Source organism: Larus michahellis, chromosome 9, assembly GCF_964199755.1.
Source record: "Larus michahellis chromosome 9, bLarMic1.1, whole genome shotgun sequence".
Classification (NCBI taxonomy): Eukaryota; Metazoa; Chordata; class Aves; order Charadriiformes; family Laridae; genus Larus; species Larus michahellis.
In genome coordinates this window covers 42,626,457-42,697,939 of record NC_133904.1, presented here as the reverse complement: position 1 = coordinate 42,697,939, position 71,483 = coordinate 42,626,457, and the positions used below count along the sequence as shown (strand labels likewise).

At 40.6% G+C, this 71,483-nt stretch overlaps 3 protein-coding genes and 1 pseudogene across 4 annotated transcripts; 2 read left to right on the top strand and 2 right to left on the bottom strand.

Annotated features, from left to right (window-relative positions):
* Nucleotides 1-19,464: 19,464 nt before the first annotated feature.
* On the bottom strand, nt 19,465-28,770 carry IDS (iduronate 2-sulfatase). Its single transcript, XM_074601538.1, has 9 exons — nt 28,640-28,770; nt 27,751-27,887; nt 26,519-26,696; nt 25,529-25,617; nt 24,073-24,273; nt 23,279-23,449; nt 22,485-22,611; nt 20,786-20,959; nt 19,465-20,089 (listed from the first exon to the last, which is right to left on the bottom strand). The coding sequence occupies exons 1-9, from the start codon at nt 28,755-28,757 to the stop codon at nt 19,587-19,589; spliced, it is 1,698 nt and encodes a 565-aa protein (XP_074457639.1). The 5' UTR covers nt 28,758-28,770; the 3' UTR covers nt 19,465-19,586.
* A 17,058-nt stretch (nt 28,771-45,828) lies between these two features.
* TMEM185A (transmembrane protein 185A) lies at nt 45,829-57,275 on the top strand. 2 transcript variants are annotated; one of them, XM_074602050.1, is made up of 7 exons: nt 45,829-45,995; nt 48,548-48,724; nt 50,151-50,358; nt 52,743-52,826; nt 53,603-53,779; nt 54,088-54,211; nt 56,171-57,275. In XM_074602050.1, the coding sequence occupies exons 1-7, from the start codon at nt 45,958-45,960 to the stop codon at nt 56,413-56,415; spliced, it is 1,053 nt and encodes a 350-aa protein (XP_074458151.1). In that variant the 5' UTR covers nt 45,829-45,957; the 3' UTR covers nt 56,416-57,275. The 2 variants fall into 2 exon arrangements, with proteins under 2 accessions (XP_074458151.1, XP_074458152.1); XM_074602051.1 differs by having other exon boundaries at nt 45,864-46,242.
* A 492-nt stretch (nt 57,276-57,767) lies between these two features.
* LOC141749042 (heat shock transcription factor, Y-linked-like) lies at nt 57,768-59,875 on the top strand (annotated as a pseudogene).
* Nucleotides 59,876-61,807: 1,932 nt separating this feature from the next.
* Nucleotides 61,808-64,759, bottom strand: EOLA2 (endothelium and lymphocyte associated ASCH domain 2). Its single transcript, XM_074602052.1, has 3 exons — nt 64,339-64,759; nt 63,627-63,910; nt 61,808-62,192 (listed from the first exon to the last, which is right to left on the bottom strand). Exons 2-3 carry the CDS (start codon nt 63,877-63,879, stop codon nt 61,975-61,977), a joined length of 471 nt encoding a protein of 156 aa, XP_074458153.1. The 5' UTR covers nt 63,880-63,910; nt 64,339-64,759; the 3' UTR covers nt 61,808-61,974.
* Nucleotides 64,760-71,483: the final 6,724 nt, after the last annotated feature.

The following is a 71,483-nucleotide window of genomic DNA, read 5'->3' as shown; positions in this document are numbered from 1 at the left end:
CGTTGCAAATACCTTTTTCTTAGCTCATATGTTGCTGTTTTTCCCCCTCCCTCCTTGGGCTCCCCCTTCTCTGTTATTTATGGGTTGCTTGCCTTGATTTTTGAGGCTGTTCATGATTTACTGACACATCCCATTTCCTCTCATCTGCTCCCAAGATGTCAGTTCTTGCCTCCAATCAGTCCTTGGCACCAAACTTCTCCATTTGCTACTTCTTAAAATTAGGACTTTCTTGCTTTCTTTTCTTCTTCACATGTTGTCCCATCACACAGGGAACAACCTAAAGATTAATTCGTTATGTTTTTCAAAAATTCTCCATTCCATTAATGTCTACAAAGAAACTGACAGCAATAGGTCATTTTTTGCTCAGATCTCCTCACATAAAATACTGTTTCCTCACACTATTTATGTTGCTACCTACCAGGAATGGTCAAAATCCCTAAGTGCATCTTCTGGTTGCTATAGAAATATAAATACTAAATACCAAAAAGAACTTGGAACCAGAGCAGGCAAAGTACACACAATTTATACCATTTGCTCCTTGCAGAGAAAACTCCAGAGAGCACCTGCAAAGAAACCAGCAGCCCCACATCCCCAGCAGGCTTACATGCCAATATTGATGATGGAGGATACTCAAGCTCCATATACTAGTTTACCAGCCTCCTCCAGGTGTCATTTTCATTCTTATTTCAAAAGAAGTGCAGGGGAGAAAAGGAGGGAGAGCATGAGAAGACATCCCCCCCAATACACAGCCTCTCTGAAGATGAAACTTGGGGAGCCTTGTATTAAGTATGCTAAAAACACCGCGAGCTAACAGATGCACAAGAGTACAACAACTTGACTTCTGTGGGACTCCTGCAAGCACAGTCTGCTTAGTAAAGGCCTTAATTAACAACTTTGCAAAGGACAATGAGATTATAACAATTATTCACTGCAGGCAGCCTGTTTTTACCTCCTCCAGTCTCCAGCATTTGCTTTAGCCTGCATTCCAGATAAATATTTTATTCTGTACAGGCAGCAGGTTCATTATGTAAGTGACAAAGAGAAAGCATCAATTGCCATGTACACAGATCCTAATGCACCTGGTTAACGTATTTATAATATGTCACTGCAAAACATCTTGTCAGCATTTTGTAATTAAAAAAGAAAAGCTACTGCAATAATAAAGGCAATGCATTTACCAGAGACAAATATCACATGCAAGATGATCTTTCAAAGCAAAAGTAGACATTACCAAACTAAAGCCTTGATAACCTTGCCCTACATACTTCAGTACCCTTGAATGCTCTTTGGCCCAATAAAGTACCCTTTTCCTCTCTACAATAGCACTATTCAGATAAGTAGCACTGACCAATCTACAGGGCTGCAACATTTTTCAAAGGACAAAAAGCATTTCTTTCCCATTGAGTCAGCAGGATATTTATTTCCTTGTAACAAAGAGTTTTCTGAACTGCTGAGAGATTTGTCAAAACGGAATCACAAGTGATACATTAAACAACCAGAGGGGAGAACTTATTATTAGGCATTAAAAGAGAAAGCTGCAAGTTTATAAATAAGAATAGGACTGTGTACTTGACTTTGTAAATTCTCAGTTAATGAGAAATCAAACATGAAAGGCAAACATTTAATCTAGAGTAAATTTAGTCATTTAAATCACAGCCACTCACAATCCTGCTGTCTTACACTTCATAGTACACAGTAAAGGGCAACTAGCAGGGCATAAACATGTGCCTGCTCATTGCTCCGGAATAGGCTGCCGTTATTTATACACGAGTTATCAAACCACCAGAAGGAACTTTATATTCACAAAATGCCAGCTCTCTCCACTGCAGTCTTGCCCATAATAAAAGGCAGGCCACTGAACTGGCCTCAGTGGTCCCTGGAGCAAGACAGCACCTTTCCTTTCCCAAGGACATGCCCTGGTCACAGGGCCAGAGACTTAAGAAAGAAGGAAAGGTTGGTTTTAAATTCCCACATGGCAGCTATTATATCAAATCTGCATGCCCTATACCCCAGATTTCAGCCATGAAAAGGGAGAGGAGAGAGTAACTTCTGCTTCCTCCATCAGCCTACCAACTACTGTATTTTAAGAAGGGAGAACCTGACGCAGCAGACTTCCTAGCTGTATACGCTGGTCTGACACCGATGCCTTCTTGTTGCCACAGCTCCAGAGAAACGGGATTAAGATCGGCTCGTTTCTTGAGCTTTTCCCACTAGCTAAACTAAGTGCCTCCCTGCTCAGCCAGCCCTCTAACCGGAGTCCAGTGGGAGGCATATAAATTTCCCTGCGCGTCCTAAAGCCCCCGGGTATCTGGTCATGGCAGTGGCCTGCACCCAGGAGCATCTCAGCATTCAGCGCGTGCTCTCCATCCATGATCCTGACAGCATAGGACTGGAAGAGACCTCCTGAGTCACAAAGCTTACAAAACGATAGTACTGGAAGACACCCCAGAAGGCCATTTAGTTCATCCTTCTATCCATGGTGAAATCAACTGTAGATATGGCATTGGCTCTTAAAGATCTCCAGTGATGCAGACATTACAACTTCCCTGACAGTTTCTCTCCAGCTTTTGCTGTCCTTTCCATCAGTAAGGGTGTTGGGTTTTATTCTTAGTATCTAGCTTGAACTTACTTTTTGCTTCAATTTAAGGCCATTACTTTTTGCCCTGTCTCCATGGGAAAAAAATAAAAAAAAAAATCAATCACAGCAGTGCACTTACATGGAGGAAACAGTCTGCACAAGCAAAAATCATAAACCTACATTCTTTCAAGTTCGACCTATTAGTCTATAACATTAACAGAGGGATCTTTTAGACTTAAAACCCTTCCTTGCTTTCAAAACAAGGAGTTTGTGGCATGAGAACATGATAAGGATCCGAGTGTTTTGTGAGAGAGATCTTCGTGAAGATTTTTACAGAGAGGAGAAATACAAAGGTGATTCAAACTCTGTCCTCATACTTGCTATTCCCCTAATGATGTTAAAGAAATCCAAATGCCTCAAGATGGTAAAGGGGTATTCATAGCTTAGAGATGGAGAAGATTAGCAATAACAGGACTGCTTGTCCTTGTTTTTGCTCTTGATTTGTTCTTGATTCGAAGTTCTTGATTCGAACAGGTTTTTTTAAATCAACATTAAAAAGGGACTCACCCCACCATTTCAGAATTGCAGTCTCTGTGGCTGAACCATGTCCTGGATTACCATGCACCAACACAATTATCCTGCAGGCAGTCAAATATAAACTTTCCTCCCCACCTCTCATGTACATCCATGAGCACACATGGTGTTCCTCTCTAATTTGGTATCCTCCAGCACAAACAGCTCTTCATCCACTACGGCAATCAAGGCTGATGCTGGAGGACAAAAAGAAAGAAAAAACAGTACCGGAACTCAAGGAGAATTGGTCTATGCTGTGAACACATATTGACTAACAGGAGGAATATATTGGTAGTTATTGCAACCTGCCCATGGCTAGAACAGCTGAATGGTCCCTGTTATATGTATATTTTCAGCATTTTACGATTTTAGGAAGAGCATTGATAAGAATACACAGACTATTTCAACCCATCAAAAATTCATCTAATAAAATATTAGGATGCGGCAGTTGGAAACATTTCCCTGCTAGGTACTCCCTCTGTCCTAGGTGTTTTACTTCTTCCACTAACATTTCCTATAAGGAAATGCTTGTTTTCTTCAGTCTTTTTTTTTTTTTTTAATCTAACATGTCTCCATAGCAGCAGAAAGTTAATCTTTAATTGATGAATGCAAAAGCTTAGACAAACCACAAACGCACTATTCAGCATGTCAGGCTTACAAAGGAAGTTCTGGTTCTATCAGGTTTCCACAGCACATACAGCTGCAACATTGGCTTATATTACTAATCACTCGCAGTATTTGTGTCTTGGGTTGTAACAGATGGTGTTTGTGAGGCATGCAAAAGCTTCAGATAGCCAAATGGTACAGCAGTTGAGATAAGGAAAAAAAATCCTCAAAACAAAGTACCCATCCCTACTGCGGAGGCTGGAATGTGAGCAGTGTTTAAATTATTCCTAGTCTCTGCAAGCACAGTGGATTTACAGACTCTTAACCCTAAATAGGGCTAGATTCAATCTTTCATATTTCATTACCCCAGTAAATCCGCACAATGCCATCTAATAGACACGAAGTACAGCAACACAAGACAGACCACAACATAGGAAAGTTATGTTCCCGATACTTTGAGAGGCCTGGGCTCCAGATTACACCAGTACAACTCAGGTATAGCTCACAGATGTTTTGGTAACATCTCAGTTTTGATGGCAAAAAGTAGTACCCCATACGCTGGGGCACGTGAAAATTCAACACAATGCACCGTGAATTCAATCTGGTCATCTGTAGAAAGTGTAGTAACCTGCTCTATAGTGGCCCAGTAAGCTGTAATTCTCAGTGCTGAGCTGTCGGCAGGTAACTTTTAGGGGACCTCTATGAGCCTCCACCTCTTGGGAATCATTTTCAGCGACGACTGTTTTTGCCTACTTGCTGACCTGGCTTAATAGACATGGAAAGGATGGAGGACGTGATGCACGTCTTCACACCAGCACTTAACTTACTGACATCTCAGGAGATCTCTCAGCAGTTCCACATGTTTAACAAAGAAAGAAAGACGCTAGAGGCCAGGGCAGCTGCCAGTCAAGACCACCCAGGCTTGTTTTGAGATGAAAGAATAGAGACAACAGAGCTACCTTCTGTCAACTCCTTGCTGGATTCAAGTCAACAGTAGGCCTTTCTAATAGCATTCTCAAATAATGCAGTAATAAAATTATGACTGTTTGCCTCTTGCCTTTGGTTAAGCAACAACCATTCAGCAACATAGCATGGGTATTAGATGGGGAAAAAAAGCATACTTCATAACTAGAAAAATGTAGCTGATGTTGTACTTTTTTTGGACAACAAAATAGCCCCTCCCCAGTTTCTGTTGTTCATCCTCTATCTTCCATTCACATTAAAAACATAGGAACAAGACAAAGATTAGTTTTCCTTCTTTCAACAAAAGAGAATGCCTCCAAAAATAATTTGGAAGAAAGTCCTTTTTTATAAATAAAACTTTTAGAAGATACGCTGACCACTGCTAGATACCATTATGCAGAGCTGACTCACATCGTATTGAACACAGCTCGGCTCACTCATTTCTGTATTTCTAGGGGTTGTTAGCACTGGAAAACCAACCTGCATTGCTTTTAAAACTCTTCTAGCATATAGGCTTCAAATTCTCTCACACCACTGGCTAGTGGGCTTAATTTTATGGTGATATTCGTGCTGCCTTTGCTTTTAAAGCTGCCTAATTTTGTTTAAATGATGATAATATTTAAGCACAATGCCAGTCTGAACAGCCCTTACTACAGCTTTACATGACCTTGACATGCAGCAGCACTGACATTTATTACCAGCGATACCTGGATGATATTTTTGATGTCTCACTATCAAATTTGGAACCACTGAAGAGAAAAAGATTTTCCTGTTACTCTCCATTGAAGCAGGACTGGTTCAGTAGAGGGATGCCCAAGAACATCACCAAGGAATCTTGTTACTGCAGAACACAAAGCACAGAGAATTAATACAGCATTAAAATACAGGAAAATGTGCTTGACTGGGCCATTTCAGATAACGAAGAGGTACAAGTGGAAGATGACATTCACCAACAATTTATATAGGCACCCAACACAACACACCTGATCACATCTTTCTGTAGTAGCAAAACTACAGTCACCTGCCCAGATAATCAGCACTTGCCTTTCTTCCTCAGCATGTCAGGCTTACAAAGAAATCAGTAACCTGATGCGTCTCTGAATGCTTTCGAAGGGCCTGACACCAAAAGAAGCACGTGTTTTCTCAGGTCTTCTCTCAGAGGCCAGAAGAGAGTTGAGATGAACCTCAGCACTGCACACAACAGGCACATTTGCTGGTTTTGCTTCTGTACCATAAAATCATGAGGAAGTGAATGCAAATGGTAAAAAACGTCTCAGCATATATAGGCTACAGAAAGGTCCTCAAGAAACCCAGTTACCTACTCCTAGTTGTACCAGAGACCTCATGGATAACCTTACAAAGGTCACCTCTTCTCTGCCTTAGGTCTTCAGTTTATCTTTCTATAAAATGATAGTATCAATCAGCAGCACAGTTTTTATTTTCTTAAACCGTGACCAGTATCACAGCACCTCACAAGCATTTACTTGCTGCCTCTCAATGCACGATACAGCCATGGGCGGAAAACACAGAAGCATACTCTGTCAGGCACACAGAGAGGCCAGTGTTAATGCTAATTACTACTGCAGCAAGCTTCATTGCATGCATTTAATTAGCGATTCTCATATCTAGCTCCTTCCCAGTTTTTGTTTCTTCCACAACAACCAGAATACTTCAGTGGTTGATCAGGCACCACTGCTATCAGTTGTGTCCTCTACTGCTACCATTAATGACCGAGTGAACATATGAAATTTGGGCTGAAAATTTCGCTACTTGTGGAGCTGAATGTGGAACCAACCTTCTGCCATAGGCATACACCAGATATTGACCTTGAGGTTGCTGTCACTAAAAGCAGAAGGTCTGAACTGGAGGCCTCCTACATGGCAGCCATCTTGTAGTAGACATATCAGCACCTTTGGTATACCAGCCACTAGAGATGTAAAAATCACACACTACAGTAACACAAGCTGCATTTTTAATATTATTAGGCAAAATCCTGGGTCACTTGATTTCTATTAATGGTTAAAGAAGGAAACTGTTTCTCAAAGAGACAATCAGTCTTGCTAAAGTACATGAGCATAAACTGAATCAGAGCTTCAGAAACTCACTTTACATTTTATGTAAAAATAGAAAAAGTAATATATGCAATAAAGCCATTAAAATGCATGTGCATTTGTGTGCAAGTTCTCTTTCTTCTCTTCCTTTCCTTCCCAGCTTGATAACTATATTGTTGATAGGAATAAAATATCAGCCTTTCCTTGTACACATACCCGAGATCTTGTAAGTCATTACAACGTGTTTTTGAGATTTGCCACTTCACTGCTCTATAAAAAGCTTCCTGAAAAAGTATTAACAGATGGCCTCTTACTCTCTGAGACTGTTCGCAATACACCAGATGGCAACCTGAAAGAGAAAATCCAACTTACATTTTCAAAACTGAAAGAAATGTGACAATATCCTCACAATAAATATACAGCATGAAGGTAGCAATAAATGATCCGTTTGAAGCAAACGGGCTTGCTTTATTTAAGCAGTGAATCCAGCCCTCATTTGATAACATATTGCAGAATGCTTCATATCCAATGCTGGAAGTAATTTCTGATGCAAGCAGAAAGTTTGCTTTAAATGAGCAACAGATTTATGAGAGGCAAGGTTATTTGAAAGAGTGAAAAAATGGGCCAATAGCCTTGGGGGTTAAGACTTTGTATACTGGATCCCTGGTATCTGGTTTGTGTCTGAGAACTAATCAGGGGGTTGCAATGTTTTTGCTGTTAATGTTAGAAGTACTAAATCCAACTTGCCAGTCAGGCTCTTGTTAGGGGAAGGTAATAACTGTTCCAGATACTTACTGCTTTCAAGCTTTCCGATTCACCTGCTAGAGAGCAGCTTAGCTCAGCTCACATGAACTGGAGCTCTGCTAAATGCAATCACCCATTCTCAGTGTTGCGAGCTGTTCTTTGGGGCTGGGACTATCACTTAGATGAATCAGGATATCCTTCAGGTAGAGTAATGCCTACCCCAAAATAAGTCCCACTAAAACACAAGGACCGCTGATGCCTTCCAGCAGACATCAGGAAACCTAAAAAGAGGTCTTTGTACTTGTACACTATCAGCATGATGGTGCTTCTTTTTTGGATAAAGCTTTGAGGTATCGCTGCAATTTCAATAACATTCATCTAAGTTGTGATCCTGTTCCCAATGGCAAAGCCACAAGGGATTCTGAAGAGATTACAACGATTCTTAAGGGGAGGTCAGGTAACTTTCCAAATATCTCGCACCACAGATCAGTGTAATTGTTCATAGCAAGTTCACCTTTCTCATGCAAGATGCACCTGGAAAGCCCACTGATTTCTTCCTCCGAAGCCTCTCCAAAGAGGTACCTAGGGACTGGCAGTGGAAACACAAATGCCTACACCTGCCTTCACAGAAATACAGAGTTATCTGTTGCGCCATCAGGTTTTAAGCAGAATTCCCTATTGAAGTCAATATGCCATAAGCACAAAATTGCCTGTAGGACAATTATAAAATTACAAACTACACAACTGTCCCACCATCACCCATAAAGGAAACCATTTCTATAAAACTGCTATTTATTATTAATAATATAAAATATTTATAATGATACCAGATGTATGAAAATTGTCACAGAGAGACTTTCCCTATTGGCTTATTGCCAATGAGAAAGCACATTTTCACAAGCTATAAACAATAACAAAAATAACTCTATGGAGATAAGACAATAGCAGGACTAAAGCTGGGCTTTCTGTGCAAGTGTACCTCCAAGTAGCTAAAAGACCTTTTTTGTTAGTCCAGGACAGTAGACTGTAGCAATAGATTGGAGAATTTCAGGGAAGAGGAGAAGAAATCTGCTAAATTCCAACCCTTTGAAGTCAACTGCAATATGCCTACAGATTTCACCTGGAGCTGGAACAACCCATTCACTTTAAAACAAACATTGTTTTAGTTGTTTAGTTGCCTGTTAATATCATACAACTTTTTATCATTTTCTGATATAGATCTATAGATTCATAATGGTAAAAAGTACACCGTATAAAAATTAATCTCCAGAAGAACACAGGATAAAGCAACATCCCAATGCGAATATTATTAATGGTTTTTTCGGTCATTATTCAAGTCACCAGTATGATGCTTAAGTAGCAGTGATAAAATGGTCTTTGGTATCTGACAAAAAAGTCGGTGCTTTAGGATCTTGAGCTTGCCCAACGTGTAAAGTGATAGTATCAGATCCTCCTAGTTCTATTACTCATTAAACTGATGTTCATGATATGAGTTCACCTTATCCAGTTCCCACCCAAGGCTCATCACCTTCTGGAATCACCGTCACCCCTTGCAAAAACATACAAACACACATCCCCTAATTGCACTACTGCTTCCATATGACTGCCACACTCCTTGCAAAGCCACTTGAAAACTTCAGATACATTCTTAAGAAAGGGAATAGTAATTGCATCACTTTCGTCCGTCTTCTTCACGTAGCTGCTAAGTTCTGTAAGGTAGGAGCTGTGTCTTAGGTCACACGTTCCTTCCTGCTCTGGCACTCCTCTAACTTCTTCGTGAGCCAAATCAACAAAAGTGGGAGAGGGAGGAGAAAAAAAAAAACCACAACGGAGTTTTATGTTGGGTTATCAAGCTGAACCAGCTCCCAAGGAATCAGACATGCACCAACAGAAGGGTGAGGGCAGAGCCAGCTGTGAACAGCAGCAGGGAGGTGGGACCATCCCCATTATTGGCAGTCAGCTCAGCCACAGCACAAAAGCTCCCCCCTGCCGTGGTTTGCAGGGTGTCTGGCACCACTGGGCCCCTATCCAGTTTGAGTCTCTAGACCCAACTGAGAATGGGAGATTTGAAACACTGAACATTTTCTAGTAAAGAAACCCACCACAACACACGGCACCACTTAAACTAGAAATCTACCTTTGCCATTTGAGTGAAACAATGCAAATCTGCTAATCCCAGGGGCTTTCATGCAGTCACACCAGCAGAGAACTTGATTTACTTTATGAAAAAGGTTAAAAAAACCAGAGATCCCATTACATTTCATTTCCCCTATTCATTCAACGACCAAATGCATGAAAGACCTCATTTCTACCCACAAGCTTGGGTTTCCATCTTAGAACTGATTGAATGACAGGGGATAACAGATGATGACAGCCTGTCACCAATCACTTCTGGAGCTGGCAGACTGGAGTGAAGGGTTTGCCAATGTACAAGCTCAAGAGACAGAGATGCCAGACCCTAAGAGATGACTGCACTGGGCTTTTAAAAGCAGTTACACTGTTCATCCTCCAACCAGTGACTGCTGTCTATGAAGATCTTTTTGCCTTGCTGGTGCTAAAGAGGGAGGTGCTGGTATCACACCAAATGGGCCCAGGTTCCTAATCATGAGATAATGATCATGAAAGTGCACGTTGGCCACAAGCTGCTGTGGAGCCTGAAGACTGCCTGGAGAAGAGAACTACTGTTAATAACATCCTTACAAAACTAAATACCAACCCTCAAACTCATCTACATCGTCCCACCCATAACACTGCCAAGGCATAATCATTTCTTAAAACCTCTTTTAGACTAATGCATTTTGCTGCTCCAACACAAGAGGTCTCCTGTGTCTGCGGCTCACAACAGGAGCCCCACTGACCTGGTTTTACATCGTTAAGTTCTCAGTTCAAATTACACTGAGAGTTTCTTAATGCAAACATGACTTTATATTCCCCCTATACAACAGCTTCCCTACGAACTTGTCTGTACAGACAGTAACCAAGCTGCACGGAGAAAACATGTCTCGGAGACTTTGTTCACTGTTTTCTTATGCTTCTCCTGAATTTAAAGAAGGGGGGTGGGGAGGAGAGAAAAAAAAAAAAACCAAAAGAGCTAAAGTGCAGAATCCAGCTGAAATTAAGTCTTTGTCTCAGTTTTGAACCAAACTCACAAGAAACCTGTGTTAAATAGCTTAAGCACCGTTACTCTTACTTCAGTGAGAAATTTCTGGAGTGCAGTGAGCTTGGTCAAGTCTTGAGGGTCTAGAGTAACGGCAGGCCTGTCACTCTTGGTTGCCATTACATTGGGGAAGGCTTGCATCTCTCTTATCTTGATGTTATTCATTAGAATTACACCATCCATTATAATTACAGAATCACAGAATGTTGTTGTCAATGTTTTACATTTTAGAAATACTAGATCTCGTTCCACTCTTACTAACTGTGGCATAAATCAGAGTGTAGCTTGCAAGGGTAACACTGGTGCGAGGGAAGGAAACAGGACTTGTGCAAGACGACTATCGAAATGCCTTGACCTAGGTTTCTTTATGCGGGAGGGGGGGGAGCGGTGTGGGTGGTGGGGAATAAATCAACTTAGCTGAGACAAGAATGCTGGGAAACAGCGATTTCTCTTCCATAAAGACTCAGAGCACAGCTCTTAGGAGTGCAGCATTCAAATAAGAATCAGCATATTGGCTGGAGACAAATGCACTAATCACAGTCATGAACACAGCTGAGCTAAACGTCTCAGCAAAACCACTCAGTAATGGCATTAGTCATGATAAAGGAAATGAGTATTTTCAGGATAGGACACACTCAAAGAATACAAACAGAATCCTTTGTGCCTGCTTCTGTGGAGGAATGATTCAGAGTATGTATTTGAACAACTTGCTACTAAAATAGCAGCACAGTTCAAGACATCCTTTAAAGAAATGCGTCTGGAAGAGAAAGAGCTGCTCCATAAATTGTTTTTTAATTGTCCAGAAGACCAATTCCTCTATCACCAAGCAGCAACAGTTTAGCAGGAAAAAAAAAAAAAAAAAAAAGGAATGAAATGATCACAGGAACAATAAGGATTATTTTAAAAGTAAATTGAAACAAACAAAAATCTCTATTTTACCTTTAAACATTCCTAAACTTACCCTTTATTAAAAAGTGACTGATCTATTCTACACTCTATGAAGTTGTAAGGACATGACAAATAGGACTTTGAGCCTATTTGGTAAAGTAATCTACTTTTAACCACCTCTGCTTCACACACTGATCTTTTCTTCTGAGCACAGTAGCCAGCACTGTGTGAAGAAAATGCCAGTGCAACTGAAGAGATTATATACAGATTTAGCAGCAGAAATTCCTAGAAATTTTCTAAACTACATATGACATGGAAATGTGCAACTTACTATGTAAGAACAAATTATATTAAAAGGGTGATAATTTTTCTTACTGTTTAGAATTTGGAAGCACTACTTCCAACATGCTTCTAATATTAAAAAATAGTCAATAGAAGCATTCCACTACTCTGGTCACATATCTCCGTGACTTACAGCTGATGATGATTAACCATATCACAAGTCTGCATTTCAAATGCAAAATGAAATGTCTAGCGGTAGCTAATACCCCACAGTTTATGACTGTCTGTCTCATCTTCTTTGATGTGTTACTGACCTCTAGTCGAGGAGCTCTGGAATTACAGGGCAGAGCCGCTCCCACGTATGCAGATGACATCTGAAGAACTATTGCAAAATCCTAACAAAGAAGTGAAAAGCTGGACGACTTTTGCCTCCTTTCAGCTGCGGTCATGAAGAAGAGGCAACGCAACGTGGAGACAAACACTATCTGTAAAGCAGATGGAAGGTTTATCTGAGGTTTTTGTGTGAGATTTGATGTAGGAACATCATGTGTTTGTACTTCCTAGTCGCCTTTACTCATTTAAACCTCTCAAGGGAAGTGAAATGTCATTGATCTTTAATTAAGGATATGAGAAACTTTGAGAAATCCAGACCTGGCTACTACTTCAAACTAGTAAGTGAGAGAGAAAGAAGGGAGAGACGCAAGAGAGATGTGGGAGCCTTATGAAGTCTAACGAGTATATAAACGTCATCCGGTGCAACGAAAACCTTGCCACGTAAACCAGATACATTCCTGAAAAGTGAACAACTAACCTTAAAACACAGGGCGCCGAGATATTTTTTTCTAGCAGAAAAGAAGTCTTACTAATACCCAGTTACCCACTCGGGCTGGTCCCTCTTCAGCCCACTGGCTTCCTTTGGTAGCAGTAACACTGGGATGCAAGTGCTACAGTCTTCTGGCACTGGCTCAGCAAAGCATTTTATACACATACTTAGTTAACACACTTAAGTGTTTTACTGAACAGGAATGCACTCAAGTGCATGGCTTAGTGCTTTACTAGGTCAGGGCCTATCTGTATTTAAGAAAGGTAAATGAAGGTTAGCACTTATTTCTTTCACAAAGTGAATATTAAAAGACTCCTTAGACAAACCATCACTTACTAAGGCAATGACAAATTCTGGTCTCCTTCGCATGGGTTTACATCAGAAAGAACATCATGGCTTTAACAGAGCAAATGGAACAAACACAGAAGATACCCGAGGTGTTTCCACCAAGTATTATCTTGGAAAAGAGTAATCACAGGCAAAAGTAACAGTTACAGAAACAAATAACCCTCAAAAGAAATGAGGGTTTGCAAATTCTTAAAATATGAAGACCCATTTAAAGCAAACCCATCACAGCTTCCCTGTCCAGAATGCTGTACCTCCAAAATAAATAGCTTTAATCTCTGCTAATCTTATTCCAGCAAAGAAAAGCTAAGGCTAGTGACAAGAAAATTATTATACTATCAAGTTCAATAAGCCAATCTATTTGTTTTTAACATCCTTGACCTTGATTTTGTTTAGTAAAACAAGGTATCCAAGTTTTCCAGCAGAGCAGATAAAGGAAAAAGATGAGTATCCCACAGCTGCATGTAATGAGGGCTCCCTAAGTAATGGATCACATCCTTCTTGCTGTGAAATATTCAAGAGGGCTCAAGTAAAGAGAATCATTTCCTTCAGCACAAGATCAAACCCACTTTGAAAACAGGAAAACGTGGGAAGTATTAGGCTAGGCTGTAGGTTCAATCAAGGATAGATATTACACACTTCATACCTGCCAAGATTTGTCTTCTAGGAATTATATCCTAATTCTATTACCAGGAAAATATTTCAGAAAAAAGCTCTGTTCTCTAAAGCTGGAATTGCAGTCACAGAGATCAAAACAAACTTTTTCCAGACGTGTGATTAATACTTGCCCTTTTATTAAGCAATTTGTTGGGAGAGAAAGCCCTGCTTAAAATTCACTGCAGCCCTCCGGCCAGGGGAAGCATGTCTTTGGCTCTGCGGGGGCTGTGTAGCCCCGCTTTCCAGGAAGGAGGAGAGGGCGAGTGTCCTTCCAACAGCAGGATGGGGTGAGCCTGTGAGGCTGTATAACGGAGCTTGATGGGGAGGGGGAAGAGGGGAAACAGAAGAAAAAGATAAGAAATTCTTCAGAGAAGAACAACCACTAAGCCTTTCCTGGTTGGCCACCTGTTCTTTATGGGAGCATCTCCCCAGCTCAGGCTATTTTGTGTCATCTGTAGATCACATTCGGAAAGCTTTGGAAGAGCAGAAACAGCATTGGGTTAAAAGCACCAGGTAGGGAATGAATGTCCTTTTAGATCCATGTCTGCTCACAATCCTTGTCTGACCTCAAGTAAAAATGTGAGCTCTCTAGGCTGGAGTCCCCTAGCTGTAAAAGAGCAGTAATCTCTCTCCTTTAGTGTGAGCGTTGGGGCACAGACACCACCCCCTTCCCAGAGCACTGCGAACAGAAACGGCCTAAACCCAGCCTTCAACACTCTGCCAATGCGAATAATTATTTGTGGAGCCAGATTAGAACTGGCATTTTTAATATCACGAGAAGCTGCAGGAATTGGGATTTTTCCATCGCTTTCTTGTTGCCAATATTTTGAAGTTGTCCCACAAGACAAAAATTACAAAAAAGCCTGGTTTAAAAACCTGAATTGACACTTGTGAAGCGAGCCATTTCATTTTGACAAAGGTGAACATTTTCCTTCCGAGGTCAACATTTTTTGTTTTGACTTTATTATTTTCACAAAGTAATTGCATTCTCATTTGTTATAATACCCTTTGATATTACGTCAAAATTATGCAATATAATAAAAATTGAAATAAAATTGAAGCGAAGGTCCCCGATCTTATCAAAGCAAAACTTTTCAATAAAACTGTCACCAAAGCAGTATCTCTACATAAGACAGTTTGATTCAATCACATAAACATCTTCCTGACAAAAAAAAGGCTGCAGTCGGATGATACTCAGCCAGCTCTTATAATCTCTACCAAAGATGCATGAGCGAGACTTCGTCCATAAGACTTGCAGCCACACTTGCAGCCCAACACAGCCCTGAAGACTCTGAGTCTGTCAGAGTCAGAACCACAGTCTGACTTCACTTCACCAAGCAGCTCCGGCGGGCTGCTGAGAGGAATCCAGCCCAGGGATCTGCTGAACAATTAGCGCGGGCTGGCCATGCAGCATGTTCAAACAATTAGGAATATGCAACCTACAGGTAACTGCTCTTCAGCTACGCAGTAAGGAGTAAACCGGGAATCTTCAGCACAAGGATATAACATACTAGAAATTAAAGACTTTGATTCTACTACGGCATCAGGGCCAAAAGAAGAGAGCAAGGGGTTTGAATACATGGATAATGACAAATTGAGTATACCTGGGACAAAACCACAACACACTGTGCAGAGGTAGATTTTCAGAAGTGCTTCAAAGATAAATTCAAAGAACTTGTCCAGTCAATCACAGTATGTAAAAAGCTTACAGATTTTATACCTAAAACACAGAAATACATTAGAGCAGAAACAGGAAGATCCGAGTATCCCTATATGTCTGCAGTGCCTAAAATCAGAGATAGATACAAAATATTTCCCTTTCCCGTCTTGCTCTCTTTAGATTTCTGTTCTTTCTATCTTCTTGCTGGATCCTAAGCCTTCAGATCATGACTTTATATCTGATTTCACCGTTCATTACATCTTACTGTTCCCTTCCCCTCTGCTGCTTCAGTCTATTATCCCTACTCCAACACTCCATGTCCAACTGCACCCAGAGAAATATCGCAAACTTTGCCATTCCTTCTTGCTTACTCAAAGCTCCATTATAGCTGGGGCCTTCACACACTGATGGATAAAAATGTTATTCTACTACTCAGCATTGAGCCAACTGTTAAAGACAGAGGGCAAAAGGCTCTTTTTGCTGCTTCATATGGTGGATCTTGACATTGGTAGTCTATCTTCTTTCACAAGCAGAACTCCCACAGACTTTAAGAGGAGATCTGTGCATGTAGGCAGAGAACACAGGAGTCAAAATCCACCCATGCAGATCTGAAGACAATTTTCATTAGCCAGGAAGTCGAACACAGAGGCATAAAAAGTTTTGACACAGAGTCATCTTAACTTGGTTGGGAGTTTCTGATGGGAAGAACAAGAACATCTATAGCCTAGAAAACTGTAAAATGCTGGAAAATCTAGTTACCGAGAGGGTAATTTCATTCTTTATGTAGCGTTTCACATTTGAATGCTAAGTAACCACTAGAGGAAGAAAAAAAAAAAAAAGAAAAAAAAAAAGAATTCCACATTCAACGAAGGATCTCAACTGCAACTACCAGACACTTCCCAAATATAGTCTGAGACTCTCTCTATCCCAAAGGTCTGAAACATAAGCTGAGCACAGCACCCTGCAAAAGCTGTGTGTTGACCATGCCATTATGGCCATTTTGCCAATGGTGATATTGCTGGCTATCAAGAAAATACACATTAGCATCGGGAATTAAGAAATATCCCTGACAGAAGCATCATGTCTATATCCTATCCTTCATGCTGTGGAACACTCATTCCAGCAGGGGACTCCACTTGACCAACACAACACAGCAGCAAGTCACTAATACATAATTAACATGCAACAGTGATTAATTAGGTAACATCTGACCAATAGCCGGGACACTCAGCTGCCTTTGCCCGTCTTGCCACACAAAAACATTAGCAACTCACACAGACAGCTATTAATTCAAAACGCACCCCATTTCCCCCAGCAAGCACAGAGCACAGGCCAAAGGGAGGATTCCAATCTGTTGCACCGCACAGTGTGTAGCTACAGCATTTCCATACACTCCAGTGTGCACAGCATGCCTGAAATTAGACTTAAACCTTCCCTTTGCAAACAGCATGATGTAAACATTCAAGTAGTGTTACAAAGTACACCCAAATACACAGCCATCTCTTTTTTTTTAAAAAAAAGATTCCTATTGCTTCTGCTTTGTGCATAGCCTATTTTTTACTTTTCTTTAAAAATTTTTATTTTAGATACACTAGAAACAATGTCATGAGTTATGATTGACTGATATACAGCTGTTTAGGGAACAAAATTTTAATTCCATTGCTTAATCACTCCTGTGCATTAGCTTATTAACAGAGGTCTGTTTGTTGACTCTGCTTTGTGCCAAGTGCTTACGACGGCTACTCTGGGGTCCCCAGTGGAATCTCTCCATACATGTACCACAGGTAACAATTCCTGCTGATGCAGCATCATGCTGTTCTTCCAGCTGTTCTGGTGCCATCCTGAGAAATAGGGTCAGCACTGGCATCTCATTTATTTCCTGATGCTTGGCTTGCATCCTCTTCCCTCTAGAGAGAGCTCTGTTCGCAAGAGCACTTTACTTTTATTGCTCCTGTTTAGCTCTTTTGTTCTTCAGTGGAGGCTGCTCAGCCTAGCAAGGCCCCACAGCTCAGGTTCTCCAGAAGTAACATTTTGGTTTGTTTGAAAAAAGGTACCTTCTCCCTTTGTCTCTGCTGGTTTTGCATTTCGCTCAACCAATTCCATAACAAAACTAACTCACATAGCAGTAAAAAAAAGCTTGGTCTTGCAAGTGCTAAGCCTCACTCCTCCTTCAGAACGTTATGCCTCAACTGAGCAGTGGGCAGAAGGAAACTCCTGGCTAAGGTGGATGGCCGTCCTGCTCACTGACTTGGGCAATTATTCCAGAACGTCGTTGCCCTGAGCACGTGGATACCAGTCTTGATTCACTGGCTGTCAGAGACAATTCTGTTTGTCTCCCCGAAAGATTACTGGATTTTGATTAAGAAAGGTTAAGGGCAGCTTTTCCCTTCCAATATAAAGCAAATGACTTGAGGAAAAAAAAAAAAAATACTCATCACCTAGCACTGGGACTCTTATCTCCACTTGAAAAAATTAAATTGCCTAAAGTGATGGGAGGCTTAGGGCAGGGTGTATGTTCAGGAATGTTTTAACGCAAATAAATTCCTAAATAATGTATCTACACGCTATAATCGTTAAGTCCTCCAAAAAAGATTGTTTTGGTTTTTTGGGTTTTTTTTTTTACAGGTATTTTAGCAGGAGAACAAAATGCAAAGCTCAAGTAGCCAAGTCTAAGATAATACCCATTTGCCAGATCAATTTTAAATGTACATTGTATTACTGACCTAGAATACCAGGGATTCAGATTAATCCTTAACGCTTCACTACATCCCCCCAAAATAACCTTCCCAATATTTGATTTTCCTTTGAAGGAAAGTGTGTCAGAGATATAATTAGCTCTAGCTACAGACTCCAAATCGCTGCCTGGCACCATTCTCAAGTAAAACACATCTTCAGCCAGTGTGAAATTAGAATAGCTACATTGAATCTGTTACATGCAACTGCAGTATTTCACACCAGCTGAGGATCTAAGTATACATTCATAAGTGAGGGAAAAATATGTTTTCATCAGGAATAATAATGCTGCAGAACACACAGCATCTTGGGCTGAGTAAAACAAATGACAAGTTCATAAGAAATATATTCTTCTAATTGAGTTTAAGGCACTAAATAACCACTGTCTCCTAAGAGAGAATCAAATTCATGGTGGGTATCTCTACATTAATTAGGAATAAGACTGTCACATGGATTTTAATGAAATAAAGTTATGTCTGTGGTTTCTCTAGGATATTAAAGACAATTTATCTGAGGAAGACAAGTAATGGCTGGCTTTTTCTTTTTGTAGGAATTGGAGCAGTTCATCGTGTAAGGTAGCAGGAGTTAGCACTGCCTGAACAACTCTTACTTGTTAAGGTACAAATTCCAAGAGCCTCAACTCCCAAGATGGAACTGCAGAAATCCAGCAGGCTGATAGAACACAACACAAATTACTGCCATCACATTAGAGCAGAGTGTCTCTCGTGGCTGTGAGCATAAGGTACAGATACCACTTAAATAAAATACTCAGCAAAAACATTTTTCTTAGATACAAATCCCCAAACATACGTCCCTTGATGCATTTGGCTATACGGAAATTTACTTACCAGCATAGCTTGGGACAACTAAATGTTGCTAAATGCCACGCTAGCTAAACTTAAAACTAAGTGGGAGGCTTTTAGCTATCCTAGTCCAAAACCAAGACTGCCAAGCCCCACTTAGCACCTAAGAACGCAAACATCCAAGTTTCTGTCACTGGACGCAACAACCCTCAAGTGCACTGAGCAGTTCAGCAACTACAGCAGCTAAAGGTTTCCACCTCTTTTCACCTGTGGGGCCTCATTGGACCAATCCTCACGAAAGACCACATACTGGTGTTACCCTAACCCCTGTTTACCGATGCACATTCTGCGCACAGCCTTTCAAACACAGAGGTTTCTCTTTTTCCACCTTTCACTCCACCAGTTTCAGCACAAATAATGAATATTAATTCTTCAGTCACTACAGAACAGAAGGCCACAGGGATGCTTCACAGTATGGGGCTACATACCCTCTGCGGCCTTTTCAGAACGGTTGTGAGCTTGTGTTTGAAAACACAACTGCAGAGGTTCACTCTCACTACTTCAGTGTAATAAGGGCTGTAACAAAACAAAAGCAATAGCTAGTGTTTTGATACAAACAGGATTTTAATTCAATCCAAGTGTTTTCTGTACAACAGAAAGGTTTTATACAAAAAAGGAAGTGTTACTTCAGTTGCCAGAACACGCACAAAAAGTTTCTGAACCCTAGCGCTTCAGAAAGCCAAGAATTTTTTTGAAAAAAACACCATGTGAGATATTGTTATAAATGTTATAATCTTGGTTTGGATCAGTCTCCACCATGTACAACTCTCCTGCATGGACATCCTCAAAGTTAGCGCTGAAGTTGTTAGGATAAAACCGAACCCATAGAGTATATCTGTAGTCAACTGTACGCATGGAATAGCCCATGATTCTGATGTCTTTCAGCTTCGGCTTGTCAGAGTTCCACTGAGGAGTGTCTGCGGGCCGGGGATATTGGCTGAAAGCAACAGATTCTTCATTAAAACATCTGTAAGTGTCATCACACCCAACCTTCTCTTCCTCTGCCTTCTCTTCAGAGGCATTAAAATACCGGACAATGCTCGCCCCCTCACTGCACAGCGCAACATGAAACGAAGTCTCCGGGCACGCAGGAGGAACTTGCAGGCCAGCAAGTTCAGCAAGTGTTGAAAACAGAGACACAAGCTCAACCACTTTTTTGCTTTGCCCTAGAAGAAACATCAAAATACAAGTTACGGAACATGACAGTTTGACAGACACTGGTAGAACATTTTAGAAACTTATTCTGATAATTAGGTTGGTGCTTTATTGGAAGTGTTTTGCACTGGATTTGTGGGTAACAAAATCAAGGCAGTTAAGGTGTGGCAATTAACTCCAAAAATGCCACTCCGTGCATTTATGATACATTTTTAAAAAGAAAATTTTTGCAGTTATGCTTCTCAAGTGTGCAGCCTTCAAGACAATAATATTAATTACTTTGAAAAAGAACTCTTCAGAAAGACAAAGCAAATTCCAATGTCAGTAGTTGAACACAAGAGTGACTCCAACAAAACAGTTTGCAATGCCACCATTTTAAGTATAGATGCTACACAGAGAATGTTCCCTCATCACTGCTGGAAAGACAGCAACCGCCACTATAAAAGGTAGGTCAAGTATCCCTTTAGTTATCTATACCTCACAAAAATAAATCGCCTGCTGTGTTAACGCAGACATCTAGCTGTTTCCACTAAAGCAGATCTAATCAAAGCAGAAGTTTGTGTCCATGGATTCCCTTCACCATCTTTTTCCTCCACAGTACAAGAAGCCCAGTCAATGACACTGACTCAAGCTGCCTGTAGGCAAAGTATCATTACATCACCACTTCTCCTTTACATATATCCACTGCAAACAAAAAATAAATTTACCTTGAGGTACCAAGCCCAAAACATGACTAAAAGGGTCAAGGTAGGGGAAGATTCTCTCTCCTTGACCAAGAGAGGAAGTTGTCATTCCTGGTACATAAAACATCAGCGGCACACGGGTCGCAACATCAAAATTGCTGTATTTTGCCCATTCACCATGTTCTCCCAGGGACCATCCTAGATGACAAAGAATACAATTCAGAGCAGATACTGGGTTGTAATTTAGTAATCATTTCTTTTTCACTGTAAATTGACTCCAGCTGTTGAGGCCACTAATCTTATCAAGGTTATATTAAAAGGCAAATAACAATCTATATTTAAATACAACAAGATTTATCTCTTACGTGAAAAGCTATTTCAACAGCCACCTAAGTCTTGCAACTTGATACTCTTTTATTAAGGAAATAATTACACCTTTCCTTATTTCCTCTACTCTAGATTAGAATTAGGAAATCAGCATTAAAACAGCAGAAAAGAGGAACTGGGGTGTGTCACAGCGCCTGCAAGCGTCTCCAGATCAATTCTACAAAGCACTCATTTAAGTTTTGGGCAGCCGCCAGCTCCCCGATACTCCTGTTAACGCTGTAACTGAACATCCCTTGGAGCCAAGGCTGCTATCTATGCCAGACTGCCATATCAGAATGTTAACCCTGAGGAAGCAATAGAGATCAAAACTCTTTAGCTCTCCTCTTCCTCTTGGAAGAGATGCCAACATGACTTCCTTGCAGGCACATTTATTGCCAACTTCACTCTAGGGGAAGACAAAGAAGTTCTATGACAGCTATGTTAACACATGATTTTTTTGGATCCCTTTGCTAGCCGTGGAACTGGAAACACCAACTGTTTACAGTTAATCACAGCAAGGAAAAGAAGAATTCACTTTATAACGGGAAGTCCAAGTCAAAGTGGCAAGTCAGAAGGAACATCTAGAGTCACTTTAGTACCAAGTATTAATCCCATTGCTCTACAACTCAAAGACTTGTTTATACACGCATTCACAGAAGTCAATCCAAATTAACTAAATATGTGACTTAAATCTATTTAGTTATGCCATATCCTAATTGTTTTAAGTCAGCTAAGCCACCCCTCAATTAAAGGGATCATGGAGGGTGTGGGGGTGTGATGGTATTTTAATGTCTATTAGAGTATTGAAACAAGCATTAAATGCTTGAGGTATCTGCCCCACAATTCAAATTCACTTTTTTACCACGAGGATCCAGAGTCTGCAAGACCTCAATTATGAGGGGGAGCCATATTGCTATCAGTTTAGATGCTCGGCAAACAGCAATGACAAGTGCAAGAAAACACACTTCAGCAGTTAATGAGGAAGCCTGTCACCCACTGTACCAGATGGCTCTCTACAAATTGCAAGGGGGGAGGAGTGGTCGCTATCCTTTCACAGCACCGTTCCCAGCAAGAGTCGCTCCTTGGGTAGGAGGTGGGAATGCAGCAAGTGTCCTGGCAGACAGTCTCATCACTCACTAGCAAACCCTCAACCTGATTAAAGAGAGGTGCGGGCAGGGGGACAGAACTGTGCAGCCACAGAAGCCTGTGACAGTCCATTTAGAGACAGACTAGCCACACATACAAGGTATGGTAGCTCTGCTGTACATTATATAAACACACACTTGATTAATATGCCAGCACTGAGTTGCACAATTAAGTTATTAACAGCGAGCTGGAGAAAGATTTAAATGCTTACCATGATCAGCTGTAAAAACAACTATTGTGCTATTTGAGAGTCCTGCATCATCCAAAGCATTCAAGAGCAGGCCAACTTGCATATCCAGGTAAGAAACTGCTGCATAATAGCTCTGACGAATCTGCCGCTGCAAGTTAAGAAAAGAGGGGAGAGGAAAAAAAAGTCAGCTTTTCGACAGATACACACACAGGAGAACCAGCGGGTGGCTGTGTAAGTAAAGGAACTAAAGGATTTTACTTGTAAAGCTTTATTTTTTAAGTGTCTGTAGCATGATTAATGTCCCAGAAAAGGCAAACAGGGAGGGGGCAGTTAGAAAATTCTATCTGTCTTAGAAGTTATTTCAAGCAAGATTTTGCAAGCCACTCCATTCTGCTTCTCTCAGGGTCCAGCCAGTGCACCTTATTTTGGCGTAAGCACTCGGAAGTCAATGAAAACCTTGCAAAAGAAGATACACTGAGTGGTGCCTTGAAAGAGATAAACAGATTCAGATAATGAAAACAAACACAACACTGGTAGCAGCTACACACGTTCCCTTACATACAAACCAGGAGTACGTACTGCCATCACTAGTTGATGGCCAATCTCTTCCTCCCCGTCCCCGCTAGCCTGACTGCAGTTACAGTAAAGGTTTGCCTACAAAGCTAGAGGTGACAGTATGCAAGGCAGGGAATTCACAGTATTTGCAAACTGTCAGTTGCTGAATACCTGGGAACATCCAAGAGCAGCCGACTGCTCCCTTGCATTTGAACAAGTTAAGGCAGTTTTGACTCCAGTGTACTGGACTGACAGCTTACCTGGAAGTTATCTGGAAGTGGTCCATAAGGGAAACTAACATTTAATGCTTTCACATCATCCCTCTGTCTGATATCTGTCCAGGGGTTGTACGCCACAGAAGGCAGTTTCTCAGGCACCCAGGGATCTGGGGCTAACGTGATGTTTTCCAAGGGGTACAACTTGAGAAATTCCTTCACAATAAAAACAGACATAAAGATTGCTCTCACCTCTAAAGTCTATTGTAAACTGTGTGTTGTAAAGCAGCAATCATCTCCCCTTGCAGGACCCTTTACTACTCTTACAGTTTACAAGGCTTCACTCTCCCTCCCCCAGAGCGTAAAAGGTAGCAATACCATGCTAGTCAGCCCCAACCGATCCCTGAAAAACACTGAGTTAGTACCTAAGTACCTAAAAACAGCCTCCTGTATCTCAAAGCAACACTGAAATAAAAGGTCCAACATCACTTCCTCTGAAATGAGCAGGAGTTTTGCCACCAACTCAAACAGGGGGTGGAGTACAAGACCTTGTAAGGCCTCATTATGTCATACTGCATCAAGCTGAACACCATCTCCATGCAATGGCAGGCACTACTATGGTGGCAGAAGCCTGACTTTTGGCTGAGCAGTGCTAATTCATTCTCATTAAACATTTTGAAATGCAACACAGGCAACTGCTAAAAGTTACATCAAACCAAGGCTGCCGTTCAGCTTGCTTTCCAGCAACAATAGCAATACAGCATTTGTGGAAAACAGCTTTGAAAAGCAAAAGCAATGCTTGTCTAAGTTCTTTTCTGTGCAGGCCCCAGTTTCCTCACCTGCGGGTACCTCAGTGGGATATGTGGTTTGTGGTAACCGACAGCCAGGAAGAACTTTTGCTTGTTGGTTTTCATAACATTCAGTAAGCGTATGGCCTCTTCAGTGCTCTGAATATCAGGCAGAGTACCACTGGGCATTTCTGTCACATCCACTGGGCACACCAAGTTAGCATAAAGTTTTCCATCTCTTCCCCTACAAGTCTTAAAAAAAAAAAAAAACCACTTAGTTAAGTAACTTAACTTCTGTAAAAAAGAAGAAATCCTCTGTTCCATAACTTTCAATCAATTTGTTTCTCAATCCTTCTACCAAGAAAAGACTGCAGATTGGATACAAAAAGGAATTTCACGATTTCTGTGAACCCTAAAGGTGCCGAGTACTTTGATGACTGAGCGAGCAGACAGCTTCAGGACTTGAAGAATGCAACTTCCATGTCTATGGAAAAGCAGAATCCTCTCTACAGCTGGGCAGGAAATTAAACATAGTCATATGGGAAAACACACAGCCTCTATGAATGGAATCTCTGACTTACTGGCAAGAAGGCAGAATTTGGTTACACTATATACATGCATTTTTACTCCTGATCCCAAGAGCCCATGGAAAGCTGCCTGGAAGCTACTTAGTTTCTGAGCAAATGCCAGCAGTGGCTGATGTATAATCAGCGAAGAAAGATAAATTACACTGAACAGCTCCCAGGAAAAGGTGGCCTCAGCAGGGTGTTTGGGAGAGCTGCTAAATGAACATAAAGAAAAGTATGTCATAGATGACCTATAAAGGTCCCTTCCAACCCAACACATTCTATGATTCTATGATGCAAATACTGTTGTTGCTAAATCCAATCTTTTTCAGCAGTAAATGCAAGAAGAAAGCATAGCCAAGGCTGCCTGTGGCCTCCTGGCTGGAGCTCCCAGCTTTGCAGTGTATAGACTCCAGCACATGATGCTATCACAACCAGATTCTTTTGGACCACACTTAAGAGTAACAAACATTCTAGAAAACTGAATCAGATGATATTAAAGATTATTTTAATCATGACCTCCACCCCCTCAGCCCTGAGCTCTTTATTGAATTAAGTTCACCAATGCTATTGACAACATTTTGCCACCTACTAAACAGAGCAAGATTACTGTGGAAGTTGAGAACTGCACTTTTCAGATAAAGCCATTCATGACCTAAACACAAATTAAGGTCACTCTTTCTTGCAAGTACTTTTATACCTCAGTAACTTCAGTTTCCAAATAATAATTTAGAAATACTTAAAATATCTGCAGATGGGCACGTGAATTAACGTGACACACACGCCTTCTTCTGGAAGACCAAAAGTATCAAACTGGCTAGTTGTTTCCCTGCACAAGGTTGCAGTCTCAAAAACCGCAGAGTATAGTCTGTGCTTGACATAAAGCACTTGGCTATATCCTGAAAACGCTTCTTTGTTAGGGCCCCACGAATCACCCTTACCTTATCATTTTCATACTTTTCAGTTGAAGGATGAAAGGGTGGAATGGACCAACTGTATGGATAGTCATCGCTGTAATTGGATGAAACCCCTGAAAAAGGTAAAGACATTAGAAATGCTCTAAATCCACTGAACCAGGAAGAGCTCAAACACAAGTTTAACTTGTTTTCAGTTTGTTGTTTTGTTGGGTTTTAGTTTGTTTTTTTTCATATGCTAAAAGAGAAACATTTCAAACAATCTTTGCCAGTTGAGAAAAAGAAAACTAAGAAGTAAAAGTCAAAAAGTTTAAGACAGACATTTTTCCCTGAAATACACCTTTTACTGGTGAGGGAGTCTCAAGCCTCTCGCAGAGCCTTACTTCAGTGAACAGCAACAAAATACCCACCAAAGAAACAGGATTAATAACAGTCTTCATGTTCATCCTTAATTAGCTGTACCATCAACTGAAAGTTCATATATCCACACAAGTTTAGTTCTGGGGTAAAGAACTACCGAAAAGAGCATCAGTATTACAGTATTTTCAAGTCAGTAGTGTTATTGCTTTTTAACTAGTGAACCAAGTCCCTGTTTAATTGGTAGTATTAGTCATACATTCTGTATTTCCTGATCCAGATAGACAGCCTACCATGAAACATGGAATGTGTATATGCAGATCTAAGACAATGAGGCTGTTCAGTAATTTCATCTTCAGCAGATACCTAACTTCTAGACATATTTTTAGAACATGAGACATTTATTCCCACAATCCCTAGACAAGGTGTGAAAACAGTCATTAGATAAGAGTCATCTAATCTATTCATTTCTCATGCCTTCAGATTTAAAATTGAGATTTAAAGACAACATACAATTGTTGTATAATCTGGCTCATGATTATGATTTAGGTAGTCAACATATACAAGAATCACACAATTGATACTTATATGTAAAGTCTGTTTGTGCGAATATACACATTAAGCATGTGCATGTTAAGCAGATGACGATTCAAACCATACCAGGATGAAAAACTTTCCCCACGGATAGGGTCACATAGCCATTCTCCTTGAAATACTGGGGCATCGTGGAATAGTTTCCTGCATGCACTCTCCAGTAGGAGTAGAAATCATACAGACGGGTAGTATCAGGTCTGCGTCCAGTAAGAAACGAGACTCTACTGGGAGCGCACACGGCTTGCTGAGGAGAGAGACAGGCAAAAAGAGAATCGGTTCGGAATAAAAAGCAGAACACAAGTGCCAACTGACTTAAGTGTAGCCAGGCAAAACATCTGAAGGCTCAGGAACTACAGTGAAAGTGCTTCATACACTTCAAGCTGGAACAAACAGCATCCTTATTAAGAATATCAATTCTCAATTGCAGGCTTTTAGCAAGATATACATTTACCTATCTATAACTTTTCCTCAAATAACCAATTCCTAACCACTAAAAACTTTGGTTCTGCAGCTAGTAGCGCAAAAAAAAAAGTCAGGGTGCATTAAAGACAGTGCTTTTGAAACCTCATAGCTCACACTCACACAGAATTAAGCAGAAGTGGCAGATGGACTGTGCTGATAAAAGTCCAAAGCCTAGTTGATCTGGACTGCCTTAAGAATAATGAAAAGGATAAACATATGGAAGGTCCAGGTTACGGTACAAAGGCCTCACCAGTTCTGTTTCAGATTGGCAAGAGCCAAGAGTTACAGCTTTAAAACCCTAATCCCTAGTCAGAAGTAGACTCAGACTTCTCATTTCTCAGCAGAGAGAAATTTGGGAATGTAGGCATCCTATGCAAAGCATTCAAGTAAAGAGCACTTAGTGAGATATTGCGTCCTGTATTTAAGAGTGATGCCTACCATGCAAGCTGCTCCTTCATAAAAGTCTATAGAATAGCCTACCTCAAAAGTTAAAAAGTAAAATATAATATTTTATAAACAGGAGAAAAAAAGAGTTCTAATTTAATAAAACAGTATTTTTAAGCAGCATTTTGCTGCTAACAGTGAAAACGTTTGAGTGACACAACGCTCCTCCAAGAGCTACAAAAACATCACCATTCAAGTGCCCCATTTTAGTTTTTCTCATCTTAGTAAAGATAGGTTCATACAGTACAGTTCAGCCTAACCACTTATTTTCTACTGGAAATACTTCAGGTTAATAAATACTTGCTTTTTCCAATGGTCTGCCTAACACCTACTGTGATAAAGCCAGTGATTATTTTGCATAAAGAAAACATTTTTTAAGTTATTTGTCTCACCTGTGCATACGCATTGCTGAACACAATACTCTGAGAAGCAAGCTGATCAATGTTTGGAGATTTCACAAGCTTATCTCCATAACAGCCCAAAACAGGACGTAGATCATCCACAACTATAAACAGGACATTCATGCCATCTACGAAGAAACAGCATTAGGAATATATTAACTTAAGCTCCAGTAAGTAGAGGCTACTTTACGCAGATTTCTTTATCAATTTTTAACCCTGAAGTGTACTTAAGAAAAAAAAAAATAACTCAGCAACACCCAATATCTTTGTAAGGAAATGCAAATACTGGGATTAATTCCTTCAACATGTAGGAATTCTTATTTGGCCTGGGTAGAACTACAGTGGTTTTCACTTCCCTTCCTATTTCATTGCTTCCTCCCATGGTATTTTCTTCATCTGCCTGCAGATGGCTACAGAAAGGTGGTGTGAAATAAAGAAGTATAGTTCTACCTACTGCTGAATTCTACAGCCTACAAGCTTTGAAAGGGGTGTTAAACTCAATGTTATGCCATATAATCCTGCTCCAAAAGTGTAAGAAGAAAACATTTTTTAGAAATGTTATATATATATATATATATTTACTTTTTTAAAAAAAAAAACGCATTCTTAAGGTGTCAAGCTGTATTATGGCTCAAATAGCGTACAAACCGCTGACGGGGTTTGAAGTCCCCAACCTCCCAAGCGGCAGCCGGAGCCTCCTGCGCGCCCTGCTCGGCTTCACCACCAGACGGGCCCGGCGGGCGCCTCCCCGCGAGCCCGGGGCCGCCGTGGGGACGGGACGGGGCGGCCCCGCCGGCTCCCCCCGCGCCCCGCCGCCGGCCCGGCCCGGCTCTCCCCTCCCCGCTCGGCAGAACCATCCCCACCCGCGGCCCCGCCGCACCTCCGGGACCCGCCGCCGCCTCGCGGGTGCGGAGCCGCGGGGTCGCCGCCGGCTCGGGGGCGAAGGCGCGGCAGAGAAGCCCCAGCAAGCAGAGGCAGAGCCAAGCGGCCGCCGCCATCTCCCAGGACGGCGGCGGGGGCGGACAGGGGGCGGACCCAGCCGCCAGGGCGGCCCCACAGCCGGGCTTTAACCCTCCCCGGTCCGACGCCGGGAGGGCGCCGTTCCCCCCCGCGCCCGCGGGGCGGCGCCGCGGCCCCGCGCAGGAGCCCGGCGGGGCGGGCGGCCGTGGGAGGGAGGGCGGGTTCGGGAGACGAGCCCCTCGGAAGGCGTGGGGGGTTCTTCGGCACGTCAGTCCCATCAGGGGTTTGGGGGCCCTTGCGGCAATAGGTCCCCGGGAAAGGGCGAAGTTAACGGCATTCCGACAGTTATTGCCTTCTCACGCAAATAACGTTGGGGAATGAGGAAATCCAGGTTTAGTATTTACAGAAGCTGTCTCAGAGTCGTACTTTAATTCTATTTGTTAATCGGTTCTACAACCAGTTAACGCTTACTTTCGTCCTTTAAGCAAACGCAGCACTTTCAGTTAGCTCAAGACCTAACAAGGTGTCCTGGTTTGAGCGGCGTAGGATTAATTTCTCTAGTATCGGTGTTTTGCCCATAGAATCATAGAGTCACAGAATCGTCTAGGTTGGAACCATGACTTACCATTTGTGAGATCCGAGAGTCAGCTGGGGGCTCAGATATTTACCCACGCCAAGCCTCTCTCCTCAGTGGCTATATGGCAGGCAGGGCCCTGCTTTCATAAGTGACACCTCTTTTCTTCATCACGACTGTTTGTAGTAGTTCTAGAGGGCCAGAAGAGGACAGAGAGATTCTGATCACTTTTTTCACCAATCCTTCAAAGACCAGTCTTGGCTTTAGCAGACAGAAAAGCTGCATATTGTCCCCTCCCCATAATATTAAAAGTTTCGGGAAGAACTAGTTTTAGAAAAAGCTCTGAAATTTTTCATGGTTTCTATCTGTAATTGTGGAAGAGAGAACAGATTTATTGCCGGTATTCTTGTACAAAATAAACTCAGTGTTAACTCTGCAACTGCAACTGTAAGATTACCAAAGACCAAGATGGTGTAATAAAGCTGCTCTCAGGAAGATTATAAAAATTAAAAGACTGTAACTATGTAGTCTTGAAATATTTAACAAGCAGGTAAAGTCATGACATACATATCAACACTGAAAATAAACAGCCACTTTTCACCCACTTGCATGTGAAAACCACTACGATGATGGTACCTGTGATGGCATGCGGGTTTTTATTTTTTAGCAAGTATTAGGTGCTCCTTTGACTACAAATGGCAGATTAACAGTGAAATGTACTGGCAAGTATCAATGTCTTTAGGATCAGACTATTAAAAAAAAACGCCTAGGGAAAAAAGCCTCAATTTACAGAAAAGCAATGCATCTCTAATGGAATCTGTATTTTTTTTATTGTGCTTCAGGACTGTAGTGGTTGCTCTTTCTTAGCAAAATTAAAATGTTGGCAGCGTGAGTTCTGAGACAAAAATGCCTGAATTCATCACTTTTTTATACTGAGGACTAGCATATGGAAAGAAAATCGATAGCTGTGTGTGACAAGTTCAGATAGCAGAGCCTGCCTCATCAGAGGCTGGCAGGCAGGTGGATTAGTCCTTCTGTGCTGCTGGGATTGTGCAAATTGTGGTATTTCTGCGACTTATAGCCTACCTGCACTAAGAGAAATTGCCATGAAAACAGTTGTACTGTCCAGACTTTCCTAGATGCTCCTCTTTTTTTCCCTCCCAGCTAGAAATGTAATTCAATGAGAATATAAATATGTTGAAGGCTTTTCTGGGATTTCTGCATACCCTATTACTTGCTCAGAAGCAGGGCAGTAGATTTACCAGATGCAATTAATTCACAGCATGCATAAATAGCACAAAGCACACACAAAACTTTGAAGCCTTTTCGAGATATTGGACATATTGTGCATGTGCCTATCAAATGGAGAACACATCTGATAAGCCAAGCTCTTCTTGGGTAGGCTGGATCTCCTGCAGGCTTGCTGTGTTGGTGGCTCTATACAGCACATGCAAGGCACGGTACACTTCATACATGTGTGCAAGTTCACACACATGTGATACGACCCAGATATGCCACCTGTACTGCACATGTATTAAACTACATGTGCAATGGAGAATATGAAACAGAAATAGAGGAAACTATGTCTGGAGAATCTGAAGAGGAAATATTGGAACTTTATCCTAAAACCACCAAGGAATTCCTATCAATATTCCCCAAATTGGTGGCTTCTTTCACTGGAGCAGGTATCAATGCTTAAAACAGAGCCACCTCAGAGCCAGAAGCAGCCTTTTTCTCACCTCTGAAGAAGTTGATAGAACTATGAAACTGAATTCAATCTCAAAATTTCTGTAATGCAAGACAGCTATTTTGTTAAAATACCTATAGGAATACTTCAGAAGAGAGCAGATTTACTGGAAAAACTGTAAAACCCAGGAAGTGTAAGCCAATTAAGAAAAACATACAGTTCATATGAGTTAGCATTTTCAGATGTTTGCAAACAGTACTGAATGCCTTAGCTTCCGATAACTGGTTTGCTTTGCTAACTCTTTTAAGAGAATGGGATAGAAAATAGCCTGTTTCTCTGCTCTCTAAAGAAGCATACCTGAGGCTTGAAATATGCTGTGTACGCACTCACCATAAGCTTACCAGAAACGCTGGCTAAAATGGTCTGTCACAATCCTATTGTGCAGTGGGATGTGTGGTTCAAAAGTCCAATACATTATGTATTACACAGTGTGTGCATACACATTTAAGCACAAATACTTTCTCTGAACTATTACAGTGAAGTTTATTTTTATGTGGATCTTGCACTTCCTTTCTACACACACAGGAAATGCTTGAATCAAATAAAAAACCCTGTTAGTACAAATTCACGTGACATGCAGCCAGCTTGTGAATATTATTCAGTGTATTTGATGACTGCATATTTTGGAATTAATTTTGTGTATAAGCAGTGTATCTCACAGGTATCAGCACCTCTCCTAGCACAGATCAGCTCCTGGAAGCATATTGAACAGTTCATCCCCAAGTGACACTTCTCTCCTCTTCATTCGGAGGCTTTTTATGGAAAAAGTCAAGGAATTATTTTGCTATTGTACGTGCATTTAATTACTGTAACGCTTGCCTCTCTCAAATGCAAATATGTTAAGTGGTACTTGATATGGATTTCCTGGTTTGTCTAACATGAGTATTTAGCAATCATCTTATGTTCAGTCCACTACAAGAACAAATTACAAAGAAAAATTATTTCTCAAACAGTACACAGGTTCTGATGCTAAAAAGCAATTTGGGATGATGCCAGGTGAATGATTGCAGGCACTGAAATCACAGCACTAATAGTATGTCTTTGACAAACTGGTCCCACAGCTTAGATGTCCACTCCACCCCGGATGTATGGGCATTCGAGCTGCCTGTCATTCAGCTCCTGAACTAAACCACTGCTGTATTGGCTGTAATGAGTCAGGAGTGTAATAGGAAAGATTAAACGTAAATCTTGCCTGCACTGGAGATACCTTGCACAACACTTAGTTATTCTGCTAGAAGTCCCAGAAGCCTTACGAATGTCAGCCTCCTCCACCTACCACCACCACTGAGTATCAAATCTGACAATTTGATAGTTTAGCAATATGCCAAGGCATGTATTGAAGGTTTGGGGGTCTACAGTAGTGCTTGCACAAGTGTTAGTAATATAGATGAGACCACCAACATAACAGCTAAATATATTAAAATCAACTATTTTCTACAACAGACCCACATTAAAACATGGTAAAAATTCAGCACAGCAATATTTTTAGTGGGAAAAACTCTATTAATGTAACACTGTAAGAAATTGTACCCATAGTAGATCTTAAAAAGTAGCATTTTCATACCTGCGAATGCTTTCCAAGAAAGTTTCCACAGGTATATTTTCTGTTTAAAGGAGGATTTCATCAGTTTCATTTGGAAACTGTACTTCTTTAGTCTTCAGATTTCTCTGGCACATACGGTGAGGAAGTGAAATACCTATGGAAACATTGAGCTCCCTGAACCACTGAGACATAATGTTGATAAATCTCTAGAAAGTTTTTTTTTTTAAAGATTCCATAGCTCTATTTTCATAACCAAAGCAAACATACTTTTAAGTCGTCTGTGAACATTAGCACTCAAGGATAAGCCAAAAACATCGTATCAGAGGCATCTGCATAGACTTTCAGTTTGTTAACATTCTTATGATAAATAATAATATACCATTGTAGTCTGTGCTTGCAGTCTAATCTGCAGAACCGATGTACTAGAAAATACATTGTAGGCCTTAGATAATACATTCTTAATCCAAAAATATTCATTATAAGCCTTCATTTCATATACAGTCAGTTGTCCATGGCTGAAATGAGTCATGCAGATCTGCTCACCTGCAGCATGCTCTCTCCCGCAAGTCCTAGGTTGGTGATCTCTCACAATGAGTTTTCCCAAGCACGTGTAATATCAGAGCTGTTTCTAAGATACTATTTAGACTGACTTCAAAGTACTGGGCAATAGGTAAGACAGGTGCTGTTACCACCACCAAAAGCAATGAATCAAAGGCACACCTCAGCTACGGTTTCTTCCATTTCCTGTTTGGCTGATAAACATGGCAAATTAGATACTACCAGCTCTGTCTCTGATGTGCTGGCCAGAGAAGAGATGGGTGGATTGAGGAACTGGAGTTCTTCCTGAGCCTCCCTGCACCCATTTCAGGAAATGTGCCTGCAATTTCGGTAATGCTTAAAGTAATCACACTGTCCCAAGTGCTTAGTGGGGGCAGGCAAACACAGTACTGTAGCCCCTAAGAAATAATTGTCATGCACATAAGCATTGACCAGGCAATTTCTCAAGTTACATGGTGAGTACAATAAAGAGATAAGGCCTGCAAACAGTAAAGCCTGTGTAAATAAGATGTCATGTAACACTACTGAATTCTTTAATGTAGGTATCTGGCAAGGACTGGTCTATTATGTAAACATTTACAAACTCTGTTTTGTTTGCTATTCTGGATTAATAGTTGATGCAGATTTTAGAGGGTATTTTGGATGGCATCCACAGTGTAGTTACAAAATACAGTTGTTAAAAAAATCAAAAATAATCTGACCCCCATGTATTGTTAACAGTGAAACCTAACTGACCCTCTATTCCCCTGGTTACAACTGCCTGAGAGGGGAAATGAATAAGCTCATCAGTATTCAGGTATTGCTAACAGGGAGGTCACCTTCTTCTGTTAAGCAACTCTCCATTTCAAACATTAAAACCTTGCAATTAGTAATTTGACAAGGACACCAAAGTACACAACTACTTTGCTCTGACTGAGGTGATGTTTTCCATAGTGTCATTCTACTTACAAAGCATGAGAGGAGTGATTCCTGTGAAGACACAGATCCTGCCTCCCATATACGTGAAACTGTGGGATGCAAAGCAAGTGTCGTGAAGGCGGAAGCACAGGGGAGGAGAAGCAGGGATCTGTAATTAGGCAGAGCAAGGCAGAATTAAAAATTGCTCAAGGTTAGGATAAAGCTTTTTAGAAATTAGCAAGGACTTGCTACTCTTTAAGACTCTTTTAATAACACTTTTTATCATGCTTAACTAAAACAGAACAGTATCAAGACCAAGAGACATAGAACATAGCAATTGTAATAGTGAGTATCAATGTCAAGATCAGATTCTTCCTTTCTCTAGTATCTCCTTTCTTCACAGTTCACCTTAGAGAACAGACATGTGAGGTAGAAGATTCAGAACTACAAAAAAATTTTTGCTTACAACCACTGTAGACATTTCTTGCACTGCTGTGAGTTTACAGTTGTGGTTACTATGCCAGTAGTGGTTGTGTTACTATGCCAGTAGTTTCCAAATTCTGATTGGCAAGACCGTACACGCTGATCTACAGCTACCCCTGAGCAATGCTGTTTCATGTGCTGAAAATGGCCTATACCTCCAGAAGCCAGATATGACCCTAGTACGCAACAAGCTCCACAGCAGGTGTTCTGGTCCACCAGAAGAAAAATTCTTGAGAACCACATTTACACAACAGTCACTCTCCCAATTCAATACCTAACAGATCGAGATACAATCCACAACATTCTCAAAATTGGTACTAGCCTGAGTACAACTGCAGGATGGAATACGTTGTGTCTGGTTACTAAAATAATAATTCTGCACTTCATGCTTTTGTTAGTATAAAAGGAGACAAAACTCAAAGATTATTTCTCTCCAGCCTGCATCCTTGATCTCCTACCATAATAGCTGTCAGTGTACTGCATCCCAAAGGCACTATGCTGAGTTTACTCAGCGCTTTTAAGCATGACACTTCAACAAGGTAACTAGTCCTTTCTCGATACCATCATCTTCCCTTGAGTCAATGAGACTCAAAGGTGTTTTGCAGCAGCTGCTTGATGAACAGCTCAAACCAGTATGCCCTTTCCAAACACTCTTTTTCCCATAATTAGTCAATAGTATTCTATGGTCTGAAAGGTTCAGGTAAAAACCACACAGGAACAAATGTGTTCTAGTATCTGTTTGTTCAAGTGAAATAATGTCTCTGATCACTTTTTACGTAAAGGACTTTTCACATGTACCATGTTAATTCACTAAACAAAACTCATAAACCACCTTTGCTTTGAAATGCTCTAGCAGCAATAAACTTTGGAAAACAGATTTGCTGGGGGACGTAGCTGTAGTGATAGTGTGGAGTAGCAGGATATGAAAGCTCCAAAATCCATCAGAAATTAACTGGAAAACCAGGGTAGTAAAATAAAGACAAAGTCCCTGCAGGTCTTAAAAGGTGAAACTGAACATAAATTGTAACTTTATAAGCATCAGCAACCAAAAATAAGCATTGATCTAGCTGTCAACTTTAATGAACATGATAATGTTATAACACTTCTTGTAAAAATAAATAAATAAAAACCACTTCAGCTGCAGCTGAGCAGAATTTTCTGCTGCTTGAGGCAATCACAAGGGAGGCACAGAACCAAGCTGCTAAGGAGGGAGCAGTTGTGATCTGGTTACCCCTTCTGCAGTGCTGCCTCATGGGCAATGCTCCGGTCTGCCTTCAGAAGCTACCAGGCCAAGGAGTGTGGAGGCAACTGGAGGTTAAGCTTTCATGCTATTTCAGTACTTTGAACACAGAAGTATTTGTTTCTTCACTAAGAAGATTTCATCCCTTTCATAAGAGAATGGAATTAAAAAACAGGGAGAAATAGGAGACACATGGCCCAAATTGTGCTTGCTTATTTTGTCCATCTAGAACCTGATTTTCCAAACTTTCTGTTGCTACATAACCGTATAATACAGGTTTGAATGAGCATAGCTCCTCACCGCTGCTACTGCAGGTTGAGTGGACTAAGTCTCAGGATCTATATCCAGTGAGTAAGGAACACAAAGTGGGGAAAAAGGAAAAAGGACCGGTGAAGCCTGGCTTGTACTCACACAGGCACAGGATAGGACTCGATTGCCTTAAAGGAGAACATTCTTTCTCCTCCTGAAAGTCCTTGACTCCTTCACAGAACACCTTTCACCTTCAGCAACAAAAGCATACACAAGGTGATGCTTCAGTAGACAACCCCAACTTATTGCAGGTTCACTTTCATTCCCTGTCTCCCATGCAATTTTGTTAACGATTGGTTTCTTGCTTCACAGCTGAAACATCAGTCACTTAGGTGAGTTGTATTGTTTTTACATATATTTGTGTGTCTTTTCAATGTGGTGAGATGTAAGCAGGTCCTTGACATAGAATAAAATGCAGCAAGTAGCTGGTTAGTGTTTTATCTATGTAAAAGCCATGTAAATTTGCCACAATCATATTGACACTTTACCTTATCCTTTTCCTTGAATATATGGCAGAAGTAGGTATGTTACATCCCATTACTGATAAGATGAAGCCTGATTTATCATTTTCCTGCATCACTGGCTAAAGTATACGTTGCACAATGTTACTACACCGGGGTGCCAGTATTTTAACCCACGTGCTATGGCTGCTGCAATTGTTACACTGCTGCAAGGCATGCTGAACTGAACTCACCTCTTGTATACAAAATCCAAAACCTGTTATTTGATTTGGTGGCATTTAAGCATTTATCTTGTGCTATCTGGCTTGAATTCTGAAAGACGCCCAGAAGAGTCATGGAACAAATCTCATTTGAAGTCAGTGTCAGCTGGACATGCAGATTCTTGAGATTCTTGGAACACCTGAACTGTGTCAGTACTAAAGTTCTTAATCTGAATAATGCTTTAGGTAAAATTATGAGGCGCCTTTACTTAAAAAAGGAGGAATGTAAATAGTTAGAAGCTTAGTGTTGCATGCAGAACTCCCATCAATTTCCCTAGGTGTAATGTGACAGGCACAATCAGTTCCTTTAACTCACAGACTCTGTCCTTCTTGCTGAAAGGTTCCGTTCCTAGTGTGATTTCCTTATTTAAAATACAAATGTTTAGTGAAGACAAGAGCTCCTAATTTTTTAACAGTTGACAAGTCAGTATTTTCACATGAATTATCAGGTCAAGGTAAAGCCCAAATTGCCTTCCCTTCATAACATGCAGGACTGATCAAGTAGAGGTGGAGTGGAAGTTAACAAAAATCATAGCAAATTTAGAGAAAACAAGCAGAATTGTACTGCGATTTTTAAATTACTTAGAAACTTCATGTTAAACACCTCTATATTTTTCAATTATAAGAACACAAATTATAGAATTAAATTACTTTGTGCTGGACTAGGGTGATGGTATTAGTCAACCACATAATGAGTTTTATAGCAAAACCATGAGAATTTTATGTCAAATGTTCTACCTGTACAACCAGTATCAGTTCACTGTATTAAAATTAAATGCAACATTTAAAGGTAAGCCAAAGAGATACTGTAATCCTATTATATAAACAGTGTGTTTTTTCCCAATTGTAAATTTATACAATTTCTTATTCAAAAATACTTCAAATTAAATGTTCTCTTTTCTATATATATAAGGACATTTCTGCTGCAAATACATTTTTTGGTAATAATAGACATGACAAATTTTAAAAATAGCAAAGAAATGTGATGCTTTACTATTTAAAAAAAAACTACTTGGTAAATTCTATTCATAGCATAAACTACTGCAGGGCCAAAAATCTACACTTTGGTTAGTTGTGTTTAGAATTTGGATGACTATTACTTTTGGTAATTAAACAAGAACAAAGTGTGAGTTGAAAGAAAATATGAAAATCAGCACTGTGCTAACTTGAACAGACAAAGTTCAACAGTGATTAAAAAACCAAAACTCTCCAAGTGATGTTACAGAAATATCAGTGAGAAGTCACATAGTGACAGTGTTTGAAAAAGCCATTAAAGGAAGCAAAAATCAAATCTCACTAGTTCCTGGGCCTGTTTACTTTTAATTAATGAAGAAAATGTTACCTAAAATACTTGATGACTATAGCACACTGGTCAAACTAAAGAAATCTAAACCTAGGTTAGGTTGACCTGTGTCCTCCAGTTGATACAGAAGAGACCTCACTTTGACTTCATTTAAGTCAATAAGGATACCACCACCACTGACTTTTGTAAGGGCCATATTGGGGTCCCACTTCAATCACCAGGAAGCACAAAGCTGCTGTGGGGGTCATTTGTTCGTCACTATGTACCGAAATCTCCAATGCTGTAGAGACCTGACAAATTATCTGGCACAGGAGTTATGCCAAAAGTTAGAAACATAAGAAGAGAAAACCATGCTGCTTCAATGACAATTGAGATGTCACTGAAAGTATCCATAATTCTAAACACTCATGACGCTGGCAGATATATTAGCTATGGCATGCACAGCACTGATTTGGTATGAGAGGAGGGCCTAGGAGACTTGCAGGCTGTTCTTACTGTTTTAAGATTGATAGCATCTCTAACATCTCCCTGTGCATATAATAGCAAAAATCTAGTTTATTCAGTTTTCTGTTTGGCTGGAGCTCTCTTAAGCAGCCTTTGTCTCTTGAAGCTAAATATCTCTGTTGGTATCTTCCTGAAGAGGTCACTTCCTTCTTCTCTCAGAATCATATCTCCACTGAGAAATCTATGGAGCTTCCTTAAATGGTTATGAGTTCAGCTGGGCCAAGTAGCCTGATAGCACGATAGGGTTGAAAGTTAAACAACTGCAAATAAGAATCCTGTTTTGTGCTGGATACTGTGCATGGGTTTTAAGAATAGAACATTATATTAATTTGGCCAGGACAATATGCGTGACCTGCTCCACCATCAAAGCCTAAGGAATTAAGAAGACCTTGAAGGAAAGCATCAACTCTGATAAATCACCATTATTAGGAGATTGATAGGATTTATTTATAGAGCAATGATCCAATGCCTTCTTTTCCAGCTTTATTTCAAGAGCTCCTAAACACAGTGGAAGGGAAAGGAGTGGCAGAAAGCTCAGGCATAGAGAATCATAAAAAATTAATAACTTCGAAGCCGTGGCAAGGCAGGAAAAAGACAGATTGCATAAGAAAAGGGGCATGGAACATGACTTGTTTAATGAGCTTCCTCTCAACAGGAAGACAAGTAATGAGTGCTGAATAGTTTAAGATGGAAAAGTAGAGTATATATAATTGAACCAGATACATCTTTTGCAGGTGATGTCAAGACATTGTGTCAAGTCCTGCTTTGGCCAAACAGCTGCACAACAATGCATTTTCTACCATCCCACTGGCAGAACAGCTTATGAAATTCATAGTGGTTTAGTAGTATAATTTGCTTCGCATCACAATCCTAGTTGGCATTAATATAAACAGCAACTTGCTGAACTACTACAACTCTACAAATAGGTTTCAGGCTGGAGGATATTAATTTAGGGGCACAACACCCAATAGACTGATGTAAATAGAATGACTTAAAGCTTTTGCCCTTACTAGCTTCCCAAATAGGACACAAAACAATATTCTTACAGAAATTATTGAAATCTAGATTGAAACTGAAGTCTCTAATTTCAAAACTAAGCAGCTGTGTGTAATGCCAGTGACAATAACATTTGCGTAGGTATTAACCGTGCAAAATTACAGGCTGGTCTAAAGATTTTATAATAGATTGAGTGGTCTCTTTTTTGTCAATTACTGGTCAATCTCTGTTTATTCTGTGAATAACTATTAACAGTAAGGCCTACAGTAAAATCAACAGAAATTCAAATGGGCATTTTCAAACCTGGAGATTTGTTTTTGTAAACAATTTGATGTTCTGTCATAGACCATGAAAGATGATCCTAGAAACAGTTCATGGCTATGCTGTCAGCCACATAAGTCAATTATTACTGAACTGCTGTCTTCCTGTTAAATGTTACTGTATTCCAGTCATCTATGAGTAACACTTCGAGAAGTCGGTAAAGAAAATTGGACACATGAATGATAAGGTATGTTAGAAAGGAGTCAAGGCTGACTGTCAACAAAAAAGCAAGCTTGACAAATTAGAACGCTGGTTCAGGTTTTTTTTTCTTTCACTTAACTTTGGCCAGTCAAGGATAGGGAACCTCCCTGTTTATGGTTTTTAAGCAGAACAAGAATACAAGTAGATGGCTTCTGAAATCAGTAAAGGCAGTGACTATAAAATAGACACTATATATGACTTTTTGAAATAATTTGAGGAACTAGATATATGGAATGAAAATGAAATGTCTGTTTGGTCTCCAACATAAACAATCTCAGGGGATTCAATTCAATTCCTAGCGTTCAAGTCCCAATCATCAGTAGACAGGAAGTCTTAACAGAAAGCAGATGACTTGCTGTTTCTTTTATCCCCTCCCCATATTCTTCCTCCCACCCTTAAATCACCATAAAATGTAAACTCAAGAGAAATCTTGTAATTTTTTAAGTTCATAGAGCACCTTGCTTTGTCTTTGTTGCCCAACTCTCCTCAGCATCACCTTCACAAGTGTAGTATTCAGCCACTGCAATCAAGAAACCTGAGACCACCAAAAGACCTAAGAAAGACCCTAAAGTCCCCACTGCCATTACTTGTCTTCAGGCCAAATATTTAGCCCTAGCTTTCCAGAGGAAACAGTACAAAAGTATGTCACCTGACCTTAACCACAAATTTAACAGGAATTTAATAATGGGTAATGATGTAGTAATGGTTTCAGGTTATTTGAAAGTCACAGCTCCAACATGTATTTTAAGGGATAAAAAATTAGAATATAATAATCAGTACAAAAATGTCTCTCTTTTAATATTTTATCTCCTATGAGCCAAAAAAAGGGCAAACAGATCATCCTAAATCTCAAAGGAATCAAGTTAGAATTGAAAGGCAGATTGTTTGACTTATGTAGGGGTCAAAGATATTGCTGCTGTTTTCTCATGACCTGCTCTAATACAGAGGTTTTACTATAAAATATCAGCTGTTTTCTTGCAGCATTATAAACTTTTGGATCGCGTTGTGAAGGAACATGTAGATTAATTGCTGAGATCAGGAAAATAAATAATTTTCATTTCTATGCTATTAGATTTACCTGAACTCCTGGATGGAGGTGACAGCAGAGCCTTCTGTCTGCATACCATGTCGTTTTGGTTTTCATTTTACAAGGCACAACAAAAATGAATATGTATCCTGCAGTAGCCACAACTCAAACTACTTTGCACTGTCTCTCTTGAGTCTGAAGTCCCCCAGCAGCCCTGCAAATGGAATTTACCATATTGTATAAAACTTCCCAGATGCAAATGAACTGTCTTCAAAAAATAAAAAAATTTTAAAAAGCCCATCTGAGGAAGTTAAAGCCACTTAAAGAAACTTACCAGTCAGGCAGAAGGAAAAAAAACCCATCTTATCTGGCTCTGAGTAGAAACACCACTCACTAAGAGTTGCCGGCTGCAAGACCAGGCAGTGTGAGACAGTGATTTCCCTGGGTACGCACACACACACACACACACACACACAAACACCCCCCCCCAGCACCCAGTACCTGTCAGCTCTAGGCTTGGCGCTGGCTCCAGCCTCCCCAGCACAGCTCGCCTGCACTCAGACATAGTCATTGTCCCTATGCCTACAAACGTAACAGAGGATCACGTAGAGGATGAGCAGGATGGTGAAAAGAAGGAGTGCAAGGAAGACAGCCTTTGCCACAGGGACACCACAGGCTGTATGTCCCCAGGTAAGGGACACAGCGGGAAGCACTGCTGTGTGTGTCTGTGCCACGCATGCATGGTCGCACCCCAGGGAGACCTACGGGGTTCCCATTCAGTCCCAGCCCTGCCTGCAAAGTCCTTCTTTCCAACATTTTTTCTGTGCCCGCTGCATCCCCCGTGCACAGCACGGCTTTGTTGCCTTCAGGGGGAACAAGGTATTTTACAGGCAGAAAAACGTCAGCCAGCGTGTCTGTCAGATCCAACAGCAGCTGCTAAGCAGCCAGATCTTAACTTTTCCTCCAGAGGAGGGAACGGGGAAAAGTCTACTATATTACAGGGGGCTAATTTTGCCGCCTATTTCTTCAGGGGACAAAGCAGATAAAGTGAGTGGAGGTTTTCTCAGCTGTGGCACCTGCAGATTGGGTCCAACAGCAAAGAGCTGTTTGCTTTCTGTCTAGTTACCTTTTTTTTTTTTTTTTAGCTTAGTCTCTATCATGTTTTCTGTAACTAGGGATTTCTTTCCTAGTTCTTTGTCCCTTGTAGGCAGTATTTTGCTGCCTGGGCAGTCAGCCAAACATTGTAACTGCAGAAGAAATCTTTCTTGATTTACTCCTACAGCCCTTCATGAATATTCTTAGAAATGGCATGCTGCCTTATTAGACTTCTGAATTATTAACAGTCCTCGAGTTAAGATAATTCCTTGTTAGTATTATTTTGACTTTGTTTTATGATTGCATCTGGCTGAGGATAATGCTTACAGGTACGGTCTTGTCTAGTAGCTTCTTTATGCATTGCAGTAGATTTATCTTGGATAAATACATTATACATAATTGTTCTCTTTTACAAACTAGTAAGGCTCAACTTTTGAAAAAGCAGAATGAAAAACAAGGTTCTAGTTTCCAATTTTTTAAGCCTGGCAATTCTTTGGTTCCTTAGAAGCTTGTGTACTGCCCTGCCACAGGTGCCATCAGTCTCTGGAGACTGCCTAGCCCTCATCCTTTCTTTTCCTTCTCTTTTCTTCCATTATGTTTTCATGCTTCTCTCTCATCCTGATTTCTTACCAATCTCCTTACACCCCCTCTCCACTGCCATTACTTGCGCTGGCGTGTCCTTGCTTTCTTGTAGCCTTTGACATACCCTTGCTTTATCAGTTGAATATATTGTGCAGAAAGCTCCTGCTGTGGAAGCCTGTCAGCTATTTGTGCTGTTGCCAGTGGAGTTAAAATTGTATCTACAAATTGCCAGTGAATATCTGCAGATGAATCACATCTCTGAGTAGATCGTATTAGCTAATGAATACTGTCAAGGGCTACAAGTAACTATGGCATTCAATAAATCACATTGCACGTAAGCCTAGCTTCTTAGCTGGTATAAATTACCAGTCCTGTTAGCAATGGATGAAGACTTAGAACATTTACTTTTCTATCCTTTTTTCATCTTTCTCCAGAAGCTAGAGCTAAGATACGATTAATTTTTTCTTTTATTAGCATTTCACTTGCAATGTAGTCTTGATTAGTGAGGAGCTACGGGGATTTTCAGTTCAGAAAGAGTCATCAGATAATCTATCCCGATATAGGGTCATCATATAATCTGTCTTGATCTGCTATATAATTTCATAACCCTTGTTACAGTCAAGCTCATTGACTTGAGTTTGATTAGCATATATCTTCCACAGAGACGCCCAGACTTCATTTAAAAATGAACAATCTCCTGTTTCTTAGGGTCACTTGTTCCAACAGCTGATTACTTTCACTAAAAAAACAAAAAAGACAAAGGAAACCCCAGGTCTCTCCTCTCTAACCAATATTTGTTTAGCTGAAGTCCTCAGCCTTGATTCTTTTTATGCTTCTCCTAGCTTGACTGAAGAGTCTTTTAGTACCTAGTGCTTTGTCTCCAAGAGGGTACATATGTAACATAATTAAGTGATCTCAGTCTCTTTGAAATACTCAACTCCTTATGATAATTTTTTCTGAGCATTTAATCACTTTTGCAGTATTTAATCACTATCTGCAGCATTTTCAACATTCATCCCGATGCAAGGACATTTAAAAGGCTTATGTGATCAATTCCAGAATATGCAATGAAGGTAGTTCTCAGCCTCTTTAGAATGGACTTCCCCCCCCTTTTTTTTTTTCTTACTGTACACATTGATTCATATCTAGAGTAATAAGGAAATGTATTGTACAGGCAGTTTCCACAATAATAAACCAGAACTAAACTCTTGAAATCATGTCCACAGAAGCAGGATTACCGATAATAATGTAGTTTAAAAGAATGCTGGCAGAAAAACTGCCTCCTCCTCCATGTTACTTTTGTATTCCATTGGGCATGTGTACAGTCCAAGGACAAAGCTAACTCACACATGCAGACTGCTTTTAGTTCTTCAGGCAACTTGTTGGGTAATGCTGAATAAACAAGTTAACGTAATTTATTTCCACCTTTAAAATAGCACTTTGAGATTTCCTAGTAGTTTTATGGAGATAAATTTGAACAAGCATTATGCATCAGTGCCCTAAAAATCAGCTGGACAATTAAACAAATATAGTGAGGTGAATGTTTCCAATATGAGTACACAAAGGAAAATCAGCCATAACGAGGGTGGTTTGAAAGGGGCACACCCCTAGGTGTTATTCCAATGCGACTGCAAAGAAGAAGTTTTGTGCAACAGTTGTCTATTGCTACCTCTGCTTCTACCACCTAGAAGGAGCTAAACCCACAGGGGGTAGCATACCTGAGTCCAAACCCACTTCTGTCTCCTTGTGTTAATTCTTACTTTCCCTGGTATCTTCCCTTCCAGCTGCATTTGTTAATATTTCATTTTAACGTAAGATTAGCCCATTTAACGCAATGATGGCCAGGTATCACCATCAGTTAATGGGAAGGTCCCTGAAGACAACCAGACATGATGCATCCCAATAATGTGTGATTTAATGCTATAAACATAATATGACAACAGCCATGTCACAAACTGCAGCAAAAACAAAGTGTCAGAAACACAACCAAAATCTGCCTCCAGATCCTCTGGGCTTGGCTTCACAAATAGTTTGAAGAATGTCTGATGAGGATTTCTAACGCATACAAGACAGTATAAGCTTACTCAAGTGTGAGATAAAACACAAATGAACAGGTGACAAATATGACATTTTGAGTAGATTCAGAACAGGTTATCTAAGCCCATATTTTTAAAACAACCAAGCTGAGTGCTTAACTTCTGAAACGCACTCATAAATTTAAAAGGAAATAACGCAACTTGAGACAAACATTGCTGACGAGCCTCTGGGGATGCAAGAAGAGGATGTTCCTTTATGTGTCTCTGCAGCAAGCCTCTTGACAGTCTTTATGTGAGCAGCCAGCTAGCACACCCAGGCTTTCTGAAGCACAAAGTAAATACAAATCTAAGCCTACAAAGGAACAGGACAGAAACACTATTCTTTACCACACAGTCTGACATATTATATGGGTTTTTTTTTTCCAGTAAAAGCTGCAGAATTGTGCTAGTCCATCAAAAACCCTTTTAAACATAAGCTGAAAAAGGCCATAGTGATTCCCCCAAAGTTAACTGTGTGGGTTTTTTTAAAAGGTATATTTGGAAGGTTTCTCAGTGAGCCCTGGATTATGACAACTGTTGGTAGAGCTGTTCCATAAATACCACACACACATCGCCCCGCAGGCCGCCGCACGCCCCACACGGCGGTGCTCCCTGCTGCCAGCCCGGCTCCCCTCAGGCGCCGCTCTCAGCAGGCGGCTCCAGCGGGGCGAGACGCCCCCTCCCTTCTCCCGCTGGGGAACGGCCTCACGGCCACCGCTGAGCGTCGGGCAATGCCCCAAACAAGACCTTCTCCAGCCGCTGTGTGACCGGGTGCGGCTGATGAGAGGCGACGGGGCGAAGGCCGGGCCAGGTCGCCCGCCGGCCCCTCTGCGTAGGGCGCGTGCGCGACTCGGCGGCAGGCGCATGCGCGGCGCTGGCCCGTGAAGCCCGGCGGAGGGGCCGGCCGCTTCCTTGGCGGGCGGCGCGCGTGCGCGGGGCGGCGCGGGCCGCCCGGTTCCGGCGGGGGCGGAGCGGCGCGGCGGTGAGGCCCGGCCAGGCTCCGGTGGCGGCCGCGCCATGCGTGCCTGATAGAGAGCGGCGGGGGTGGAGGGTTGAGCCGCAATGAACCTGCGCGGCTTGTTCCAGGATTTCAACCCCAGGTGAGGGCGGCCCCGGCGCTTAACGGGCGACCTGGGGCCGCGCCGCCCTGTCAGGGCCCGTTCGGCGGGGCGCTGCCGGTCCGCGCGGTCTCGGCGTCTCCCTGTCCCGGCGTCGCGCTGCTGCTGGGCGGAGGCTTCTCTCCCCCGCGCCGGGAGCGGCGGCGGTGTGGCGGGGCCCGAGAAGCGTGGGGGGAAGCACCGCCGGGCCCCGCTCCGCTCCCCCGGGGCGGAAACCAGCCTCGGCAAGGTGAGCCCGGGAGCGCGGTGGGGCTCGGCGTCGGTGTGTGCCATCCGTGAGCCTTTCAGCGGAGCTCGGCCTCGGGGGGCTCTTCCGCTCCGGTACCGGCGGTCCTAGGGCGTCTCCGAGGCACGGTCCTGGCCGGTTTCCTCCCCGGTGCCGCTCTCCTCGACTGGCCCTTCGTCAGGGTGGCCGTGAGCGCCCGTCATCTGGCTTACAGGCCGAATTCCCAGCGTCTTTTTTGTTTCATTATGTAACTTTCTGAAATTACTGCCAGGTCTCATTCCGGTTTTTGAATTTTTGAACGCGATGACTCGGGGTGTAAAGCTTTCTGCCGGAAAGCAGAGCTGCCCTGTGCTCTCACACGGGCATGTGGGGTATGGTACAGGCGCGTTTTTTGCAGGTGTGGTGAAAGCATTGCGTTTAACAATGCCAGTCTAGAGATGGGGAGCTGCTGCTGGCCACTCTTCAGTCTGGGCTCTCTTAAAATTAAGGAGATGATAGTCACTACAGCCTGGCGTCTGCTGTCCTGCCAAGCAAGTGTGGATGCATGCAACTTTTAAAGAAGCTGAGAGAATGAGTCGAATTTTACTGGCTTTGCTCTTACCAGGTGTTTTAAGACCACAGAATGAAGACCTGCAAGTAATTTGTGCAGGGTGGTGTGAAATACCCAGAGTCCTGGAAAAATCGTGCTTGTGAGAGAGAGTTTACATGATTGCAATTACAAAAAGCTGGGTTCCATCAGTTGTTTAGACAAACAGAAGAGCAACCGGTGCTTCAGGAAATGCATTACCGCAGAGAGGTTGAAATAAACAGTTTAAATATGCGTGGTTGGAAGTAATGGAAAAGTAGGAACAGAAGTTCCAGAAGCTTATAAAGTTTTGTTATTACTAAGCACTGCTTGCAGCTTATGTGGATGCTGTCTAAATGATGAATGAGCAAGCTGAATGCTGCACTTGTGCAGATAACTTAATCTTGAATGTTTTGATGTTTACTGGAACACTCAGAGAGCGCTGGTATTTTACCATGTGGTGTTTTATTTCTGTTTATTGAGGAGCCAGGGAAAGTACAAATTACACAAATACTGAATGTTGGAAACCTATGACTTGCTGAGGGATCTCTCTGCCGGGAAGAGTGGCTGTTGTTTTCTGTCATTCTATCCTGAGTTGGTTTCACTGAGCATAGAAGATGTGACACAATAAAACTGCTTTTTCTTATTAAAGGGCAGCTAAGACACTTGTTCTGAGTAGAGACAAAGCAGCTTGATATCTGAACGAGGCAATGTTGATAAAATGAAAGTTTTATTGCTTGATGAGAGTGCAGGTGGGTAGTTTGAGTTGTGCTGTTGCTGACTATTGCTGCTCTGTAGCAAGTATTTACTCTGTTCCTTAGGTTATCTATGTTTTAAAATATATATAATTACTTCACTGAAGTGGTGTTGAAGCCTGATCATGTGTGTTATAAAGCAGTCTGTGATCCTCTGGTGAATGGGTGGGTGACTTTTTCCCTTCCTGTAGTGTGAGGAAATAATGTGCTACGTAATTATTTTGTCTGTTTTCTGGTGGTGCAAGCAATTGCTGTGCTACTGCTCTCAAGTGTTCCGGATACATTTATTCTTTCTTAGGTTGACTAGTTTATAAAATATATCAGCATAACTAGTTTAAATTTGTAAGCACCATCCTCGGCATTCCAGTTAGAAACTTCACTCAGTAATTGGTGACTTTGTTAAAAGTTTAACCTGTTGGGCTTTTTCCTATAATTTTGCTTTTCTTAACTGAATGTAAAAATTTAAAAGAAAAATTTAAAAAATCTCTGGAATCTGCCTTATTACAATATGTAACAGTTTTTAATCTTTAGTTTTTGATGTTCAAAATTAAGTTACATAACTTAGCTAAAAATAGCGTGGATAAAATTACATATCTTATTTGATTTGTATAAAAGAACACATTTTCCAAAAACATGTACAACTGGTATCTTTCTGAGTCTCTAATAATCCAGCTTCTGACTGGGTCCCTGTGGGAGGGAGATATTTATAGATGTCCATTCATTAAGTTTGTCATGCAAGAATGCCTTTGATGTGTTTCCCTTGAAGCAATGGTTTTATAAGTGAAAGAGATGACATATGCTGTATTTATGATGAAATACTTGACTCTTCCAAACTGATTTGATTCTTTGCAAAGAAGTTTGGCACGCATTTTCTGTTAGGAAGTATCGTGATTACGTTTCAGCTATGGCTGATTTTCTTGTTCTCTACAAAGTTCGTGTTAAGTTGCCTGCCTTAATTTCTGACTCTGGCTTTTTGTTTGTTTAACAGCAAATTTCTTATTTATGCCTGCCTGCTGCTTTTTTCTGTGTTGCTCTCCCTACGTCTGGATGACAAAATTCAGTGGAGTTACTGGGCCGTATTTGCTCCAATATGGCTATGGAAGTTAATGGTGATTGTTGGTGCCTCAGTGGGAACAGGAGTATGGGCTCGAAACCCACAGTATCGGTAAGTTGAGGATATTTATTTTGCAAAGCAGAGGGAATATAATGAGTTTTCCGTACTGCATCAAATTCATAAATAGCTTTTTTGACAACATAAGCTATAGCATCCAGAAGGTTTGTTTTCAACATATTTAAAATAATTATCATCAACTATAGTCTATGCAAACAGCTTTATGCAGCTATGGATGTCTTAATCCTAGTTGCAACAGTTTATCACAAGCTTCAACAATATTGTCTTTGGGAAGCTAAAACATCTTACAAAGTGACTTTTTGCACTTTACTGTTAGAATGCTGGAAATTCTTTGCTTTAATATAAGCCATATGGAAATATGTATCTTCTTATGCACTAGGAATGTACTATATTTAATTGGATGATTTTCTAAATCCATTTCCTGAAATGTACAGATCAGCATGAAGAATGTTGATTTTTTTTTTTCTTGGTGTGCATATAGATGAACATATAGAGGAATACTCAGTGATTCCTGAATATGCGGAGATTTTTTTTTCAGACTTGAATAGCAGTTTTATAAGAAATATTCAAGTAGTTTAATACACCAGTACAGTAGGCAAATTTGTAACACTTGCAAAATAAGATGTGCGTGGGAACAAATTCTGTAAATTTTGTCAAAGTTGTTTAACATTGATATTTTAATTATCAGGCTAGGGTAAAATAACTTTCAGACCTTTAAAAATATCAGTGTTTACTCTTATGGTAATCCAAGTAGGATGTGAATTTGAACATACTAGTGGAAAAGAAAAACTGCCTTGAATGAAGTGCAATAAATTCAGTCCTCCTTCTGTTGATGGTGAATATGAAATTAACGATTTTCTGCACAGGTCTCATTCTGATACACACATATTGTGTGGTTCAGGTCTTGTTTGCCTCTTTTAGTAATGGTTCTACTTGGGTAGGAAAAAGTGTTGTTTCTCTGTGTGTGCTGTTATTTTACGGGCATTTTACTTTTTAGTAAGAGATAATATTCGTTGCAACATGATGATTTTGATGACTAAAGACTTTTTTGGGAAAGATGTCAATTCACTGAAAGCTGGTGTGGGAACAAACCAGATAATTTTAGACTTAGCTTATTTCCTAACAGCCTGCATGATATCTGAGTGTTTACCTGGTAGCAAAGAAATCCTGTTTTGTCTGCACAGCTATGGAATCCTTAGACAATTTTCAAGTTGTGAAAATACTACGGCCCCCTTTGAGTAAAATATTTGAAATGCACAGCTGGATGGGCAAGAAATCCTGTTATATCATGAGCAGTGTAGTTTAATAGCAGTTATTTGGGCAGAATGTGAGCGTTTACAGATATTAACACTTGTTTTTAATAACTTAAAAATTCTAAAGAAGGCATCTTGGCATGTTTGCAATATAGTGTGCTTCCTCATTGACAAGTGAACTGAATGCTTCCTTATCCTCTCTTTAGAGCAGAAGGAGAAACCTGTGTGGAATTCAAAGCTATGTTAATTGCAGTAGGCATCCACCTGCTGCTCCTGATGTTTGAGGTTCTGGTGTGTGACAGGATTGAAAGAGGAACCCATTTCTGGCTTCTGGTCTTTATGCCATTATTCTTTGTATCTCCGGTGTCCGTTGCAGCTTGTGTGTGGGGATTCCGACATGACAGGTCTCTGGAGGTAAGGTTCATTTTTATGTGTAAAATATGTGGCAGTGCAAGATTCCGTATCAATTCAGGTATAGTTCATCTCACAGTAAAGCATGATATGGATGACTGTATCAGTTGAATTAATTGTTTGCACTGACCTGCTAGAGTGAAAAATCAGGATCAGGAATAATATAATTTTTTCTAATATCTTCTAGGTTTGTTTTTTTTTTTCAACTGCCAAATTGCAGCATGTTTTAAACCTGCCTCTTTATTATTGTGTGTTAAAAAAGCTCACCACAAACAGTGCAATATGGACTAATAGTAGACACTTAAACGGAAATTACTGAAGAAAATTCCACTGATGGTAAGCACTGTCCCTAGGCAGAATTGAACTTCCAAAGCCCAAGATAATCAGGGTTGAAAATTTCTTACTGTCCCCATCTGTGTGCTTAATCTTTAATTTGGAAATGCAGATGGTAGGCATAAAACAGTAGGTTTTTATTTTCTGCCTCTCTCTTCTTTCCTTTCTCACTTCTTCCTTTTGGTTTTGGAAGAACTTTGCAAGAATTCTCAAGATCTTCCCACAGTTGTGGCATTTTGCAATAAATTTAGAATTCTTATTGAGCTGGGTTTTTTTAAGGATTTTCTTTTTTTATCCTCAAACTACCCGATGACAACTAAAAATCTAATTTTCAGATGAGTTTCAGCTTTTTCAGGTTTCCTTAATTTCAAGGGAATATTTCTCTAACATTAGCATAAGCCGAGTTTCTCTACAGAGAAATGTTTTTGGTAAGTGATTGTTAGGATGGCTGGTAAACTGATACCTGAAATTGTTGATTTAAAAATATTGCAAATAGAATTTCATTTTGCAGAATTTTACTCACAGTTCACTATTCCTAAAAGTAAAATTTGTGTAGAAGTACTTGCCTTCTACTGGATGATGCTTGATTACCCGTTAATTTACAGATTACTGCACAGATGTCAAATATTGTTAGAAAAAAATGGAATCCACTCACCCCTAACCTAAGAAGCAACAGCTGTCTCAAAGACAAGTTATGCAGTTGAACTGTTGGCTCATCATTTTTTTTTTGCCATATATAGCTCAAATTTTAACTTGATTCTAAAAATTATTTATAGCAATTGATCCTATGATTTTTTTCATTTTTCTTTCTCTTTGCTTTTGCAGTTTCCAGGTTGTTTGGTCTTATGCTTGAGTGTGAGTTGTTTTGGTGGTTTATTCTTTTGAGAAAGCCAGTGGTACAAAGCTATTTTAAATCTAGTTTTCCAGTCTTTTTAAAGGAACGTGTACTTCAGCAGTGAAGATTTCAGTGCAGTCTCTGAAGTAGGCAGGTGCCTGCTGCCTGTTGGATTTTTTTACTCCCTTTACTGAGAATTTCAAAGGCATTTATCCAAGACATCCCAGTACACAATTATATATGTCAGTGAAAAGTAGCATGTAGTGTCTGCCTTCTGAGAAACAGTACATTTCAAAGATGCCTTGTATCCCTACATGTTTTCTTTTTAAAAGGGAAAATGTTTCTGCCTTATACTTAAGAGCTTCAGTTAGACTATTCGGATAATAATTCTGTTTGATCTTTGAAATTCCTACCCATGTAGGGTTGCCCATGAACTTAAGAAACAGAATCTTGCCAAGTCTGGTGTTTCATTATTTCACTTTTTTCAAGCAAGACACAAATGTGCTTTTTTTTTTTTTGAAGTATAATTCAAGGTTGTTTCTCATAGTGGCAAGCAGGACACACAAAAAGCTTTAACATTTTTAATGAGAAGTATTGCCTTTCTGTATTGCCTCAAAACCCAAGTGTCTTCAATGTCATTTAAAATATATCTCAATTTTACAGTAAATGATTGAATCTGGATCTCATGTTCCATTATTCTGTGTATTGCTTTCCCCCTCCTGCCCCTGCCATAGAGCTGGGACTTTTAAACTGGACTGTTGGTAGTTAAACCCATGTTACTTTCATCTTTACGTTACTGCAATTACTAAAGGATATCTTTAAAGATAAATTTTGCTATTTTTAAATTGAGGATTTTTTTTCACTACTTGTTAATTTAATTCTAGCAGTATTTCTCATCTGAAGAAAATAGCTGAAGTTGTTTTCTGATGGTTTGCTTTTTTTGGTCTGATTAGCTTGGCTTTTCTTATTTCTCTAATCACTCTAATCAGTGCTATTTTTTCTTAACAGGAAGGTCTTTCCTCAGGAGACAGATGCCTCTACAGTTACCCTATTGGGATCACTGCCTTGCAAATTTAGGGATGCTTAGTAATATCTAATGTAAATACAAATGGTGTTCTGTATTGCAGCGACAGGCACGGAGTCAGAAAAGTCCTTTGATGGATTCTTTGGTTATCTTGGAAATAACTTTATCACTAACTAATGTCTTTTCTTTTTCTAGCTGGAAATCTTGTGTTCAGTCAATATTCTACAGTTCATATTTATTGCACTCAGACTAGACGAGATCATCAGATGGCCGTGGCTTGTATGTAACAAGTGTTTTCTTCTTATCCTTGTTTAAATGCTCACTTTCAGAAAGATATTTATTCTAGGGAATAGATTAATGTATGATCAGAGTCCATGATCGCACTTTTGCTTGCTTAACAGTCCTTCATTGAAGGTCTGGCATATCATTCAGCGGTCACAGGAGAGGCTGCTCTTTGGGCATTTCGTCCTTCGTGAGAGAGGGAGGTGCCATCAACTGCAATTAAGTTCTGATCAGTTGGTGAGAGATCCTAATCCAGAAGTTACCAGTGGGAACAGTAAACTAGCCATGAAAATGATTGGTGAGTTAGGGCATGTGTTGGCAAACATGGTGTGGTAACTAACTAGTTTTATTTGTTGGGATACCATGCATGTAAGTCCACTTACTGTGCAAGTGGTCACTGTTAACACTGCTGAGATCTCCTGTCCCAAGTATTTTTAGAATACAAAAGCGCCATTTTGCTGTCTGGGGTTTTTGTGAACTACCACAAAACTGATAATCTAGCATTATTATGACTGTCCTTTCTATTTGCCAAAAAAATAGGAAAAGGATCTAATTTAGAAACTCTGTCAAGTAGGGTGTCCGCTGTAGAAAATACTTGCTAAAATCAATTTCAAGTATTGTTTGAGCTCATATAAAATCACAGAAGTCTTTTGTTTAGACTTAATATGTAGACTTGCTTTTTTTAAAAAAACCACACCTGAAACAAATCAAACTTAAAATGTTAAAAATGTATCACTGCCGGGGGGAAAGCAGTTAATTTCCTTTTCTTTCAGGTGGTTTGTGTTCCGCTGTGGATCTTGATGTCCTTTCTGTGTCTAGTAGTGCTCTATTACATTGTATGGTCTGTTCTATTCTTGCGCTCTATGGATGTGATTGCTGAGCAAAGGAGGACACACATAACAATGGCTGTCAGCTGGATGACAATTGTAGTTCCGCTGCTCACGTTTGAGGTAGGAAAAAGCACAATGATTTTCCATGAGTGACGAATGTTGCTGTGTCTCTTCTTGAACTTACTAAAATAAGACTACTGCTTTTTGTTTTGGAATAAAGTATTAACAGCAAATATGACAGAAACACAAGAATTCTGTTTCTTTAAAGTTTTATGAGTAAAATATGCATCATATCGGAACTGTAACTATGTTTCTGTGGAGGCTGTTATTCACAAATGTGTGAAGTTAAAGATCTGAAATCAGCATATGTTTGAAGAAGCTTGAATGTAGGTGTTGCAATTAAACTGACTTTTTTTTTTGCCATTTAGATCTTACTAGTACACAGACTGGATGGGCATAATTCTTTTTCTTTTATACCCATATTTGTTCCTCTCTGGCTTTCATTGATAACTTTAATGGCAACAACATTTGGACAAAAAGGAGGAAATCACTGTAAGTATTTAAAAATCATGGAAACAGCTTGAAACTCAAGGCTTAAATGTATTTTATTAAGATTTGTATTTTCAAAAAGGGCTTTTTTGTGTATATTATCTCGTGAACTCAGATGTGTCTGTTACTATTGCCTTCAGGTGATTTTAGTAAGTTTTCGGTATTTCTGGTATCTCTTTTTTTTTTCCTCATTCCTATAAGAGCATAACTTCTGCTCGGACTTAAAAACTCAATGGGATTTTAACTGTAACTTAGCCTTTTATTCTTCTTTATTTCCATGGGTTTTATTCTCATGAGACGTGAATGGATTTTTCTACTCTGTCTTCTGAAAATAGGGTTGCACCTACCATTTTTAATTAGCATTTTTCCTAGTAGCCTGAACTGATATTCTCTTTTCTCTTTGGCCAAATAGTGCTCTGTGCTGCTTTGTTGTAACTTCAGTTGCCCAAGTGGCCAGTGTAGACTTAGTAGGCTTTTATCCCCACCACAACTAGCCCTGCTGAAAGGAGTGTTTGCACTTTCAGACATCTAATGTTGTTGATCAGTGCAGATGAGTAGCTCTTCCCATCCATGTTGCAGTTCATATTCCATGTTGACAAAGCAACAAAATTTGTGAGGATGTTTTAGAGTTGAAAGGAACCAGCTGTGATGTTTGTAATATAAACTCACTTCCGTTTCGGTCTGATAGTGAAGTATATTGAGAATTTCTTTCTTTGGTCATGACTAAGCTTATCTCCATAAACTTAGTTTACCTATATTGCTATTGCATGGAAAACTGTTACTGGTGACTTTTTTTTTTTTTAATGCATGCCCTCGATAATTCATGGACAAATTAGTCTTTTGGAAAGCCACATGTCCATTTTATCTTCTGTAGGGTTAGTAAATATTCATGTCAGTTTTTAAAAAAGACTATTCATCTAAGTGAGCCTTGGAAGACTTGCATCGAAATCTACCTTTAAAGTGCAAAGCAAAGTACACCAGTTGGCCATGAAATATAATCTATGCAAAAAGATGGGCTGTATGGGATCTTCCCTGGCAAATGCTTAATATCTCGCTTTTGTTCAGCGTGAAAGACTTGACTTGGGGAGGCTATTCCTTTTAACACTGATCTTTGGTATGGGTTAATAGAGGAGTACCATCTGTTGAGTTACAAGTGCCCCTTACTTAAATGCCCTTTTTGCATGTGGGGAAAAGATATGACAAACACAGAACGTGTACTGTTTTCTAATTTAGTGCAGGTAATACCAAGGATAAAATACTCCTGGCATCACATCGTGTTGGCTAACAACAAAAGTATTTGGGGAATACTGAATACATATATTGACTAATCTGTGTCTGCCTGTGCTATCCCATTCCCTCTGGTATTGTAAGCTATATGTATCAAACAACAGTTGGCGTGAATGTCTTCCCATGTGGCACTGATTGCTTTCATTGAGATGCAAAGTCTTTTGTGTTCTTTCTCTGTGTACTAATGTGGCCCGACACTGCTTAACATGTGAAATGAAATGGATTCTTGCTGTGGTAGTATAGCTGTAACTTACACATATGGATATACACACACAGACATGTACATGCAGACAGACATGCAGAGGCATGTAAATGCCTGCATATGTTCTGTATGTATATCTGTGCGTATATAACCTGAACTGTAATGTTGTTATATGATAACACATGATGTTAGTAACACCTATCTGTGATTCTGTGCAGTACACCTGGATGTGTTCCTGTCCAGCCTGCTCTAGGTGACCCTGCTTTGGCAGGGGGTTGGACTAGATGATGTCCAGAGGGTCCCTTCCAACCCCTACCATTCTGTGAACACCTGCTGAGAAGCAGCACTAACAAATTTTATATTGTTCATATGCAAACAATCAAGAGAACTTAAAGGAAATTGCACAGTCTGCTTGCTTAATTAAATTTCCATTCTATTCTACAATAATGTGAAATGATTTTATTTCTTTTTAGGGTGGTTTGGAATTCGCAAAGACTTTTGCCAGTTCCTACTTGAAATTTTCCCATTCTTGCGAGAATATGGCAATATTTCTTATGATCTTCATCATGAAGATAATGAGGAAACGGAAGAAACGCCACTGCCTGAACCACCAAAAATTGCACCAATGTTTCGAAAAAAGACTGGAGTGGTCATTACACAGAGTCCTGGAAAATACGTGATTCCACCTCCCAAGTTAAACATTGATATGCCAGATTAAGATGACAGTAGCATATTAAACTTGAACTGGGAATCAACAGACAAATATATTTCATCTCATGCCTTGTCCCAATTACTTTAAAATAGGTATTGCTGAATCAGTGGCTTGGATTACACAAATCAGAGATCTTGAAGATAATCTGAGAGCTTTTCCAGAGATAACATGGTGGTCTAATTTGTGAACCTTCCTAATGGGTTGGTTGCACACTTGCCTGTATAGTATTTATATGAACATTTTAGCAGTGTAATATATTGTTTAAAAGTCTTGTCGTGTACAGTATAAGTATTATCTAAAAGTATTTTTTTAAAAACCCTGTATGAAATGCCTATGCTATTCCAGGTGTCTCTTAGGTCCTAAATATACACTTGATTTACATGTCTGTTTTAAATGCTTTTTTTGGGATGCCTTAGTATAGTACCTCTTTACTACTTTTTCTCTTCAGCCACAATCATTGTCTTAACCACAGAGGCACAGGAGTGTTGCACTCCTCAGGCAAGACTGAAAAGCTTTTTTTGGGGGGAAATAGAATGTATACCAGCTTACATGATATTTTTGAGTTAGCTATGTAAATTTTCATGTAAGTATTTCAAGTTTTGCACTGGCTTGGGAGTTAAGTGTTGCTTTTGTTCCTCTTTCAGTTTCATGTTTTAATTCCTCTTGAGCAGCATGTACACTGTTCTCCCATTACACTGGCTGTTTAATAAGCTGTTCCCTCTTGGATTATGTGTGAAGTCTATGCCAGAAACATTAGTTGTAGGTTTTACAGCTGTCAGTTAGCTAGTATAAATATCATAGCTTGGTCTTTGTTACCGACTTTGTAGAAGTGTTGGTGTAAATGATTAAATTTTTCAAGATAGGAAGTCCTTGGTGTTGGTACAGCATTTTGTTGCTTGAAGAAAGACCTCCTTTGACAGATTGTCTTGGACTTCCAGGTGCTTTAGAGAAATTCAGTCTTTGAAACCTATATTCCAGTAGCTTGTAACAACAGATGTTGGATACTCTCAACGTTCTTGCAGCTGCTCTTCGTGTTTAGGTGAACCCACAGTTTAGGTAGCTTAAATACCATGGATCACGTTTCCTTAGTGTTAGCATGGCAATGAGGTAAGAGCAAAGAATGTATGGGCATTTCTGCATGTGTGAAAGGTACGCACCTGAAAAACTTCAGAGATATGGCGCTTTCATTCCTAACACTGCAGACCTCCCTCTTCCTCCCTGTGGACCAGCTACTGCCCGAAACCCAACACAGCACTGTCCAATTTCATTGCCGTTTTATTTACTTTTTGGCTCTTGAATAAAAAAAAAAATCTGTAAATGAAAAGCAACAAGTACTATTTAGCAATTGCAGCTGTTTCATGGTGCTAGAAATGGACGCTGCTCTGTGGTGTCACAGCAGCGCAGCTTGGGGTGTTGGAGAATTTTCCCTGGAGATTCTGTCAGTTGGTCAGTTCCTTTCGGCTGGCTGGCAGGACAGTCTAGTTGCTAGGGTAGATGGCTTCTACTGAAAAAATTATTCAAAGTGAGGAAAAAGAATTTAAAATGGAGCTTTCCTCATCATAAACTTAATGTGCTTCTGTTCTGGCTAAGGGAGTTGATTTGTCAGGCTAGACTACTTCTCTCTGTCCAGCATCTGACAAAAGAACAGCTGGCGATGCTGCCTTTGGACCTCCAAGAAAAGAACAGTCTTTACAAACTTCGACTAAGCAACCTTGGTCAAAAAGAGAACATCTGAATTCATCTGAGGAGAGTTCTAGCAAAGGCAATGATGCCTCTAAATGCCTTGGCTTTCTGAAGAAGCTCTGGGACGTTGCTGAAAGTGATCGATTTGAGTCCATTTGGTGGGGGGACAGCGAAAAGTGTATAGAGATTCATTAAGAATTGTTTGAAGAGAAGTACTAGCAAGGAGAGGACATCTGAGAATTTTTCAAAGTGAGAGCATGAAAAGCATCACTCATCACCTCCATCTGTATGGATTCACCAGGAATCTGTGGGAGTTTCCAAAATCTGGCTCGTGTGATGACTTGCTAGCAGAAGAAACAGCTAAGTAGGTACGTTGGATCCTGTACATACAAAGTCTCAGAATATTCTAGTGGGACAGATTTCTGTTCCAATGAAGTAAGCCTTTATTACAAAGGAGATGAGAACGGTAGTAAACATCCTCATTGTCAGTTGTTTCTTGGCTCATGTTCAGGAGTTTTTGAAGGTAGCATTTTTGAGTAGTAGAAATGCTGATAAAATAGATGTTGGTTATTTCAAATTATTTTGAACACATAAAATGAAAATATATTCTCACCATATTGGGATGTGTTTCTTGGTACTTGCTATGTATCCTGCTGTACCAGAGGTGCAGGTTTTTTGTGGCATTTGCTGAAGGCTGAGAAGGTACGTTACCTACATGTTCATTTCACACTAAAGTTGCTGAAAAGGAATGGTATTTGGGTTTCTAAATCAGTGTGTATGCTTTTGAAAATCCTACGCTTCTCTGCTACCAAGCAGCAAAACCACAAGGCTGGTTAGTATTTAACAGGACTCTACTACACCGTTTTATTCAGCCTAAACTTCAGGTTCAGAATGCCCTGATAGTCCTTTTGGACATCCACGTTTCTCTTTTGCAATTAAAATTCTTAGTTCTCTTATCTTTGTGGTTTCCAGTCTCTTAGGTGGCAATTATCCTCAGCCCCTGGCACAAGAGATACATGGATTGGTTGGAGCAGGTCCAGAGGAGGGCCACAAAAATTATCAGAGGGCTGGAGCCACCTCTCCTATGAGGACAGGCTGAGAGAGTTGGGGTTGTTCAGCCTGGAGAAGACAAGGCTCTGGCAAGACCTTATTGTGGCCTTTCAGTACATAAAGAGGGTGTACAGGAAAGATGGAGACAAACTTTTTAGCAGGGCCTGTTGTGATAGGACAAGGGGTAATGGCTTTAAACTAAAAAGAGGGAAGATTTAGACTAGATATAAGGAAGAAATTGTTCACAAGAAGGGTGGCGAAACACTGGCCTAAGTTGCCCAGAGACGTTGTAGATGCACCATCCCTGGAAACATTCAAGGTCAGGTTGGATGCAGCTCTGAGCAACCTGATCTACTTGAAGATGTCCTTGTTCATTGCAGGGGAGGTTGGACTACAGGACCTTTGAAGGTCCCTTCCAACCCAAACTATTCTATGAATTAACTCTTTTTCTTTGCATTTTTTTAGTTTCACTTTGACTAGAACCCAAATTTTAGAAGACATTTTCTGCATCTGCTAATGAAGTATTAGTGAAGCTTTAGTCCAAAACATCAACCACCAGCAGGATTTTCACCAGACACAGATTTGCATGCATGCTGCTGAAGAAGAGAACCAGATGTTGAGCTTGCATGGGAAACCACTTCCAAGGAGGAGTGGTCCATTCACAGCAGCTCTAAGGGAGAACATGCACACCTCTGCATCCAGCAAGACTGCACCTGCCAAGCGACATGCCAAGGCAAGAGCTGAAGTGATCCAATACCCCATCTGAAGACAAAGCCTCTGTCAGTTGTCCTCTCCTCTCTTTATAGCCTTGGACCTTGCTCCCCAAAGTCAAAAGGATTTTCACTGTAATGCAGGGTATGAATTTTGAAAAACTCTGCAAGTGCCAAAATTACCGACTTCTATTTGTTACTTTTCACTCTTGTCTCCCATTCAATGTTAGATTTTCAAAGATTACTATTTTTTTTTCATCTTAAATGAGAGAAAGAAATATGATTATACTCAATTTAATTTTGTACAAGCACCTTCTTTATTAGAAAGGCCTTTGTAAAAAGGCTGTCAGGTCAGAGCTGTGTACTGCAGACTGCTTCCCCCATCTATGTGTATCTAACGTACCTAACCTGTGAATGAGGAGGAACCTGATCCTTTCTGGAAGTTTTATGCTTACAGCATGTAACATACCCCATGTGCAGAAACCTCTGCCTCAGCTGGAACAGTCCCTAGGACTCACCTTATCTCAGATGATATCTTTCTCAATGATCCTACAAATATAAGGTTAGGAGTGGGCTGTGAGACAGATGTCCTATCATAGAATACCAGTTGGAAGGGACCTCAAGGTCCCTTTCCGCAAAGGTGCTTCCCAGCTGGGTAGATCCCAGCCTGTGCTGCGCTCCTGGATTATGTTTTTCCCAGGTACAAGACCTTACACTTGTCCTTGTTGAACTTTGTAAGGTTCTTGTTAGCCAACTCTTCCAGCCTATCCAGGTCTTCCTGCAGAGTGGCTCTCCCTTCCAAAGTGTCCACTTTCCTGCTCAGTTTGCTGTCATCAGCAAATTTCATCAGGATACATTTGATCCCATCATCCAGATCACTTATGAAGATACTAAACAGTTTGGGCCCAGTGGCAATCCCTAGGGGACCTCACTTGTGACAGGTTGCCAGTTTGAAAAGGAGTTATTTACCACCACCCTCTGCGTGCATCCTGTCAGCCAGTTCCCCACCCACTGCCCAGACCACTTGTCTAGACTGGAACTAATCAGTTTCTCTAGGAGGAGGCTGTGGGGAACTGTGTTAAAAGCCTTGGAGAAATCCAGGCAGACACTGCTTACTGCTCACCCCACACCAACCAAGCAGGTTACCTTATAGAAGGTGATCAGGTTTGTCAAGCACGATTTGCCATTGTGAGTCCATGCTGTTTTTTCCCAATCACATGCTTCATTTGACTTGTGATAGTCCCCAGGACGATTCGTTCCGTTACTTTCCCAGGGACTGAACTAAGAATGATGGGCCTATAATTTCCTGGATCCTCCTTTAAGCCCTACTTGTAGATGGGGGTGACATTAGCCTTTTTCCAGTCTTCCGGGACATCCCAACTTCTCAAATATTATGCAGAGCAGCCTCGCAATGATGTTAGCCAGCTCTCCTGACACCCTTGGATGGGTATTGTCAGGGCACATCGGATTGTAGGGCTCAAGCTCCCAGAATAGTTTGCATAGTAACTTCTTCACTGGTGGTGGGTCTGTGTTTGCACCAACCTGGATTTTTGTTCCTAAGGCCTGGGGCCCAACAGTGCTGGTAAAGAGAGAGGTGAAGAAAGCGTTGAGAACCTCTGCCTTTTCAGCATTGTTGGTGACTAATTCACCTCTTCTGTTTAACAGTGGTCCAATATTTCCCTTCTGTTTCTGCTTTTTGTTTACGTACCTGAAGAACCCTTTCTTTTAGTTTTTGACATTCTGGCCAATTTAAATTCGAGCTGAGCTTTTGCTTTCCTAACTGCATCTCTGCACACCTTGGCAATGCCCTTGTAGTTCTCAAGGGGTGTTCATCTGCTTTTCCATCTCTGGTATGTTCCTCTTGGTTTTGAGCAGACTCAGAGCTCTTGCTCCTCCTACTTCCCTTACCTTTAAGGTAAGGTTAGTGCATTGTTAATAATTTCCGCTAATGGTCATAAAAATTACATCTTGTTTATTTTGCCTCAAAGAGCAGTTCTTCAAATGTATTTGCTATTTCAAACAAATAGTTTTGGAAGGCAATCCTAAACAACTCCGTGATATTCAAGATTTGTAAATTATAAGTTTGCATTTAGGCAGGAAAAATAATCGCGAGGGACAACACCTATGCTTCTGAAGGGATCAGTTCTTCAGGGATGTCCACCTGCCACACACCTCTTCTGCCCTTGGCAGGAATCGGTTCCAGGAGCCATCTTGGATTTGAAACAACAGTCAAATATTTCTGTTCTAGATTACTGAGAACAGCTTTGTTTTCTAGCTCCAGAATCTTTTCAGAAGGCAAGTTTTCTGGATATAGCGATGTCTCTCCAATGTCAATTAATCCTGTATTATAAAATTAAAATATAAAATCAGTTGGCTGATCTCCTAGAGAAAAGTTTTCTTAAAGTAAACTTCCCAGAGGACACACAGAACAGCTAATTTGTTACCAGAAGAACACAGTATGAAGCACGCACAACCTCCAGCCAGTGTTGTTCACTGCAGGAGATGGCCTATGGGACTGAACTTTGGTCAGTGAAGAACAGGTGAAGATGCACTTGTAATGGTCACAAATCACTAATACAGAATTCTGTTAAAAGCAGCCTGCATCTAAGGAGATACAGCTGCTACCAGAACTCCCCAGCTACATTTGGCCTTCAAACAGCTTCATTAAAAGTAAAACTCTCTCTGCTCCTATCAGGACGCTATTCTACTAACATTTTTAAATCCTTAAATTATATGGAAATCCCTGCTCTCTGGAAACCTTTTAGTGTCACGAATGAGAATTTCTATACTGCTTAATGATTAAAAATGTTAAAATAAAGATCAAATAAGCTTTGATACCTACTCCACAATTTAGTGTGCAATTTATGTTGAAGTTACAAATCTGCATATTACTTAGTACCTAACAATTTTCAGCACTGTAGAACCAGAACAATTTTTCAGTGTATGTGACAGAAGTAATTTGTGGTGCAGGAATAGCTAAAAATATTCAAATGAGAATGCAAGACAGATGGTGCAACAAAAAATACCTACAAGAAAAGAGTGCAAAATAAGCGCTGGATAAAAACTTTCTAAGTATATAGTGCAGCAACGTACATTATATTTCAGCACAACATAAGCAAGAAACACCATTCCATCCTAACTGTGTGTTACAGAAACAAACTTCTTCATTGCCCGAAAAGCAAGAGCGATTGGAGCATCTGTAGAACTGAAATAGGATTTATTTCTGTAATACTCTAACATAATGCACAAAGCATGGCAACGTCAGGACTTCACTTGACTACAAGTACTGTAAAACGTTTTCAGCAAGAGTTCCTAAGCTCAAAATGCAAGAAGTGTGAAATTAACATTTATTATCATGTAAGAAGATAAAATGCAACGCACATTACAGTGTCTTAGTGCATGACAAGTTAGCACAAATAAATTTTATTTCTCGTACAGACTTCAGAGTGGTAGCCTAAATTTTTAGTAGAGTGAGCGTATTTTAAAAACAAGCCTGACGAAAATTCTTTATCCTAAAGGTCAAAGATACTTCACATTTCCAACACAGTGAAGAGGAATAAATTTTATTTATAACTTCCCTCACTGACCTCAGTTTACAGTGTTAAGGAATCGAAATATCCCTCCAGTCACAACTCAGGCACTGCTCCTTCAAAGCAAGTCTTAAAGCGATGTTAGAATGAGCGTGACTCCGCAGCAGATGTGTAGCTGATGTGTATCCGCTGAACGCTCACCGACTGAAAGCTTGCTTGGAAAACATAATCCAAGGTTGCTTACCTGCAATAACTCCTCTGCCAAATTTTTCTCCTTTATCCAACAAATCTTGCACTTGTTTTGGTGTCATACCGAACCTATTCAAAAGAATCGCTCTCCAGGTTTCATCTTCCCAGTCCTTAACAGCTATATGAATAGCAACGGTGCAGTTCTTGTAGCCTGCGAGCACGGGACGCCAGCGAGTCTCTACTGTTTTGACTTTGTTTAAAACTAACCCTGCATAGGGCTGCCGGAAGGAAAGGCAACCAAATTTCATCGTTTTCCTTGCATCAGAAACCGTTTATTTCCTATAAACAGACAAACACAGGAGATTAATCCTCACAAGGCCTCTGTAGCCGTGACAATGGATCACCGCTGCGATTTCCCGCTCCTCGGCCCCGCTTTGCAATGGCCGCCCGCCCGCCGCGGGCACAGGCCGCCCTGGGCCGGCGCCGCCCGAACTGCCGCCTCAGAACCGCCCCGGCCCCGGGCGGGATCCGCTGCACCCTGTACGCCGCGGCCGGAGGGAGGGAACGGGGCACCGCGGCGCGGCCCGGCCCCGCAGGCCGCGATCGGGAGCTGGCTGCTCCCGGGGCATGAAGGGGTTTCAAAGCCCGCTCCTCAGCAGGCAGCCCGGGGCCGGCCTCGCCGGGACGCGACCCTCCCCGTCCCGCTCCCTCCCACGGCGAGCGCTCCGCCGCCTCACAGGCGGGGAGGCCCCGCGGCCGCCTCCTACCTGGCTCCGCACCCTTCCCTTCCCGCCGCTCCGCCCCGCTGGCTGCCGTCGGGGAAGGCGGGCGACGGGGAGCGGCGGGGCGGGGCGCTGGCGGTCATGGGAGCCGGGCGTTCCGTGTTGGTGTTTGTTGTTGCTCTCCCGCGAAAGTGTGGCCGTCTCCTCGCCAGCCCCCGCCGGGAGGGAAGCGTGGCGGTGCAGGCCTGGCGATGGATTTCCAGAGGAGCGTGGCGTCCGGGGTGTGTTCTGGGGGTTGCTGAGGGGAGAAGGGAGCTGGGGTGTCCCCAGGGACGGCCTGTGGGCCTCGGCTCTGGTTAGGTGCCCCTGGGAGTAAAATGGCAGCAGAAACTCTCCGGGGTGTCCTTCCCTGCGGCAGCGAGGCCCTTACCCTCCAGAAGTAACCAAAAGCCATTTGGCGCCTCCCTGCTTTCCATGGCCCATAGCTCGTTTTGGACAGAATTTCCCAAAGTGTTTTCACTCAACCCTACTCCTCAAGGAGAATCTCATTTGTATACTGTTGCCAATTGAGATGTATATTTTGCATCAGTGTCTTGCCTTTCTAATACAAATATTTTGAACAACAGAGTTCTTGTTTGACAACAGAGGTTTTATCTGTGCTGGTCTTGTGATCCCTGGTGGGCCATCACTGGCAAGAGGGAACAGTATGTGAAGGCCTAGTGAATGCAATAAAAATCAGAGACCTCACAGCAAAGGATAATTTGGAAAACAAAGGGGTTAAATAGATGTATGGTCTGACCATATTTGTTCAGTTTTAATGGAGTAACCAGCATGTATTTTTTGTCAGTGAACGCCTGTGTTTTAACAGAGTTCATTTCCAACTTAGGCAAATAAATTGACCTCATTGAGGCAGGCTGATGCTGAATAGTGAGAGGCCGTGAAAATGGCTACTGATGCAGCAAGTTGAACAGTTGAGGTCCTGCCTGAATTTCTGCAGGTACAGAAGATAAAAAAGGCAGATGCATCGGTATGCAAATTGAAATCACAGGAGAGTCCTTTTTCTTGTCAGTTGAGGGTTACAAATAGCAGAAGTATTTGGGGAGTTTTTCCATGCATTCAGCATCCTAGAGAGAGAAAGCAGGGAGGAGAGAAAGGAGGAGAGAACAGTCACAAAAAGGACTGAGTTCACAGTAGAACTAAGGAGAGACAGGCAAGAGAACAAAGCAGGAAACCTGTGAGAGATGAAAATGAAAAATTAGTAATATTTACAAAGGGGAAAGAGTGATCACCAACACCAAATCCTGTTTTTGAATAGTTTTTTTGAATACTATTTTCAGTGACTTAGAATTTCTCCTATGCTCTATTGAACCACATTTTCCAACCGTGAGAAACCTCAGAATCATTTTAACAATTGCAGGATCTCAGAAGTGGAAAGAGAAAAGCGATCTGCCATAATTCCACTGAAAGAGAAATGGGCTATTCCTTTACTTAAGAGAGGCAGCGGAACTTCATACAGCAAAAGGTAAGAGTAAAGAGATTTATTTTTTTTTGCTCAGGTCTATGACTGTGAATAACAGGTTGTCATGGTCGAACCCCAGCTGGCAACTAAGCCCCACACAGCCGCTCGCTCAATCAGCTGGGGGAGAGAATCAGAAAAGTAAAAGTGAGAAAACTCCTGGGTGGAGATAAAGACAGTTTAACAGGTAGAGCAAAAGCTGTGCACACAGGCAAAGCAAGACAAGGAATTAATTCACTACTTCCCATCAGCAGGCAGGTGTTCAGCCATCTCCAGGAAAGCAGGGCTCCATCACACATAATGGTTACTTGGGAAGACAAATGCCGTAACTCCAAACATCCTCCCCTTCCTTCTTCCCCCAGCTTTATATTGCTGAGCATGATGTCGTATGGTATGAAATATCCCTTTGGTCAGTTGGGGTCAGCTGTCCCGGTTGGGTCTCTTTTCAGCTTTTCATGCACTCCCAGCCTACTCGCTGGTGGGGTTGGGCGAGGAGCAGTAATGGCCTTAACTGCTTAGCAACAACTAAAAACACTGGTGTGTTATCAACACCAGTCTCATCCCACATCCAAAACACAGCACCACACCAGCCACCAGTAAGAAAGTAAACTCCATCCCAGCAGAAACCACGACACAGGTATTTATTGGTAAAACTTTGCCTGTAACCTTAGTATTCTAAGGTTACGTGGTTCTAACTATGCTGCACTGGACAGCATGGTTAGATGATTCTTTTCTGATGACACGCACTTCATCTAGCTTTTATGATAGCCGTTTTTTGTGTCCACTTTAAATATACCATCAGTGAATGTTGTTTATTTTAAAGTATTTTATGGCTGATAGACTTCAACCGCTGAGACCTATTTTTTATTATTACCATTTTCTGAAATTCGTACTGTTCTCATTATCTTTTTTTTCCCCTGGATATTTCCAATATGATGTTCAAAATGTTCCAGATGGAGTCATTCCAGTCCTTTATACAATGCCATAATAACAAGAGAAAGTAATAGATAACGTGAATTTAAGGTCATTGTAGTGTTTACAGGGTTATTATTTTAAATGTTCTTTGGCTTTAAGCTATTTCCATCTTACTAGATGTGCATGGTAAGTTGTAGAACCTGTTGAATCTGTTTAGAGTTGCAAATATGTAATGGGCTTTCATGCTGTTTTTGGTATTTGCTTATGGTATTTTTCCACTACATAATTACAGTTTATGTAAGGGTTAGTTATTTTGGGGAAGATCGAGGCCAAAATTTTTTCCTGTTGTATAAGTAAGTCTTGTTTTATGCTCGTATAACTTACAGCAGGATTCATATCATGTTTCATCACACAAATAAAGTACTTTATTTCCTGATTTAAGCAAAAATCTCCAAGGTACTTAAAATCTCAAGTCTAACAGTTCTACATAAAATGTAAATAGCACAAGACTTGTGTGCTACTGACAAAGGTGAATAAATATTATATTTAAAATCTCCTGTCAGAAAACTAGCTTGGTTTGTAGAAATCTTGTCCGATATATTGTGACATTCACTGGAAGACTTAAAGCCAATTTATAGCAGCACCTAAATAAGGCCCTGAAATTATCAAATTTTGTGTATGTGTTCAACTTTTTGTGTGATGAGTGGTAAATGTACTTTAGTAGGTTTCCTCAGGATGTGAGATAATGATTTGAAGTGTACAGCAATCGATATGAAAAAGAAAATTCATTCTGATCTTAGTAGATGATCAGCTCATGCTTGCCGTTTTAGATGCACGTAACTGTTTTTTGGTCACTGTGGCTTTCACATGCTAACACCAATCCCAAATTAGCTAATCTTGGCACAGTACCTCATATGATGATAATCTCAACAACAGGAAGTTCTACAAGTTTGGTCAATACTTCTATAAAGTATACTTCAGTTCAGTGTCTCAAAGTTAGCTTTCCTTAGGGTGTCCCTAATTTTAATTTTGATAGAATAAAGACTGCGTAATTCCAGTTACAGAATGCATTACGGCTTTCTGTGGAGCTAAAACAATGCCTAGTACATCATTTATAAGGACTCAGGTCTGATCTTGTCTAGATAGGCAAGTGTTGCTGTGTTTCTTGTTGAATTCGCTTAGTAGCTGATTTTACATGATTCAGTACACAGCAATATGTGCTGGGATATCTTGGGTCAAAATCAGGTCAAGGCACTTGATCAGATACTGTTCATTTCAGAAGTGGTAAAGATACGGTGTAGTATGTTCCAGGATATTAGAGGTCAAAACTGAAATTTCAGCTGTTAATAACCCGTGAAATACAATACGATACAATTATTTGTATTGAGTGGTCGCTATTTAATAATCGACATTCACAAGACCCTGGGATATGTTGACATTTGAACATCCATTGCATTTTCCTGGATTTTAGAATGTCAGACAATGTGAAGTGTGATGCTGTGAGTCTGTATTCTTTTGGCAGTAATTCCATCTTAAGGACTTCTACCAACCTTCTACTTTTTGCCCCTTTTCCCTTAATTTTACTCTGTCTTTCATTCTAATATTGTAGCTTATGAAGCCTCAGTACATGCTGTAAAAACAGGTTTATATTATTCTTGTACCCAAATAAAGAACTTGTGATTTTTGTATGGACTAAAATACTTACGTTTTACCATGCTGATCTGTATTTCTTTGTATATATTGTGAGAAATGATGACTGTCTTAAGTGTTTTAGTAAACATATCTCCAGTTTGTTTAGATGATTCTCTATTTCCAGATTTGCTGCAACAGTGTGTTTGCTGAACAATTCTCTGAAAATGTGAATCTGTGGTTCTCTCTTCTTTTTCACACACCCACACACCCACCGTTCCCCCGTGAATACAGTACATTTCTGGTTTGTAACACATCACTGACATTACTTTTCTCGTCAAAAGTTTTGGCATTGCAAATAATCAGTAGTCATAGTTTGTTGGTTACTTACAGCAGAGTTTTCCTGTGTCTGAGAAATATTTTAGTGAGGTTTCTCAGCGTGGACAGCTTGGTGGTAAAAGTCCAGTTGTATTTCAGAGTGCTATTCAAGACTAAAATGAATGCATACTAAATTTTCTCTTACGCAGCTTTCAGGATGTTTTCATAACAGATCATGTGTGTATGACAGATCTTATATAAGAACATATGCACTGTTATTTTTTTTTAAATACACAACATGAAAGCATAAAGTAGAGTGTGAGCATTAGCCTCTAGCATTTCTTTGCAGTCGTCATACTGCCTTTTGTAATGGTATATCGTAGTAACTGTGTAGTGGTATGTAGTAGCTAATATACTAGAAATTTTTTATGATTTAATGAATGTAACTTCTTGTCCATATCATGGTTCCTGTACAGAAAAAATTCACTGGAAAACTTTTTCCTTTGTTTATCAATATTAATGGCCGTAGTATCATTTGAAAATCAAGTGTGTTGCTGTGGTGTTAGAAAGCCTTGCTTTCTTGATTTAGAATTAGCTCCAAAAATCAAATGGGAAAGTATTATTTCTTTTGTACAGAACAAATACACTTGCTGGACAAAGAGTGCAGGGGAACTTTCCTGTCACATTGCGAGAAATTAAAAATAAATCTAATGTACTGTGGCTGTGCTAGGTGCTCTTTTCTGTTTGCTTTCTTCTGTTCAAGCAGTTGAGTGCCTTCTAACTTCAAACGCTTGAATACAGACAGAATAAACGGTTTCAGAAGATACCTGCATGCATATCCTTTTAGGAAGTAATTTGGGTGAAATGGAGAAAGATGAATTGTGAGAGAGAGATTTAAGAAGGATCCATTTTATGGGGTCAGACATTAACATTTAAAACAGTTTCTAGTCATGTAGTTGCAGCCTAGGTGGGAACTTCAAAAATTCTTTTCAGATCTTCCTTGGGCTATGGAAGACATTAACTTTTTTTGAGTACATACATATGATTTTTTGGCAAAGGGACGTGTTTAGTCACATTCCTGCTGAGGATGTACCTGAAGCTGTGCCCATGGCTTACATAGCTTTGCAGGCTGTGCAGTGGAAGGAAGAGCCAGCAGGTCACATGTACTGAGACAGACTAGCTGTGATGCAAAGTAGCAACAGAGGTTTTATTAACATGGGAGTTGGACTCCTAAGGTTCCATCATAGAGGAGTTTTTTTCAGCCATTTCATTGCAAATTACTGGGTTTAATGTCTGGATGATAATTTATCTCAGAAAAAATAGGACATACGTAATACCTACGTGAGTCTCTGTGTACTTAAAATGTTATTTTGTTAATATTCATGTTGCCTTCCAGTCTCTGACTTTATGGCACCCTAAGTCCTCAGAAGTTGCCACAAGTGCCTGATTTTCTTACTTGTTTGGGACAAGTAGGCAAACATTGTTATTTTTCTTCAGAGTATTAAATTCTGATTTAAAAGTTTTCCAAACACTGATGTTATGATTTGGAGCGCTTAAGCAAGTGGGGTCCAAAGATTTCTGATAGGCAAATGTCTTTGCTTCCTGCAGCTATGCTTATTTCTCTGTGTTATTTAAAGCAGCTAAATCTGTATGTAAGGTACCACTCTGCATTTTTTTTTTGAATGAAAGATTCTTCTCAGTACTATACAATGCGCTAGGCACCCCTAGACACCCACTCCCCTCCCCACATGTGCAGTGTCCTGCCTTGCCCCTTTTACATCAGGTCTTGCTGCTGAAATTCCCATGTATTTGAGTTGGGCGTCAGTTATGCGAGCGTGAGACAGGCCAAGTCTGTGGGTGTGTTTTATCTGCTCAGTGATTTATTTCTAAACTTTAAGATTGCTGATGTTCAGAGGCCATCCTGGTCCTGCTTTTCTGAAGGTTAAAAGAAGGTTGTAACTATAGGCTGAACACCAAGCTAGTTGATTTAGAAACATCTTGTGTAGCTCTCAGTAGTAATCTTTTTTTTCGGTTGAGATACGTGGCTTCGTGCTGAGGTGATCTGCAGGGGAAGGAGAGGTTGTAATAATGAGCTCTCCTTTCCCTGCTGATTATTGTGTCTAATCCACAGGCAACTCTGAATGCAGTATGTGGCTGCATAAAACGTTTTTAAAGATAAGACTGATCAACACCTTTGTATAGCCACAGGTCCACAACCACGGTTCATGCCCTCTAAAATGCTGAAAAAAAATTTTTTTTTAATGAATCTGCACTCCTGCTATAAAGGGGTAAAGCGGGTACATATCCCTACTTCATCTAGTTGATACTGTCCATCCACCTTTGTAATTATTGCAGTTTTTATTCTGTTTTCAGATACAAGGTGTTATTGGAAGTTTTGAAAGATCATTTAGTGCTACTTCTAATAGATGAAAAGTTCACATCTATGTTTTAGCTACCTGTGGCAGCTAAAATATGAATGGCTTCCTTTGTTTCCTTAGTAACATCTACCTTATACGACACTGACAGTGCTTAGGAATACTTCAACAGTTCCTGCTGTGTTTGGCTGAGTACCTTTTGATTTTGTCTCATCAGGAGAAACTTAAAGAAAGAGGAGAACATGAATTGCCTCACCATTTTGAATTAATCACAAAAGATATTCCTGGCAAGAACTACAAGAAAAAGAATTCATGTGCAGAAGCAAATGCATTTTCAAACTGGTCCTTTATGTTCTTTTGTAACTAAAACATTACTTTTTGGCTATTGATAAAACACTAATAAAAATGGAAAATGCTGTTTTCCTCTCTGAAGTCAA

Excerpts from the sequence above, each read along its gene's own strand:
- IDS (XM_074601538.1), bottom strand. The coding sequence starts at position 28,757 with ATGGCGGCGGCCGCTTGGCTCTGCCTCTGCTTGCTGGGGCTTCTCTGC. Across the intron at positions 26,697-27,750 it reads TCAGCAATGCGTATGCACAG|CAAGCCGTGTGCGCTCCCAG; the intron begins GTGAGACAAATA and ends CTCTCTCCTCAG. Across the intron at positions 20,090-20,785 it reads TTTGGGCTTGGTACCTCAAG|GGCAAAGCAAAAAAGTGGTT; the intron begins GTAAATTTATTT and ends TGTTTCTTCTAG.
- TMEM185A (XM_074602050.1), top strand. The coding sequence starts at position 45,958 with ATGAACCTGCGCGGCTTGTTCCAGGATTTCAACCCCAG. Across the intron at positions 45,996-48,547 it reads TTCCAGGATTTCAACCCCAG|CAAATTTCTTATTTATGCCT; the intron begins GTGAGGGCGGCC and ends TTTGTTTAACAG. Across the intron at positions 52,827-53,602 it reads TCATCAGATGGCCGTGGCTT|GTGGTTTGTGTTCCGCTGTG; the intron begins GTATGTAACAAG and ends CTTTTCTTTCAG.
- EOLA2 (XM_074602052.1), bottom strand. The coding sequence starts at position 63,879 with ATGAAATTTGGTTGCCTTTCCTTCCGGCAGCCCTATGCAGGGTTAGTT. Across the intron at positions 62,193-63,626 it reads TGGCAGAGGAGTTATTGCAG|GATTAATTGACATTGGAGAG; the intron begins GTAAGCAACCTT and ends TTTATAATACAG.